This window comes from Mchenga conophoros, linkage group LG4 (genome assembly GCF_057382185.1).
Source record: "Mchenga conophoros isolate Kocher_MC1m ecotype Shallow Benthic linkage group LG4, M_conophoros_male_GT1.1, whole genome shotgun sequence".
In the NCBI taxonomy this organism is placed as follows: domain Eukaryota; kingdom Metazoa; phylum Chordata; class Actinopteri; order Cichliformes; family Cichlidae; genus Mchenga; species Mchenga conophoros.
The window spans coordinates 10315585-10387673 of NC_140529.1; positions in this window are offsets into that span (position 1 = coordinate 10315585).

Sequence of the window (72089 nt, forward strand, 5' to 3'; positions counted from 1 at the left end):
GTGAGAAACGCACTGTCTTGGCGAAAGAAAGCGTTTTTGTACAACTTCATATAAATAGCTGTAACTTTTGATAGAAGACTCAGACAAACATGTTTATGGCTTTATCTTATAGAACTCAAGGTCTCCGTGCTGGGAAAACAGGTTTTGCAGCTGTTTGAGCTAAGATTTCCAAGTTATTCACATAATGAAAACCTATACTTTGTTTCGGTCGAGTTCCCCATTCAAAATGCATGTAACAGTGAGAAACGCACTGTCTTGGCGAAAGAAAGCGTTTTTGTACAACTTCATAGAAATAGCTGTAACTTTTGATAGAAGACTCAGACAAACATGTTTATGGCCTTATATTATAGAACTCAAGGTCTCCGTGCTGGGAAAACAGGTTTTGCAGCTGTTTGAGCTAAGATTTCCAAGTTATTCACATAATGAAAACCTATACTTTGTTTCGGTCGAGTTCCCCATTCAAATGCATGTAACAGTGAGAAACGCACTGTCTTGGCGAAAGAAAGCGTTTTTGTACAACTTCATAGAAATAGCTGTAACTTTTGATAGAAGACTCGGATACACATGTTTATGGCTTTATCTTATAGAACTCAAGGTCTCCGTGCTGGGCAAACAGGTTTTGCAGCTGTTTGAGCTAAGATTTCCAAGTTATTCACATAATGAAAACCTATACTTTGTTTCGGTCGAGTTCCCCATTCAAATGCATGTAACAGTGAGAAACGCACTGTCTTGGCGAAAGAAAGCGTTTTTGTACAACTTCATATAAATAGCTGTAACTTTTGATAGAAGACTCAGACAAACATGTTTATGGCCTTATATTATAGAACTCAAGGTCTCCGTGCTGGGAAAACAGGTTTTGCAGCTGTTTGAGCTAAGATTTCCAAGTTATTCACATAATGAAAACCTATACTTTGTTTCGGTCGAGTTCCCCATTCAAAATGCATGTAACAGTGAGAAACGCACTGTCTTGGCGAAAGAAAGCGTTTTTGTACAACTTCATATAAATAGCTGTAACTTTTGATAGAAGACTCGGATACACATGTTTATGGCTTTATCTTATAGAACTCAAGGTCTCCGTGCTGGGCAAACAGGTTTTGCAGCTGTTTGAGCTAAGATTTCCAAGTTATTCACATAATGAAAACCTATACTTTGTTTCGGTCGAGTTCCCCATTCAAATTGCATGTAACAGTGAGAAACGCACTGTCTTGGCGAAAGAAAGCGTTTTTGTACAACTTCATAGAAATAGCTGTAACTTTTGATAGAAGACTCAGACAAACATGTTTATGGCTTTATCTTATAGAACTCAAGGTTTCCGTGCTGGGAAAACAGGTTTTGCAGCTGTTTGAGCTAAGATTTCCAAGTTATTCACATAATGAAAACTTATACTTTGTTTCGGTCGAGTTCGCCATTCAAATGCATGTAACAGTGAGAAACGCACTGTCTTGGCGAAAGAAAGCGTTTTTGTACAACTTCATATAAATAGCTGTAACTTTTGATAGAAGACTCAGACAAACATGTTTATGGCTTTATCTTATAGAACTCAAGGTCTCCGTGCTGGGCAAACAGGTTTTGCAGCTGTTTGAGCTAAGATTTCCAAGTTATTCACATAATGAAAACCTATACTTTGTTTCGGTCGAGTTCCCCATTCAAATGCATGTAACAGTGAGAAACGCACTGTCTTGGCGAAAGAAAGCGTTTTTGTACAACTTCATATAAATAGCTGTAACTTTTGATAGAAGACTCGGATACACATGTTTATGGCTTTATCTTATAGAACTCAAGGTCTCCGTGCTGGGCAAACAGGTTTTGCAGCTGTTTGAGCTAAGATTTCCAAGTTATTCACATAATGAAAACCTATACTTTGTTTCGGTCGAGTTCCCCATTCAAATTGCATGTAACAGTGAGAAACGCACTGTCTTGGCGAAAGAAAGCGTTTTTGTACAACTTCATAGAAATAGCTGTAACTTTTGATAGAAGACTCAGACAAACATGTTTATGGCTTTATCTTATAGAACTCAAGGTTTCCGTGCTGGGAAAACAGGTTTTGCAGCTGTTTGAGCTAAGATTTCCAAGTTATTCACATAATGAAAACTTATACTTTGTTTCGGTCGAGTTCGCCATTCAAATGCATGTAACAGTGAGAAACGCACTGTCTTGGCGAAAGAAAGCGTTTTTGTACAACTTCATATAAATAGCTGTAACTTTTGATAGAAGACTCAGACAAACATGTTTATGGCTTTATCTTATAGAACTCAAGGTCTCCGTGCTGGGCAAACAGGTTTTGCAGCTGTTTGAGCTAAGATTTCCAAGTTATTCACATAATGAAAACCTATACTTTGTTTCGGTCGAGTTCCCCATTCAAATGCATGTAACAGTGAGAAACGCACTGTCTTGGCGAAAGAAAGCGTTTTTGTACAACTTCATATAAATAGCTGTAACTTTTGATAGAAGACTCAGACAAACATGTTTATGGCTTTATCTTATAGAACTCAAGGTCTCCGTTCTGGGCAAACAGGTTTTGCAGCTGTTTGAGCTAAGATTTCCAAGTTATTCACATAATGAAAACCTATACTTTGTTTCGGTCGAGTTCCCCATTCAAATGCATGTAACAGTGAGAAACGCACTGTCTTGGCGAAAGAAAGCGTTTTTGTACAACTTCATAAAAATAGCTGTAACTTTTGATAGAAGACTCGGATACACATGTTTATGGCTTTATCTTATAGAACTCAAGGTCTCCGTGCTGGGAAAACAGGTTTTGCAGCTGTTTGAGCTAAGATTTCCAAGTTATTCACATAATGAAAACCTATACTTTGTTTCGGTCGAGTTCCCCATTCAAATGCATGTAACAGTGAGAAACGCACTGTCTTGGCGAAAGAAAGCGTTTTTGTACAACTTCATAGAAATAGCTGTAACTTTTGATAGAAGACTCAGACAAACATGTTTATGGCTTTATCTTATAGAACTCAAGGTTTCCGTGCTGGGAAAACAGGTTTTGCAGCTGTTTGAGCTAAGATTTCCAAGTTATTCACATAATGAAAACCTATACTTTGTTTCGGTCGAGTTCCCCATTCAAATGCATGTAACAGTGAGAAACGCACTGTCTTGGCGAAAGAAAGCGTTTTTGTACAACTTCATATAAATAGCTGTAACTTTTGATAGAAGACTCAGACAAACATGTTTATGGCCTTATATTATAGAACTCAAGGTCTCCGTGCTGGGAAAACAGGTTTTGCAGCTGTTTGAGCTAAGATTTCCAAGTTATTCACATAATGAAAACCTATACTTTGTTTCGGTGGAGTTCCCCATTCAAAATGCATGTAACAGTGAGAAACGCACTGTCTTGGCGAAAGAAAGCGTTTTTGTACAACTTCATAGAAATAGCTGTAACTTTTGATAGAAGACTCGGATACACATGTTTATGGCTTTATCTTATAGAACTCAAGGTCTACGTGCTGGGAAAACAGGTTTTGCAGCTGTTTGAGCTAAGATTTCCAAATTATTCACATAATGAAAACCTATACTTTGTTTCGGTCGAGTTCCCCATTCAAAATGCATGTAACAGTGAGAAACGCACTGTCTTGGCGAAAGAAAGCGTTTTTGTACAACTTCATAGAAATAGCTGTAACTTTTGATAGAAGACTCGGATATACATGTTTATGGCTTTATCTTATAGAACTCAAGGTTTCCGTGCTGGGAAAACAGGTTTTGCAGCTGTTTGAGCTAAGATTTCCAAGTTATTCACATAATGAAAACCTATACTTTGTTTCGGTCGAGTTCCCCATTCAAATGCATGTAACAGTGAGAAACGCACTGTCTTGGCGAAAGAAAGCGTTTTTGTACAACTTCATAGAAATAGCTGTAACTTTTGATAGAAGACTCAGACAAACATGTTTATGGCTTTATCTTATAGAACTCAAGGTTTCCGTGCTGGGAAAACAGGTTTTGCAGCTGTTTGAGCTAAGATTTCCAAGTTATTCACATAATGAAAACCTATACTTTGTTTCGGTCGAGTTCCCCATTCAAATGCATGTAACAGTGAGAAACGCACTGTCTTGGCGAAAGAAAGCGTTTTTGTACAACTTCATATAAATAGCTGTAACTTTTGATAGAAGACTCAGACAAACATGTTTATGGCCTTATATTATAGAACTCAAGGTCTCCGTGCTGGGAAAACAGGTTTTGCAGCTGTTTGAGCTAAGATTTCCAAGTTATTCACATAATGAAAACCTATACTTTGTTTCGGTGGAGTTCCCCATTCAAAATGCATGTAACAGTGAGAAACGCACTGTCTTGGCGAAAGAAAGCGTTTTTGTACAACTTCATATAAATAGCTGTAACTTTTGATAGAAGACTCAGACAAACATGTTTATGGCTTTATCTTATAGAACTCAAGGTCTCCGTGCTGGGAAAACAGGTTTTGCAGCTGTTTGAGCTAAGATTTCCAAGTTATTCACATAATGAAAACTTATACTTTGTTTCGGTCGAGTTCCCCATTCAAATGTATGTAACAGTGAGAAACGCACTGTCTTGGCGAAAGAAAAGCGTTTTTGTACAACTTCATAGAAATAGCTGTAACTTTTGATAGAAGACTCGGATACACATGTTTATGGCTTTATCTTATAGAACTCAAGGTCTACGTGCTGGGAAAACAGGTTTTGCAGCTGTTTGAGCTAAGATTTCCAAGTTATTCACATAATGAAAACCTATACTTTGTTTCGGTGGAGTTCCCCATTCAAAATGCATGTAACAGTGAGAAACGCACTGTCTTGGCGAAAGAAAGCGTTTTTGTACAACTTCATAGAAATAGCTGTAACTTTTGATAGAAGACTCGGATACACATGTTTATGGCTTTATCTTATAGAACTCAAGGTTTCCGTGCTGGGAAAACAGGTTTTGCAGCTGTTTGAGCTAAGATTTCCAAGTTATTCACATAATGAAAACCTATACTTTGTTTCGGTCGAGTTCCCCATTCAAAATGCATGTAACAGTGAGAAACGCACTGTCTTGGCGAAAGAAAGCGTTTTTGTACAACTTCATAGAAATAGCTGTAACTTTTGATAGAAGACTCAGACAAACATGTTTATGGCCTTATATTATAGAACTCAAGGTCTCCGTGCTGGGAAAACAGGTTTTGCAGCTGTTTGAGCTAAGATTTCCAAGTTATTCACATAATGAAAACCTATACTTTGTTTCGGTCGAGTTCCCCATTCAAATGCATGTAACAGTGAGAAACGCACTGTCTTGGCGAAAGAAAGCGTTTTTGTACAACTTCATAGAAATAGCTGTAACTTTTGATAGAAGACTCGGATACACATGTTTATGGCTTTATCTTATAGAACTCAAGGTCTCCGTGCTGGGCAAACAGGTTTTGCAGCTGTTTGAGCTAAGATTTCCAAGTTATTCACATAATGAAAACCTATACTTTGTTTCGGTCGAGTTCCCCATTCAAATGCATGTAACAGTGAGAAACGCACTGTCTTGGCGAAAGAAAGCGTTTTTGTACAACTTCATATAAATAGCTGTAACTTTTGATAGAAGACTCAGACAAACATGTTTATGGCCTTATATTATAGAACTCAAGGTCTCCGTGCTGGGAAAACAGGTTTTGCAGCTGTTTGAGCTAAGATTTCCAAGTTATTCACATAATGAAAACCTATACTTTGTTTCGGTCGAGTTCCCCATTCAAATGCATGTAACAGTGAGAAACGCACTGTCTTGGCGAAAGAAAGCATTTTTGTGCAACTTCATATAAATAGCTGTAACTTTTGATAGAAGACTCAGACAAACATGTTTATGGCCTTATATTATAAAACTCAAGGTCTCCGTGCTGGGAAAACAGGTTTTGCAGCTGTTTGAGCTAAGATTTCCAAGTTATTCACATAATGAAAACCTATACTTTGTTTCGGTCGAGTTCCCCATTCAAATGCATGTAACAGTGAGAAACGCACTGTCTTGGCGAAAGAAAGCGTTTTTGTACAACTTCATATAAATAGCTGTAACTTTTGATAGAAGACTCAGACAAACATGTTTATGGCCTTATATTATAGAACTCAAGGTCTCCGTGCTGGGAAAACAGGTTTTGCAGCTGTTTGAGCTAAGATTTCCAAGTTATTCACATAATGAAAACCTATACTTTGTTTCGGTCGAGTTCCCCATTCAAAATGCATGTAACAGTGAGAAACGCACTGTCTTGGCGAAAGAAAGCGTTTTTGTACAACTTCATATAAATAGCTGTAACTTTTGATAGAAGACTCGGATACACATGTTTATGGCTTTATCTTATAGAACTCAAGGTCTCCGTGCTGGGCAAACAGGTTTTGCAGCTGTTTGAGCTAAGATTTCCAAGTTATTCACATAATGAAAACCTATACTTTGTTTCGGTCGAGTTCCCCATTCAAATTGCATGTAACAGTGAGAAACGCACTGTCTTGGCGAAAGAAAGCGTTTTTGTACAACTTCATAGAAATAGCTGTAACTTTTGATAGAAGACTCAGACAAACATGTTTATGGCTTTATCTTATAGAACTCAAGGTTTCCGTGCTGGGAAAACAGGTTTTGCAGCTGTTTGAGCTAAGATTTCCAAGTTATTCACATAATGAAAACTTATACTTTGTTTCGGTCGAGTTCGCCATTCAAATGCATGTAACAGTGAGAAACGCACTGTCTTGGCGAAAGAAAGCGTTTTTGTACAACTTCATATAAATAGCTGTAACTTTTGATAGAAGACTCAGACAAACATGTTTATGGCCTTATATTATAGAACTCAAGGTCTCCGTGCTGGGAAAACAGGTTTTGCAGCTGTTTGAGCTAAGATTTCCAAGTTATTCACATAATGAAAACCTATACTTTGTTTCGGTGGAGTTCCCCATTCAAATGCATGTAACAGTGAGAAACGCACTGTCTTGGCGAAAGAAAGCGTTTTTGTACAACTTCATATAAATAGCTGTAACTTTTGATAGAAGACTCAGACAAACATGTTTATGGCCTTATATTATAGAACTCAAGGTCTCCGTGCTGGGAAAACAGGTTTTGCAGCTGTTTGAGCTAAGATTTCCAAGTTATTCACATAATGAAAACCTATACTTTGTTTCGGTCGAGTTCCCCATTCAAATGCATGTAACAGTGAGAAACGCACTGTCTTGGCGAAAGAAAGCGTTTTTGTACAACTTCATATAAATAGCTGTAACTTTTGATAGAAGACTCAGACAAACATGTTTATGGCTTTATCTTATAGAACTCAAGGTTTCCGTGCTGGGAAAACAGGTTTTGCAGCTGTTTGAGCTAAGATTTCCAAGTTATTCACATAATGAAAACCTATACTTTGTTTCGGTCGAGTTCCCCATTCAAAATGCATGTAACAGTGAGAAACGCACTGTCTTGGCGAAAGAAAGCGTTTTTGTACAACTTCATATAAATAGCTGTAACTTTTGATAGAAGACTCGGATACACATGTTTATGGCTTTCTCTTATAGAACTCAAGGTCTCCGTGCTGGGCAAACAGGTTTTGCAGCTGTTTGAGCTAAGATTTCCAAGTTATTCACATAATGAAAACCTATACTTTGTTTCGGTCGAGTTCCCCATTCAAATTGCATGTAACAGTGAGAAACGCACTGTCTTGGCGAAAGAAAGCGTTTTTGTACAACTTCATAGAAATAGCTGTAACTTTTGATAGAAGACTCAGACAAACATGTTTATGGCTTTATCTTATAGAACTCAAGGTTTCCGTGCTGGGAAAACAGGTTTTGCAGCTGTTTGAGCTAAGATTTCCAAGTTATTCACATAATGAAAACTTATACTTTGTTTCGGTCGAGTTCGCCATTCAAATGCATGTAACAGTGAGAAACGCACTGTCTTGGCGAAAGAAAGCGTTTTTGTACAACTTCATATAAATAGCTGTAACTTTTGATAGAAGACTCAGACAAACATGTTTATGGCTTTATCTTATAGAACTCAAGGTCTCCGTGCTGGGCAAACAGGTTTTGCAGCTGTTTGAGCTAAGATTTCCAAGTTATTCACATAATGAAAACCTATACTTTGTTTCGGTCGAGTTCCCCATTCAAATGCATGTAACAGTGAGAAACGCACTGTCTTGGCGAAAGAAAGCGTTTTTGTACAACTTCATATAAATAGCTGTAACTTTTGATAGAAGACTCAGACAAACATGTTTATGGCTTTATCTTATAGAACTCAAGGTCTCCGTTCTGGGCAAACAGGTTTTGCAGCTGTTTGAGCTAAGATTTCCAAGTTATTCACATAATGAAAACCTATACTTTGTTTCGGTCGAGTTCCCCATTCAAATGCATGTAACAGTGAGAAACGCACTGTCTTGGCGAAAGAAAGCGTTTTTGTACAACTTCATAAAAATAGCTGTAACTTTTGATAGAAGACTCGGATACACATGTTTATGGCTTTATCTTATAGAACTCAAGGTCTCCGTGCTGGGAAAACAGGTTTTGCAGCTGTTTGAGCTAAGATTTCCAAGTTATTCACATAATGAAAACCTATACTTTGTTTGGGTCGAGTTCCCCATTCAAATGCATGTAACAGTGAGAAACGCACTGTCTTGGCGAAAGAAAGCGTTTTTGTACAACTTCATATAAATAGCTGTAACTTTTGATAGAAGACTCAGACAAACATGTTTATGGCTTTATCTTATAGAACTCAAGGTTTCCGTGCTGGGAAAACAGGTTTTGCAGCTGTTTGAGCTAAGATTTCCAAGTTATTCACATAATGAAAACCTATACTTTGTTTCGGTCGAGTTCCCCATTCAAATGCATGTAACAGTGAGAAACGCACTGTCTTGGCGAAAGAAAGCGTTTTTGTACAACTTCATATAAATAGCTGTAACTTTTGATAGAAGACTCAGACAAACATGTTTATGGCCTTATATTATAGAACTCAAGGTCTCCGTGCTGGGAAAACAGGTTTTGCAGCTGTTTGAGCTAAGATTTCCAAGTTATTCACATAATGAAAACCTATACTTTGTTTCGGTCGAGTTCCCCATTCAAATGCATGTAACAGTGAGAAACGCACTGTCTTGGCGAAAGAAAGCGTTTTTGTACAACTTCATATAAATAGCTGTAACTTTTGATAGAAGACTCAGACAAACATGTTTATGGCCTTATATTATAGAACTCAAGGTCTCCGTGCTGGGAAAACAGGTTTTGCAGCTGTTTGAGCTAAGATTTCCAAGTTATTCACATAATGAAAACCTATACTTTGTTTCGGTGGAGTTCCCCATTCAAAATGCATGTAACAGTGAGAAACGCACTGTCTTGGCGAAAGAAAGCGTTTTTGTACAACTTCATAGAAATAGCTGTAACTTTTGATAGAAGACTCGGATACACATGTTTATGGCTTTATCTTATAGAACTCAAGGTCTACGTGCTGGGAAAACAGGTTTTGCAGCTGTTTGAGCTAAGATTTCCAAATTATTCACATAATGAAAACCTATACTTTGTTTCGGTCGAGTTCCCCATTCAAAATGCATGTAACAGTGAGAAACGCACTGTCTTGGCGAAAGAAAGCGTTTTTGTACAACTTCATAGAAATAGCTGTAACTTTTGATAGAAGACTCGGATATACATGTTTATGGCTTTATCTTATAGAACTCAAGGTTTCCGTGCTGGGAAAACAGGTTTTGCAGCTGTTTGAGCTAAGATTTCCAAGTTATTCACATAATGAAAACCTATACTTTGTTTCGGTCGAGTTCCCCATTCAAATGCATGTAACAGTGAGAAACGCACTGTCTTGGCGAAAGAAAGCGTTTTTGTACAACTTCATAGAAATAGCTGTAACTTTTGATAGAAGACTCAGACAAACATGTTTATGGCTTTATCTTATAGAACTCAAGGTTTCCGTGCTGGGAAAACAGGTTTTGCAGCTGTTTGAGCTAAGATTTCCAAGTTATTCACATAATGAAAACCTATACTTTGTTTCGGTCGAGTTCCCCATTCAAATGCATGTAACAGTGAGAAACGCACTGTCTTGGCGAAAGAAAGCGTTTTTGTACAACTTCATATAAATAGCTGTAACTTTTGATAGAAGACTCAGACAAACATGTTTATGGCCTTATATTATAGAACTCAAGGTCTCCGTGCTGGGAAAACAGGTTTTGCAGCTGTTTGAGCTAAGATTTCCAAGTTATTCACATAATGAAAACCTATACTTTGTTTCGGTCGAGTTCCCCATTCAAATGCATGTAACAGTGAGAAATGCACTGTCTTGGCGAAAGAAAGCGTTTTTGTACAACTTCATATAAATAGCTGTAACTTTTGATAGAAGACTCAGACAAACATGTTTATGGCCTTATATTATAGAACTCAAGGTCTCCGTGCTGGGAAAACAGGTTTTGCAGCTGTTTGAGCTAAGATTTCCAAGTTATTCACATAATGAAAACCTATACTTTGTTTCGGTGGAGTTCCCCATTCAAAATGCATGTAACAGTGAGAAACGCACTGTCTTGGCGAAAGAAAGCGTTTTTGTACAACTTCATATAAATAGCTGTAACTTTTGATAGAAGACTCAGACAAACATGTTTATGGCTTTATCTTATAGAACTCAAGGTCTCCGTGCTGGGAAAACAGGTTTTGCAGCTGTTTGAGCTAAGATTTCCAAGTTATTCACATAATGAAAACTTATACTTTGTTTCGGTCGAGTTCCCCATTCAAATGTATGTAACAGTGAGAAACGCACTGTCTTGGCGAAAGAAAGCGTTTTTGTACAACTTCATAGAAATAGCTGTAACTTTTGATAGAAGACTCGGATACACATGTTTATGGCTTTATCTTATAGAACTCAAGGTCTACGTGCTGGGAAAACAGGTTTTGCAGCTGTTTGAGCTAAGATTTCCAAGTTATTCACATAATGAAAACCTATACTTTGTTTCGGTGGAGTTCCCCATTCAAAATGCATGTAACAGTGAGAAACGCACTGTCTTGGCGAAAGAAAGCGTTTTTGTACAACTTCATAGAAATAGCTGTAACTTTTGATAGAAGACTCGGATACACATGTTTATGGCTTTATCTTATAGAACTCAAGGTCTACGTGCTGGGAAAACAGGTTTTGCAGCTGTTTGAGCTAAGATTTCCAAATTATTCACATAATGAAAACCTATACTTTGTTTCGGTCGAGTTCCCCATTCAAAATGCATGTAACAGTGAGAAACGCACTGTCTTGGCGAAAGAAAGCGTTTTTGTACAACTTCATAGAAATAGCTGTAACTTTTGATAGAAGACTCAGACAAACATGTTTATGGCCTTATATTATAGAACTCAAGGTCTCCGTGCTGGGAAAACAGGTTTTGCAGCTGTTTGAGCTAAGATTTCCAAGTTATTCACATAATGAAAACTTATACTTTGTTTCGGTCGAGTTCCCCATTCAAATGCATGTAACAGTGAGAAACGCACTGTCTTGGCGAAAGAAAGCGTTTTTTTACAACTTCATAGAAATAGCTGTAACTTTTGATAGAAGACTCGGATACACATGTTTATGGCTTTATCTTATAGAACTCAAGGTTTCCGTGCTGGGAAAACAGGTTTTGCAGCTGTTTGAGCTAAGATTTCCAAGTTATTCACATAATGAAAACCTATACTTTGTTTCGGTCGAGTTCCCCATTCAAATGCATGTAACAGTGAGAAACGCACTGTCTTGGCGAAAGAAAGCGTTTTTGTACAACTTCATATAAATAGCTGTAACTTTTGATAGAAGACTCAGACAAACATGTTTATGGCTTTATCTTATAGAACTCAAGGTCTCCGTGCTGGGCAAACAGGTTTTGCAGCTGTTTGAGCTAAGATTTCCAAGTTATTCACATAATGAAAACCTATACTTTGTTTCGGTCGAGTTCCCCATTCAAATGCATGTAACAGTGAGAAACGCACTGTCTTGGCGAAAGAAAGCGTTTTTGTACAACTTCATAGAAATAGCTGTAACTTTTGATAGAAGACTCAGACAAACATGTTTATGGCTTTATCTTATAGAACTCAAGGTCTCCGTGCTGGGAAAACAGGTTTTGCAGCTGTTTGAGCTAAGATTTCCAAGTTATTCACATAATGAAAACCTATACTTTGTTTCGGTCGAGTTCCCCATTCAAATGCATGTAACAGTGAGAAACGCACTGTCTTGGCGAAAGAAAGCGTTTTTGTACAACTTCATAGAAATAGCTGTAACTTTTGATAGAAGACTCGAATACACATGTTTATGGCTTTATCTTATAGAACTCAAGGTCTCCGTGCTGGGCAAACAGGTTTTGCAGCTGTTTGAGCTAAGATTTCCAAGTTATTCACATAATGAAAACCTATACTTTGTTTCGGTCGAGTTCCCCATTCAAATGCATGTAACAGTGAGAAACGCACTGTCTTGGCGAAAGAAAGCGTTTTTGTACAACTTCATATAAATAGCTGTAACTTTTGATAGAAGACTCAGACAAACATGTTTATGGCTTTATCTTATAGAACTCAAGGTCTCCGTGCTGGGAAAACAGGTTTTGCAGCTGTTTGAGCTAAGATTTCCAAGTTATTCACATAATGAAAACTTATACTTTGTTTCGGTCGAGTTCCCCATTCAAATGCATGTAACAGTGAGAAACGCACTGTCTTGGCGAAAGAAAGCGTTTTTGTACAACTTCATAGAAATAGCTGTAACTTTTGATAGAAGACTCGAATACACATGTTTATGGCTTTATCTTATAGAACTCAAGTTCTACGTGCTGGGAAAACAGGTTTTGCAGCTGTTTGAGCTAAGATTTCCAAGTTATTCACATAATGAAAACCTATACTTTGTTTCGGTCGAGTTCCCCATTCAAATGCATGTAACAGTGAGAAACGCACTGTCTTGGCGAAAGAAAGCGTTTTTGTACAACTTCATAGAAATAGCTGTAACTTTTGATAGAAGACTCAGACAAACATGTTTATGGCTTTATCTTATAGAACTCAAGGTTTCCGTGCTGGGAAAACAGGTTTTGCAGCTGTTTGAGCTAAGATTTCCAAGTTATTCACATAATGAAAACCTATACTTTGTTTCGGTCGAGTTCCCCATTCAAATGCATGTAACAGTGAGAAACGCACTGTCTTGGCGAAAGAAAGCGTTTTTGTACAACTTCATATAAATAGCTGTAACTTTTGATAGAAGACTCAGACAAACATGTTTATGGCCTTATATTATAGAACTCAAGGTCTCCGTGCTGGGAAAACAGGTTTTGCAGCTGTTTGAGCTAAGATTTCCAAGTTATTCACATAATGAAAACCTATACTTTGTTTCGGTCGAGTTCCCCATTCAAATGCATGTAACAGTGAGAAACGCACTGTCTTGGCGAAAGAAAGCGTTTTTGTACAACTTCATATGAATAGCTGTAACTTTTGATAGAAGACTCGGATACACATGTTTATGGCTTTATCTTATAGAACTCAAGGTCTCCGTGCTGGGCAAACAGGTTTTGCAGCTGTTTGAGCTAAGATTTCCAAGTTATTCACATAATGAAAACCTATACTTTGTTTCAGTCGAGTTCCCCATTCAAATTGCATGTAACAGTGAGAAACGCACTGTCTTGGCGAAAGAAAGCGTTTTTGTACAACTTCATAGAAATAGCTGTAACTTTTGATAGAAGACTCAGACAAACATGTTTATGGCTTTATCTTATAGAACTCAAGGTTTCCGTGCTGGGAAAACAGGTTTTGCAGCTGTTTGAGCTAAGATTTCCAAGTTATTCACATAATGAAAACCTATACTTTGTTTCGGTCGAGTTCCCCATTCAAAATGCATGTAACAGTGAGAAACGCACTGTCTTGGCGAAAGAAAGCGTTTTTGTACAACTTCATAGAAATAGCTGTAACTTTTGATAGAAGACTCGGATACACATGTTTATGGCTTTATCTTATAGAACTCAAGGTCTCCGTGCTGGGCAAACAGGTTTTGCAGCTGTTTGAGCTAAGATTTCCAAGTTATTCACATAATGAAAACCTATACTTTGTTTCGGTCGAGTTCCCCATTCAAATTGCATGTAACAGTGAGAAACGCACTGTCTTGGCGAAAGAAAGCGTTTTTGTACAACTTCATAGAAATAGCTGTAACTTTTGATAGAAGACTCAGACAAACATGTTTATGGCTTTATCTTATAGAACTCAAGGTTTCCGTGCTGGGAAAACAGGTTTTGCAGCTGTTTGAGCTAAGATTTCCAAGTTATTCACATAATGAAAACTTATACTTTGTTTCGGTCGAGTTCGCCATTCAAATGCATGTAACAGTGAGAAACGCACTGTCTTGGCGAAAGAAAGCGTTTTTGTACAACTTCATATAAATAGCTGTAACTTTTGATAGAAGACTCAGACAAACATGTTTATGGCTTTATCTTATAGAACTCAAGGTCTCCGTTCTGGGCAAACAGGTTTTGCAGCTGTTTGAGCTAAGATTTCCAAGTTATTCACATAATGAAAACCTATACTTTGTTTCGGTCGAGTTCCCCATTCAAATGCATGTAACAGTGAGAAACGCACTGTCTTGGCGAAAGAAAGCGTTTTTGTACAACTTCATAAAAATAGCTGTAACTTTTGATAGAAGACTCGGATACACATGTTTATGGCTTTATCTTATAGAACTCAAGGTCTCCGTGCTGGGAAAACAGGTTTTGCAGCTGTTTGAGCTAAGATTTCCAAGTTATTCACATAATGAAAACCTATACTTTGTTTCGGTCGAGTTCCCCATTCAAATGCATGTAACAGTGAGAAACGCACTGTCTTGGCGAAAGAAAGCGTTTTTGTACAACTTCATAGAAATAGCTGTAACTTTTGATAGAAGACTCAGACAAACATGTTTATGGCTTTATCTTATAGAACTCAAGGTTTCCGTGCTGGGAAAACAGGTTTTGCAGCTGTTTGAGCTAAGATTTCCAAGTTATTCACATAATGAAAACCTATACTTTGTTTCGGTCGAGTTCCCCATTCAAATGCATGTAACAGTGAGAAACGCACTGTCTTGGCGAAAGAAAGCGTTTTTGTACAACTTCATATAAATAGCTGTAACTTTTGATAGAAGACTCAGACAAACATGTTTATGGCCTTATATTATAGAACTCAAGGTCTCCGTGCTGGGAAAACAGGTTTTGCAGCTGTTTGAGCTAAGATTTCCAAGTTATTCACATAATGAAAACCTATACTTTGTTTCGGTCGAGTTCCCCATTCAAATGCATGTAACAGTGAGAAACGCACTGTCTTGGCGAAAGAAAGCGTTTTTGTACAACTTCATATAAATAGCTGTAACTTTTGATAGAAGACTCAGACAAACATGTTTATGGCCTTATATTATAGAACTCAAGGTCTCCGTGCTGGGAAAACAGGTTTTGCAGCTGTTTGAGCTAAGATTTCCAAGTTATTCACATAATGAAAACCTATACTTTGTTTCGGTGGAGTTCCCCATTCAAAATGCATGTAACAGTGAGAAACGCACTGTCTTGGCGAAAGAAAGCGTTTTTGTACAACTTCATAGAAATAGCTGTAACTTTTGATAGAAGACTCGGATACACATGTTTATGGCTTTATCTTATAGAACTCAAGGTCTACGTGCTGGGAAAACAGGTTTTGCAGCTGTTTGAGCTAAGATTTCCAAATTATTCACATAATGAAAACCTATACTTTGTTTCGGTCGAGTTCCCCATTCAAAATGCATGTAACAGTGAGAAACGCACTGTCTTGGCGAAAGAAAGCGTTTTTGTACAACTTCATAGAAATAGCTGTAACTTTTGATAGAAGACTCGGATATACATGTTTATGGCTTTATCTTATAGAACTCAAAGTTTCCGTGCTGGGAAAACAGGTTTTGCAGCTGTTTGAGCTAAGATTTCCAAGTTATTCACATAATGAAAACCTATACTTTGTTTCGGTCGAGTTCCCCATTCAAATGCATGTAACAGTGAGAAACGCACTGTCTTGGCGAAAGAAAGCGTTTTTGTACAACTTCATATAAATAGCTGTAACTTTTGATAGAAGACTCAGACAAACATGTTTATGGCTTTATCTTATAGAACTCAAGGTCTCCGTGCTGGGAAAACAGGTTTTGCAGCTGTTTGAGCTAAGATTTCCAAGTTATTCACATAATGAAAACTTATACTTTGTTTCGGTCGAGTTCCCCATTCAAATGCATGTAACAGTGAGAAACGCACTGTCTTGGCGAAAGAAAGCGTTTTTGTACAACTTCATAGAAATAGCTGTAACTTTTGATAGAAGACTCGAATACACATGTTTATGGCTTTATCTTATAGAACTCAAGGTCTACGTGCTGGGAAAACAGGTTTTGCAGCTGTTTGAGCTAAGATTTCCAAGTTATTCACATAATGAAAACCTATACTTTGTTTCGGTCGAGTTCCCCATTCAAATGCATGTAACAGTGAGAAACGCACTGTCTTGGCGAAAGAAAGCGTTTTTGTACAACTTCATAGAAATAGCTGTAACTTTTGATAGAAGACTCAGACAAACATGTTTATGGCTTTATCTTATAGAACTCAAGGTTTCCGTGCTGGGAAAACAGGTTTTGCAGCTGTTTGAGCTAAGATTTCCAAGTTATTCACATAATGAAAACCTATACTTTGTTTCGGTCGAGTTCCCCATTCAAATGCATGTAACAGTGAGAAACGCACTGTCTTGGCGAAAGAAAGCGTTTTTGTACAACTTCATATAAATAGCTGTAACTTTTGATAGAAGACTCAGACAAACATGTTTATGGCCTTATATTATAGAACTCAAGGTCTCCGTGCTGGGAAAACAGGTTTTGCAGCTGTTTGAGCTAAGATTTCCAAGTTATTCACATAATGAAAACTTATACTTTGTTTCGGTCGAGTTCCCCATTCAAATGCATGTAACAGTGAGAAACGCACTGTCTTGGCGAAAGAAAGCGTTTTTGTACAACTTCATAGAAATAGCTGTAACTTTTGATAGAAGACTCGGATACACATGTTTATGGCTTTATCTTATAGAACTCAAGGTCTACGTGCTGGGAAAACAGGTTTTGCAGCTGTTTGAGCTAAGATTTCCAAATTATTCACATAATGAAAACCTATACTTTGTTTCGGTCGAGTTCCCCATTCAAAATGCATGTAACAGTGAGAAACGCACTGTCTTGGCGAAAGAAAGCGTTTTTGTACAACTTCATAGAAATAGCTGTAACTTTTGATAGAAGACTCAGACAAACATGTTTATGGCCTTATATTATAGAACTCAAGGTCTCCGTGCTGGGAAAACAGGTTTTGCAGCTGTTTGAGCTAAGATTTCCAAGTTATTCACATAATGAAAACTTATACTTTGTTTCGGTCGAGTTCCCCATTCAAATGCATGTAACAGTGAGAAACGCACTGTCTTGGCGAAAGAAAGCGTTTTTTTACAACTTCATAGAAATAGCTGTAACTTTTGATAGAAGACTCGGATACACATGTTTATGGCTTTATCTTATAGAACTCAAGGTTTCCGTGCTGGGAAAACAGGTTTTGCAGCTGTTTGAGCTAAGATTTCCAAGTTATTCACATAATGAAAACCTATACTTTGTTTCGGTCGAGTTCCCCATTCAAATGCATGTAACAGTGAGAAACGCACTGTCTTGGCGAAAGAAAGCGTTTTTGTACAACTTCATAGAAATAGCTGTAACTTTTGATAGAAGACTCAGACAAACATGTTTATGGCTTTATCTTATAGAACTCAAGGTCTCCGTGCTGGGCAAACAGGTTTTGCAGCTGTTTGAGCTAAGATTTCCAAGTTATTCACATAATGAAAACCTATACTTTGTTTCGGTCGAGTTCCCCATTCAAATGCATGTAACAGTGAGAAACGCACTGTCTTGGCGAAAGAAAGCGTTTTTGTACAACTTCATAGAAATAGCTGTAACTTTTGATAGAAGACTCAGACAAACATGTTTATGGCTTTATCTTATAGAACTCAAGGTCTCCGTGCTGGGAAAACAGGTTTTGCAGCTGTTTGAGCTAAGATTTCCAAGTTATTCACATAATGAAAACCTATACTTTGTTTCGGTCGAGTTCCCCATTCAAATGCATGTAACAGTGAGAAACGCACTGTCTTGGCGAAATAAAGCGTTTTTGTACAACTTCATAGAAATAGCTGTAACTTTTGATAGAAGACTCGAATACACATGTTTATGGCTTTATCTTATAGAACTCAAGGTCTCCGTGCTGGGCAAACAGGTTTTGCAGCTGTTTGAGCTAAGATTTCCAAGTTATTCACATAATGAAAACCTATACTTTGTTTCGGTCGAGTTCCCCATTCAAATGCATGTAACAGTGAGAAACGCACTGTCTTGGCGAAAGAAAGCGTTTTTGTACAACTTCATATAAATAGCTGTAACTTTTGATAGAAGACTCAGACAAACATGTTTATGGCTTTATCTTATAGAACTCAAGGTCTCCGTGCTGGGAAAACAGGTTTTGCAGCTGTTTGAGCTAAGATTTCCAAGTTATTCACATAATGAAAACTTATACTTTGTTTCGGTCGAGTTCCCCATTCAAATGCATGTAACAGTGAGAAACGCACTGTCTTGGCGAAAGAAAGCGTTTTTGTACAACTTCATAGAAATAGCTGTAACTTTTGATAGAAGACTCGGATACACATGTTTATGGCTTTATCTTATAGAACTCAAGGTCTACGTGCTGGGAAAACAGGTTTTGCAGCTGTTTGAGCTAAGATTTCCAAGTTATTCACATAATGAAAACCTATACTTTGTTTCGGTCGAGTTCCCCATTCAAAATGCATGTAACAGTGAGAAACGCACTGTCTTGGCGAAAGAAAGCGTTTTTGTACAACTTCATAGAAATAGCTGTAACTTTTGATAGAAGACTCAGACAAACATGTTTATGGCCTTATATTATAGAACTCAAGGTCTCCGTGCTGGGAAAACAGGTTTTGCAGCTGTTTGAGCTAAGATTTCCAAGTTATTCACATAATGAAAACTTATACTTTGTTTCGGTCGAGTTCCCCATTCAAATGCATGTAACAGTGAGAAACGCACTGTCTTGGCGAAAGAAAGCGTTTTTGTACAACTTCATAGAAATAGCTGTAACTTTTGATAGAAGACTCGGATACACATGTTTATGGCTTTATCTTATAGAACTCAAGGTTTCCGTGCTGGGAAAACAGGTTTTGCAGCTGTTTGAGCTAAGATTTCCAAGTTATTCACATAATGAAAACCTATACTTTGTTTCGGTCGAGTTCCCCATTCAAATGCATGTAACAGTGAGAAACGCACTGTCTTGGCGAAAGAAAGCGTTTTTGTACAACTTCATAGAAATAGCTGTAACTTTTGATAGAAGACTCAGACAAACATGTTTATGGCTTTATCTTATAGAACTCAAGGTCTCCGTGCTGGGCAAACAGGTTTTGCAGCTGTTTGAGCTAAGATTTCCAAGTTATTCACATAATGAAAACCTATACTTTGTTTCGGTCGAGTTCCCCATTCAAATGCATGTAACAGTGAGAAACGCACTGTCTTGGCGAAAGAAAGCGTTTTTGTACAACTTCATAGAAATAGCTGTAACTTTTGATAGAAGACTCAGACAAACATGTTTATGGCTTTATCTTATAGAACTCAAGGTCTCCGTGCTGGGAAAACAGGTTTTGCAGCTGTTTGAGCTAAGATTTCCAAGTTATTCACATAATGAAAACCTATACTTTGTTTCGGTCGAGTTCCCCATTCAAATGCATGTAACAGTGAGAAACGCACTGTCTTGGCGAAAGAAAGCGTTTTTGTACAACTTCATAGAAATAGCTGTAACTTTTGATAGAAGACTCGGATACACATGTTTATGGCTTTATCTTATAGAACTCAAGGTCTCCGTGCTGGGCAAACAGGTTTTGCAGCTGTTTGAGCTAAGATTTCCAAGTTATTCACATAATGAAAACCTATACTTTGTTTCGGTCGAGTTCCCCATTCAAATGCATGTAACAGTGAGAAACGCACTGTCTTGGCGAAAGAAAGCGTTTTTGTACAACTTCATATAAATAGCTGTAACTTTTGATAGAAGACTCAGACAAACATGTTTATGGCTTTATCTTATAGAACTCAAGGTCTCCGTGCTGGGAAAACAGGTTTTGCAGCTGTTTGAGCTAAGATTTCCAAGTTATTCACATAATGAAAACTTATACTTTGTTTCGGTCGAGTTCCCCATTCAAATGCATGTAACAGTGAGAAACGCACTGTCTTGGCGAAAGAAAGCGTTTTTGTACAACTTCATAGAAATAGCTGTAACTTTTGATAGAAGACTCGAATACACATGTTTATGGCTTTATCTTATAGAACTCAAGGTCTACGTGCTGGGAAAACAGGTTTTGCAGCTGTTTGAGCTAAGATTTCCAAGTTATTCACATAATGAAAACCTATACTTTGTTTCGGTCGAGTTCCCCATTCAAATGCATGTAACAGTGAGAAACGCACTGTCTTGGCGAAAGAAAGAGTTTTTGTACAACTTCATAGAAATAGCTGTAACTTTTGATAGAAGACTCAGACAAACATGTTTATGGCCTTATATTATAGAACTCAAGGTCTCCGTGCTGGGAAAACAGGTTTTGCAGCTGTTTGAGCTAAGATTTCCAAGTTATTCACATAATGAAAACTTATACTTTGTTTCGGTCGAGTTCCCCATTCAAATGCATGTAACAGTGAGAAACGCACTGTCTTGGCGAAAGAAAGCGTTTTTGTACAACTTCATATAAATAGCTGTAACTTTTGATAGAAGACTCAGACAAACATGTTTATGGCTTTATCTTATAGAACTCAAGGTCTCCGTGCTGGGCAAACAGGTTTTGCAGCTGTTTGAGCTAAGATTTCCAAGTTATTCACATAATGAAAACCTATACTTTGTTTCGGTCGAGTTCCCCATTCAAATGCATGTAACAGTGAGAAACGCACTGTCTTGGCGAAAGAAAGCGTTTTTGTACAACTTCATATAAATAGCTGTAACTTTTGATAGAAGACTCAGACAAACATGTTTATGGCTTTATCTTATAGAACTCAAGGTCTCCGTGCTGGGAAAACAGGTTTTGCAGCTGTTTGAGCTAAGATTTCCAAGTTATTCACATAATGAAAACCTATACTTTGTTTCGGTCGAGTTCCCCATTCAAATGCATGTAACAGTGAGAAACGCACTGTCTTGGCGAAAGAAAGCGTTTTTGTACAACTTCATAGAAATAGCTGTAACTTTTGATAGAAGACTCGAATACACATGTTTATGGCTTTATCTTATAGAACTCAAGGTCTCCGTGCTGGGCAAACAGGTTTTGCAGCTGTTTGAGCTAAGATTTCCAAGTTATTCACATAATGAAAACCTATACTTTGTTTCGGTCGAGTTCCCCATTCAAATGCATGTAACAGTGAGAAACGCACTGTCTTGGCGAAAGAAAGCGTTTTTGTACAACTTCATATAAATAGCTGTAACTTTTGATAGAAGACTCAGACAAACATGTTTATGGCTTTATCTTATAGAACTCAAGGTCTCCGTGCTGGGAAAACAGGTTTTGCAGCTGTTTGAGCTAAGATTTCCAAGTTATTCACATAATGAAAACTTATACTTTGTTTCAGTCGAGTTCCCCATTCAAATGCATGTAACAGTGAGAAACGCACTGTCTTGGCGAAAGAAAGCGTTTTTGTACAACTTCATAGAAATAGCTGTAACTTTTGATAGAAGACTCGAATACACATGTTTATGGCTTTATCTTATAGAACTCAAGGTCTACGTGCTGGGAAAACAGGTTTTGCAGCTGTTTGAGCTAAGATTTCCAAGTTATTCACATAATGAAAACCTATACTTTGTTTCGGTCGAGTTCCCCATTCAAATGCATGTAACAGTGAGAAACGCACTGTCTTGGCGAAAGAAAGAGTTTTTGTACAACTTCATAGAAATAGCTGTAACTTTTGATAGAAGACTCAGACAAACATGTTTATGGCCTTATATTATAGAACTCAAGGTCTCCGTGCTGGGAAAACAGGTTTTGCAGCTGTTTGAGCTAAGATTTCCAAGTTATTCACATAATGAAAACTTATACTTTGTTTCGGTCGAGTTCCCCATTCAAATGCATGTAACAGTGAGAAACGCACTGTCTTGGCGAAAGAAAGCGTTTTTGTACAACTTCATAGAAATAGCTGTAACTTTTGATAGAAGACTCAGACAAACATGTTTATGGCTTTATCTTATAGAACTCAAGGTCTCCGTGCTGGGAAAACAGGTTTTGCAGCTGTTTGAGCTAAGATTTCCAAGTTATTCACATAATGAAAACTTATACTTTGTTTCGGTCGAGTTCCCCATTCAAATGCATGTAACAGTGAGAAACGCACTGTCTTGGCGAAAGAAAGCGTTTTTGTACAACTTCATAGAAATAGCTGTAACTTTTGATAGAAGACTCGAATACACATGTTTATGGCTTTATCTTATAGAACTCAAGGTCTACGTGCTGGGAAAACAGGTTTTGCAGCTGTTTGAGCTAAGATTTCCAAGTTATTCACATAATGAAAACTTATACTTTGTTTCGGTCGAGTTCCCCATTCAAATGCATGTAACAGTGAGAAACGCACTGTCTTGGCGAAAGAAAGCGTTTTTGTACAACTTCATAGAAATAGCTGTAACTTTTGATAGAAGACTCAGACAAACATGTTTATGGCTTTATCTTATAGAACTCAAGGTCTCCGTGCTGGGAAAACAGGTTTTGCAGCTGTTTGAGCTAAGATTTCCAAGTTATTCACATAATGAAAACCTATACTTTGTTTCGGTGGAGTTCCCCATTCAAAATGCATGTAACAGTGAGAAACGCACTGTCTTGGCGAAAGAAAGCGTTTTTGTACAACTTCATAGAAATAGCTGTAACTTTTGATAGAAGACTCGAATACACATGTTTATGGCTTTATCTTATAGAACTCAAGGTCTACGTGCTGGGAAAACAGGTTTTGCAGCTGTTTGAGCTAAGATTTCCAAGTTATTCACATAATGAAAACCTATACTTTGTTTCGGTCGAGTTCCCCATTCAAATGCATGTAACAGTGAGAAACGCACTGTCTTGGCGAAAGAAAGCGTTTTTGTACAACTTCATATAAATAGCTGTAACTTTTGATAGAAGACTCAGACAAACATGATTATGGCCTTATATTATAGAACTCAAGGTCTCCGTGCTGGGAAAACAGGCTTTGCAGCTGTTTGAGCTAAGATTTCCAAGTTATTCACATAATGAAAACTTATACTTTGTTTCGGTCGAGTTCCCCATTCAAATGCATGTAACAGTGAGAAACGCACTGTCTTGGCGAAAGAAAGCGTTTTTGTACAACTTCATAGAAATAGCTGTAACTTTTGATAGAAGACTCGGATACACATGTTTATGGCTTTATCTTATAGAACTCAAGGTCTACGTGCTGGGAAAACAGGTTTTGCAGCTGTTTGAGCTAAGATTTCCAAGTTATTCACATAATGAAAACCTATACTTTGTTTCGGTCGAGTTCCCCATTCAAATGCATGTAACAGTGAGAAACGCACTGTCTTGGCGAAAGAAAGCGTTTTTGTACGACTTCATATAAATAGCTGTAACTTTTGATAGAAGACTCAGACAAACATGTTTATGGCTTTATCTTATAGAACTCAAGGTCTCCGTGCTGGGCAAACAGGTTTTGCAGCTGTTTGAGCTAAGATTTCCAAGTTATTCACATAATGAAAACCTATACTTTGTTTCGGTCGAGTTCCCCATTCAAATGCATGTAACAGTGAGAAACGCACTGTCTTGGCGAAAGAAAGCGTTTTTGTACAACTTCATATAAATAGCTGTAACTTTTGATAGAAGACTCAGACAAACATGTTTATGGCTTTATCTTATAGAACTCAAGGTCTCCGTGCTGGGAAAACAGGTTTTGCAGCTGTTTGAGCTAAGATTTCCAAGTTATTCACATAATGAAAACCTATACTTTGTTTCGGTCGAGTTCCCCATTCAAATGCATGTAACAGTGAGAAACGCACTGTCTTGGCGAAAGAAAGCGTTTTTGTACAACTTCATAGAAATAGCTGTAACTTTTGATAGAAGACTCGAATACACATGTTTATGGCTTTATCTTATAGAACTCAAGGTCTCCGTGCTGGGCAAACAGGTTTTGCAGCTGTTTGAGCTAAGATTTCCAAGTTATTCACATAATGAAAACCTATACTTTGTTTCGGTCGAGTTCCCCATTCAAATGCATGTAACAGTGAGAAACGCACTGTCTTGGCGAAAGAAAGCGTTTTTGTACAACTTCATATAAATAGCTGTAACTTTTGATAGAAGACTCAGACAAACATGTTTATGGCTTTATCTTATAGAACTCAAGGTCTCCGTGCTGGGAAAACAGGTTTTGCAGCTGTTTGAGCTAAGATTTCCAAGTTATTCACATAATGAAAACTTATACTTTGTTTCGGTCGAGTTCCCCATTCAAATGCATGTAACAGTGAGAAACGCACTGTCTTGGCGAAAGAAAGCGTTTTTGTACAACTTCATAGAAATAGCTGTAACTTTTGATAGAAGACTCGAATACACATGTTTATGGCTTTATCTTATAGAACTCAAGGTCTACGTGCTGGGAAAACAGGTTTTGCAGCTGTTTGAGCTAAGATTTCCAAGTTATTCACATAATGAAAACCTATACTTTGTTTCGGTCGAGTTCCCCATTCAAATGCATGTAACAGTGAGAAACGCACTGTCTTGGCGAAAGAAAGAGTTTTTGTACAACTTCATAGAAATAGCTGTAACTTTTGATAGAAGACTCAGACAAACATGTTTATGGCTTTATCTTATAGAACTCAAGGTCTACGTGCTGGGAAAACAGGTTTTGCAGCTGTTTGAGCTAAGATTTCCAAGTTATTCACATAATGAAAACTTATACTTTGTTTCGGTCGAGTTCCCCATTCAAATGCATGTAACAGTGAGAAACGCACTGTCTTGGCGAAAGAAAGCGTTTTTGTACAACTTCATAGAAATAGCTGTAACTTTTGATAAAAGACTCGGATACACATGTTTATGGCTTTATCTTATAGAACTCAAGGTCTACGTGCTGGGAAAACAGGTTTTGCAGCTGTTTGAGCTAAGATTTCCAAGTTATTCACATAATGAAAACCTATACTTTGTTTCGGTGGAGTTCCCCATTCAAAATGCATGTAACAGTGAGAAACGCACTGTCTTGGCGAAAGAAAGCGTTTTTGTACAACTTCATAGAAATAGCTGTAACTTTTGATAGAAGACTCGGATACACATGTTTATGGCTTTATCTTATAGAACTCAAGGTCTACGTGCTGGGAAAACAGGTTTTGCAGCTGTTTGAGCTAAGATTTCCAAGTTATTCACATAATGAAAACCTATACTTTGTTTCGGTCGAGTTCCCCATTCAAATGCATGTAACAGTGAGAAACGCACTGTCTTGGCGAAAGAAAGCGTTTTTGTACAACTTCATATAAATAGCTGTAACTTTTGATAGAAGACTCAGACAAACATGTTTATGGCTTTATCTTATAGAACTCAAGGTCTCCGTGCTGGGCAAACAGGTTTTGCAGCTGTTTGAGCTAAGATTTCCAAGTTATTCACATAATGAAAACCTATACTTTGTTTCGGTCGAGTTCCCCATTCAAATGCATGTAACAGTGAGAAACGCACTGTCTTGGCGAAAGAAAGCGTTTTTGTACAACTTCATAGAAATAGCTGTAACTTTTGATAGAAGACTCGGATACACATGTTTATGGCTTTATCTTATAGAACTCAAGGTCTACGTGCTGGGAAAACAGGTTTTGCAGCTGTTTGAGCTAAGATTTCCAAGTTATTCACATAATGAAAACCTATACTTTGTTTCGGTCGAGTTCCCCATTCAAATGCATGTAACAGTGAGAAACGCACTGTCTTGGCGAAAGAAAGCGTTTTTGTACGACTTCATATAAATAGCTGTAACTTTTGATAGAAGACTCGAATACACATGTTTATGGCTTTATCTTATAGAACTCAAGGTCTACGTGCTGGGAAAACAGGTTTTGCAGCTGTTTGAGCTAAGATTTCCAAGTTATTCACATAATGAAAACCTATACTTTGTTTCGGTCGAGTTCCCCATTCAAATGCATGTAACAGTGAGAAACGCACTGTCTTGGCGAAAGAAAGCGTTTTTGTACAACTTCATATAAATAGCTGTAACTTTTGATAGAAGACTCAGACAAACATGATTATGGCCTTATATTATAGAACTCAAGGTCTCCGTGCTGGGAAAACAGGCTTTGCAGCTGTTTGAGCTAAGATTTCCAAGTTATTCACATAATGAAAACTTATACTTTGTTTCGGTCGAGTTCCCCATTCAAATGCATGTAACAGTGAGAAACGCACTGTCTTGGCGAAAGAAAGCGTTTTTGTACAACTTCATAGAAATAGCTGTAACTTTTGATAGAAGACTCGGATACACATGTTTATGGCTTTATCTTATAGAACTCAAGGTCTACGTGCTGGGAAAACAGGTTTTGCAGCTGTTTGAGCTAAGATTTCCAAGTTATTCACATAATGAAAACCTATACTTTGTTTCGGTCGAGTTCCCCATTCAAATGCATGTAACAGTGAGAAACGCACTGTCTTGGCGAAAGAAAGCGTTTTTGTACGACTTCATATAAATAGCTGTAACTTTTGATAGAAGACTCAGACAAACATGTTTATGGCTTTATCTTATAGAACTCAAGGTCTCCGTGCTGGGCAAACAGGTTTTGCAGCTGTTTGAGCTAAGATTTCCAAGTTATTCACATAATGAAAACCTATACTTTGTTTCGGTCGAGTTCCCCATTCAAATGCATGTAACAGTGAGAAACGCACTGTCTTGGCGAAAGAAAGCGTTTTTGTACAACTTCATATAAATAGCTGTAACTTTTGATAGAAGACTCAGACAAACATGTTTATGGCTTTATCTTATAGAACTCAAGGTCTCCGTGCTGGGAAAACAGGTTTTGCAGCTGTTTGAGCTAAGATTTCCAAGTTATTCACATAATGAAAACCTATACTTTGTTTCGGTCGAGTTCCCCATTCAAATGCATGTAACAGTGAGAAACGCACTGTCTTGGCGAAAGAAAGCGTTTTTGTACAACTTCATAGAAATAGCTGTAACTTTTGATAGAAGACTCGAATACACATGTTTATGGCTTTATCTTATAGAACTCAAGGTCTCCGTGCTGGGCAAACAGGTTTTGCAGCTGTTTGAGCTAAGATTTCCAAGTTATTCACATAATGAAAACCTATACTTTGTTTCGGTCGAGTTCCCCATTCAAATGCATGTAACAGTGAGAAACGCACTGTCTTGGCGAAAGAAAGCGTTTTTGTACAACTTCATATAAATAGCTGTAACTTTTGATAGAAGACTCAGACAAACATGTTTATGGCTTTATCTTATAGAACTCAAGGTCTCCGTGCTGGGAAAACAGGTTTTGCAGCTGTTTGAGCTAAGATTTCCAAGTTATTCACATAATGAAAACTTATACTTTGTTTCGGTCGAGTTCCCCATTCAAATGCATGTAACAGTGAGAAACGCACTGTCTTGGCGAAAGAAAGCGTTTTTGTACAACTTCATAGAAATAGCTGTAACTTTTGATAGAAGACTCGAATACACATGTTTATGGCTTTATCTTATAGAACTCAAGGTCTACGTGCTGGGAAAACAGGTTTTGCAGCTGTTTGAGCTAAGATTTCCAAGTTATTCACATAATGAAAACCTATACTTTGTTTCGGTCGAGTTCCCCATTCAAATGCATGTAACAGTGAGAAACGCACTGTCTTGGCGAAAGAAAGAGTTTTTGTACAACTTCATAGAAATAGCTGTAACTTTTGATAGAAGACTCAGACAAACATGTTTATGGCTTTATCTTATAGAACTCAAGGTCTACGTGCTGGGAAAACAGGTTTTGCAGCTGTTTGAGCTAAGATTTCCAAGTTATTCACATAATGAAAACTTATACTTTGTTTCGGTCGAGTTCCCCATTCAAATGCATGTAACAGTGAGAAACGCACTGTCTTGGCGAAAGAAAGCGTTTTTGTACAACTTCATAGAAATAGCTGTAACTTTTGATAAAAGACTCGGATACACATGTTTATGGCTTTATCTTATAGAACTCAAGGTCTACGTGCTGGGAAAACAGGTTTTGCAGCTGTTTGAGCTAAGATTTCCAAGTTATTCACATAATGAAAACCTATACTTTGTTTCGGTGGAGTTCCCCATTCAAAATGCATGTAACAGTGAGAAACGCACTGTCTTGGCGAAAGAAAGCGTTTTTGTACAACTTCATAGAAATAGCTGTAACTTTTGATAGAAGACTCGGATACACATGTTTATGGCTTTATCTTATAGAACTCAAGGTCTACGTGCTGGGAAAACAGGTTTTGCAGCTGTTTGAGCTAAGATTTCCAAGTTATTCACATAATGAAAACCTATACTTTGTTTCGGTCGAGTTCCCCATTCAAATGCATGTAACAGTGAGAAACGCACTGTCTTGGCGAAAGAAAGCGTTTTTGTACAACTTCATATAAATAGCTGTAACTTTTGATAGAAGACTCAGACAAACATGTTTATGGCTTTATCTTATAGAACTCAAGGTCTCCGTGCTGGGCAAACAGGTTTTGCAGCTGTTTGAGCTAAGATTTCCAAGTTATTCACATAATGAAAACCTATACTTTGTTTCGGTCGAGTTCCCCATTCAAATGCATGTAACAGTGAGAAACGCACTGTCTTGGCGAAAGAAAGCGTTTTTGTACAACTTCATAGAAATAGCTGTAACTTTTGATAGAAGACTCGGATACACATGTTTATGGCTTTATCTTATAGAACTCAAGGTCTACGTGCTGGGAAAACAGGTTTTGCAGCTGTTTGAGCTAAGATTTCCAAGTTATTCACATAATGAAAACCTATACTTTGTTTCGGTCGAGTTCCCCATTCAAATGCATGTAACAGTGAGAAACGCACTGTCTTGGCGAAAGAAAGCGTTTTTGTACAACTTCATATAAATAGCTGTAACTTTTGATAGAAGACTCAGACAAACATGTTTATGGCTTTATCTTATAGAACTCAAGGTCTCCGTGCTGGGAAAACAGGTTTTGCAGCTGTTTGAGCTAAGATTTCCAAGTTATTCACATAATGAAAACTTATACTTTGTTTCGGTCGAGTTCCCCATTCAAATGCATGTAACAGTGAGAAACGCACTGTCTTGGCGAAAGAAAGCGTTTTTGTACAACTTCATAGAAATAGCTGTAACTTTTGATAGAAGACTCGGATACACATGTTTATGGCTTTATCTTATAGAACTCAAGGTCTACGTGCTGGGAAAACAGGTTTTGCAGCTGTTTGAGCTAAGATTTCCAAGTTATTCACATAATGAAAACTTATACTTTGTTTCGGTCGAGTTCCCCATTCAAATGCATGTAACAGTGAGAAACGCACTGTCTTGGCGAAAGAAAGCGTTTTTGTACAACTTCATATAAATAGCTGTAACTTTTGATAGAAGACTCAGACAAACATGTTTATGGCTTTATCTTATAGAACTCAAGGTTTCCGTGCTGGGAAAACAGGTTTTGCAGCTGTTTGAGCTAAGATTTCCAAGTTATTCACATAATGAAAACCTATACTTTGTTTCGGTCGAGTTCCCCATTCAAATGCATGTAACAGTGAGAAACGCACTGTCTTGGCGAAAGAAAGCGTTTTTGTACAACTTCATATAAATAGCTGTAACTTTTGATAGAAGACTCAGACAAACATGTTTATGGCTTTATCTTATAGAACTCAAGGTCTCCGTGCTGGGCAAACAGGTTTTGCAGCTGTTTGAGCTAAGATTTCCAAGTTATTCACATAATGAAAACCTATACTTTGTTTCGGTCGAGTTCCCCATTCAAATGCATGTAACAGTGAGAAACGCACTGTCTTGGCGAAAGAAAGCGTTTTTGTACAACTTCATATAAATAGCTGTAACTTTTGATAGAAGACTCAGACAAACATGTTTATGGCTTTATCTTATAGAACTCAAGGTCTCCGTGCTGGGAAAACAGGTTTTGCAGCTGTTTGAGCTAAGATTTCCAAGTTATTCACATAATGAAAACTTATACTTTGTTTCGGTCGAGTTCCCCATTCAAATGCATGTAACAGTGAGAAACGCACTGTCTTGGCGAAAGAAAGCGTTTTTGTACAACTTCATAGAAATAGCTGTAACTTTTGATAGAAGACTCAGACAAACATGTTTATGGCTTTATCTTATAGAACTCAAGGTCTCCGTGCTGGGAAAACAGGTTTTGCAGCTGTTTGAGCTAAGATTTCCAAGTTATTCACATAATGAAAACTTATACTTTGTTTCGGTCGAGTTCCCCATTCAAATGTATGTAACAGTGAGAAACGCACTGTCTTGGCGAAAGAAAGCGTTTTTGTACAACTTCATAGAAATAGCTGTAACTTTTGATAGAAGACTCAGACAAACATGTTTATGGCTTTATCTTATAGAACTCAAGGTCTCCGTGCTGGGAAAACAGGTTTTGCAGCTGTTTGAGCTAAGATTTCCAAGTTATTCACATAATGAAAACTTATACTTTGTTTCGGTCGAGTTCCCCATTCAAATGTATGTAACAGTGAGAAACGCACTGTCTTGGCGAAAGAAAGCGTTTTTGTACAACTTCATAGAAATAGCTGTAACTTTTGATAGAAGACTCAGACAAACATGTTTATGGCCTTATATTATAGAACTCAAGGTCTCCGTGCTGGGAAAACAGGTTTTGCAGCTGTTTGAGCTAAGATTTCCAAGTTATTCACATAATGAAAACTTATACTTTGTTTCGGTCGAGTTCCCCATTCAAATGCATGTAACAGTGAGAAACGCACTGTCTTGGCGAAAGAAAGCGTTTTTGTACAACTTCATAGAAATAGCTGTAACTTTTGATAGAAGACTCAGACAAACATGTTTATGGCTTTATCTTATAGAACTCAAGGTCTCCGTGCTGGGCAAACAGGTTTTGCAGCTGTTTGAGCTAAGATTTCCAAGTTATTCACATAATGAAAACTTATACTTTGTTTCGGTCGAGTTCCCCATTCAAATGCATGTAACAGTGAGAAACGCACTGTCTTGGCGAAAGAAAGCGTTTTTGTACAACTTCATAGAAATAGCTGTAACTTTTGATAGAAGACTCGGACAAACATGTTTATGGCTTTAGCTTATAGAATTCAAGGTTTCCGTGCTGGGAAAACAGGTTTTGCAGCTGTTTGAGCTAAGATTTCCAAGTTATTCACATAATGAAAACTTATACTTTGTTTCGGTCGAGTTCCCCATTCAAATGCATGTAACAGTGAGAAACGCACTGTCTTGGCGAAAGAAAGCGTTTTTGTACAACTTCATAGAAATAGCTGTAACTTTTGATAGAAGACTCGGATACACATGTTTATGGCTTTATCTTATAGAACTCAAGGTCTCCGTGCTGGGAAAACAGGTTTTGCAGCTGTTTGAGCTAAGATTTCCAAGTTATTCACATAATGAAAACCTATACTTTGTTTCGGTCGAGTTCCCCATTCAAATGCATGTAACAGTGAGAAACGCACTGTCTTGGCGAAAGAAAGCGTTTTTGTACAACTTCATAGAAATAGCTGTAACTTTTGATAGAAGACTCAGACAAACATGTTTATGGCCTTATATTATAGAACTCAAGGTCTCCGTGCTGGGAAAACAGGTTTTGCAGCTGTTTGAGCTAAGATTTCCAAGTTATTCACATAATGAAAACCTATACTTTGTTTCGGTCGAGTTCCCCATTCAAATGCATGTAACAGTGAGAAACGCACTGTCTTGGCGAAAGAAAGCGTTTTTGTACAACTTCATATAAATAGCTGTAACTTTTGATAGAAGACTCAGACAAACATGTTTATGGCCTTATATTATAGAACTCAAGGTCTCCGTGCTGGGAAAACAGGTTTTGCAGCTGTTTGAGCTAAGATTTCCAAGTTATTCACATAATGAAAACTTATACTTTGTTTCGGTCGAGTTCCCCATTCAAAATGCATGTAACAGTGAGAAACACACTGTCTTGGCGAAAGAAAGCGTTTTTGTACAACTTCATATAAATAGCTGTAACTTTTGATAGAAGACTCGGATACACATGTTTATGGCTTTATCTTATAGAACTCAAGGTCTCCGTGCTGGGCAAACAGGTTTTGCAGCTGTTTGAGCTAAGATTTCCAAGTTATTCACATAATGAAAACCTTTACTTTGTTTCGGTCGAGTTCCCCATTCAAATGCATGTAACAGTGAGAAACGCACTGTCTTGGCGAAAGAAAGCGTTTTTGTACAACTTCATATAAATAGCTGTAACTTTTGATAGAAGACTCAGACAAACATGTTTATGGCCTTATATTATAGAACTCAAGGTCTCCGTGCTGGGAAAACAGGTTTTGCAGCTGTTTGAGCTAAGATTTCCAAGTTATTCACATAATGAAAACTTATACTTTGTTTCGGTCGAGTTCCCCATTCAAATGCATGTAACAGTGAGAAACGCACTGTCTTGGCGAAAGAAAGCGTTTTTGTACAACTTCATAGAAATAGCTGTAACTTTTGATAGAAGACTCGGATACACATGTTTATGGCTTTATCTTATAGAACTCAAGGTCTACGTGCTGGGAAAACAGGTTTTGCAGCTGTTTGAGCTAAGATTTCCAAGTTATTCACATAATGAAAACCTATACTTTGTTTCGGTCGAGTTCCCCATTCAAATGCATGTAACAGTGAGAAACGCACTGTCTTGGCGAAAGAAAGCGTTTTTGTACAACTTCATAGAAATAGCTGTAACTTTTGATAGAAGACTCAGACAAACATGTTTATGGCCTTATATTATAGAACTCAAGGTCTCCGTGCTGGGAAAACAGGTTTTGCAGCTGTTTGAGCTAAGATTTCCAAGTTATTCACATAATGAAAACTTATACTTTGTTTCGGTCGAGTTCCCCATTCAAATGCATGTAACAGTGAGAAACGCACTGTCTTGGCGAAAGAAAGCGTTTTTGTACAACTTCATAGAAATAGCTGTAACTTTTGATAGAAGACTCAGACAAACATGTTTATGGCTTTATCTTATAGAACTCAAGGTCTCCGTGCTGGGAAAACAGGTTTTGCAGCTGTTTGAGCTAAGATTTCCAAGTTATTCACATAATGAAAACTTATACTTTGTTTCGGTCGAGTTCCCCATTCAAATGTATGTAACAGTGAGAAACGCACTGTCTTGGCGAAAGAAAGCGTTTTTGTACAACTTCATAGAAATAGCTGTAACTTTTGATAGAAGACTCGGATACACATGTTTATGGCTTTATCTTATAGAACTCAAGGTCTCCGTGCTGGGAAAACAGGTTTTGCAGCTGTTTGAGCTAAGATTTCCAAGTTATTCACATAATGAAAACCTATACTTTGTTTCGGTGGAGTTCCCCTTTCAAAATGCATGTAACAGTGAGAAACGCACTGTCTTGGCGAAAGAAAGCGTTTTTGTACAACTTCATAGAAATAGCTGTAACTTTTGATAGAAGACTCGGATACACATGTTTATGGCTTTATCTTATAGAACTCAAGGTCTACGTGCTGGGAAAACAGGTTTTGCAGCTGTTTGAGCTAAGATTTCCAAGTTATTCACATAATGAAAACCTATACTTTGTTTCGGCCGAGTTCCCCATTCAAATGCATGTAACAGTGAGAAACGCACTGTCTTGGCGAAAGAAAGCGTTTTTGTACAACTTCATAGAAATAGCTGTAACTTTTGATAGAAGACTCAGACAAACATGTTTATGGCTTTATCTTATAGAACTCAAGGTCTCCGTGCTGGGAAAACAGGTTTTGCAGCTGTTTGAGCTAAGATTTCCAAGTTATTCACATAATGAAAACTTATACTTTGTTTCGGTCGAGTTCCCCATTCAAATGCATGTAACAGTGAGAAACGCACTGTCTTGGCGAAAGAAAGCGTTTTTGTACAACTTCATAGAAATAGCTGTAACTTTTGATAGAAGACTCGGATACACATGTTTATGGCTTTATCTTATAGAACTCAAGGTCTCCGTGCTGGGAAAACAGGTTTTGCAGCTGTTTGAGCTAAGATTTCCAAGTTATTCACATAATGAAAACCTATACTTTGTTTCGGTCGAGTTCCCCATTCAAATGCATGTAACAGTGAGAAACGCACTGTCTTGGCGAAAGAAAGCGTTTTTGTACAACTTCATAGAAATAGCTGTAACTTTTGATAGAAGACTCAGACAAACATGTTTATGGCCTTATATTATAGAACTCAAGGTCTCCGTGCTGGGAAAACAGGTTTTGCAGCTGTTTGAGCTAAGATTTCCAAGTTATTCACATAATGAAAACTTATACTTTGTTTCGGTCGAGTTCCCCATTCAAATGCATGTAACAGTGAGAAACGCACTGTCTTGGCGAAAGAAAGCGTTTTTGTACAACATCATAGAAATAGCTGTAACTTTTGATAGAAGACTCGGATACACATGTTTATGGCTTTATCTTATAGAACTCAAGGTCTCCGTGCTGGGAAAACAGGTTTTGCAGCTGTTTGAGCTAAGATTTCCAAGTTATTCACATAATGAAAACCTATACTTTGTTTCAGGCGAGTTTCCCATTCAAATGCATGTAACAGTGAGAAACGCATTGTCTTGGCGAAATAAAGCGTTTTTGAACAACTTCATATAAATCGCTGTAACCTTTGATAGAAGACTCAGACAAACATGTTTATGGCTTTATCTTACAGAACTCAATATCCCCGTGCTGGGCAAACAGGTTTTGCAGCCGTTTGAGCTAAGATTTTAAAATTATTCACATAATGAAAACCTATACTTTGTCTCCGGCGAGTTTCCCATTCAAATGCATGTAACAGTGAGAAACACACTGTATTGGCGAAATAAAGCGTTTTTGTACAACTTCATATAAATCGCTGTAACCTTTGATAGAAGAGACAGACAAACATGTTTATGGCTTTATCTTACAGAACTCAATATCCCCGTGCTGGGCAAACAGGTTTTGCAGCCGTTTGAGCTAAGATTTTAAAATTATTCACATAATGAAAACCTATACTTTGTCTCAGGCGAGTTTCCCATTCAAATGCATGTAACAAGTGAGAAACGCATTGTCTTGGCGAAATAAAGCGTTTTTGAACAACTTCATATAAATCGCTGTAACTTTTGATAGAAGACTCAGACAAACATGTTTATGGCTTTATCTTATTGAACTCAATATCCCCGTGCTGGGCAAACAGAACAGGTTTTGCAGCCGTTTGAGCTAAGATTTTAAAATTATTCACATAATGAAAACCTATACTTTGTTTCAGGCGAGTTTCCCATTCAAATGCATGTAACAGTGAGAAACGCATTGTCTTGGCGAAATAAAGCGTTTTTGAACAACTTCATATAAATCGCTGTAACCTTTGATAGAAGACTCAGACAAACATGTTTATGGCTTTATCTTACAGAACTCAATATCCCCGTGCTGGGCAAACAGGTTTTGCAGCCGTTTGAGCTAAGATTTTAAAATTATTCACATAATGAAAACCTATACTTTGTCTCCGGCGAGTTTCCCATTCAAATGCATGTAACAGTGAGAAACACACTGTCTTGGCGAAATAAAGCGTTTTTGTACAACTTCATATAAATCGCTGTAACTTTTGATAGAAGACTCAGACAAACATGTTTATGGCTTTATCTTATTGAACTCAATATCCCCGTGCTGGGCAAACAGAACAGGTTTTGCAGCCGTTTGAGCTAAGATTTTAAAATTATTCACATAATGAAAACCTATACTTTGTCTCAGGCGAGTTTCCCATTCAAATGCATGTAACAGTGAGAAACGCATTGTCTTGGCGAAATAAAGCGTTTTTGAACAACTTCATATAAATCGCTGTAACTTTTGATAGAAGACTCAGACAAACATGTTTATGGCTTTATCTTATAGAACTCAATATCCCCGTGCTGGGCAAACAGAACAGGTTTTGCAGCCGTTTGAGCTAAGATTTTAAAATTATTCACATAATGAAAACCTATACTTTGTCTCAGGCGAGTTTCCCATTCAAATGCATGTAACAGTGAGAAACACACTGTCTTGGCGAAATAAAGCGTTTTTGTACAACTTCATATAAATCGCTGTAACTTTTGATAGAAGACTCAGACAAACATGTTTATGGCTTTATCTTATAGAACTCAATATCCCCGTGCTGGGCAAACAGAACAGGTTTTGCAGCCGTTTGAGCTAAGACTTTAAAATTATTCACATAATGAAAACCTATACTTTGTCTCAGGCGACTTTCCCATTCAAATGCATGTAACAGTGAGAAACGCATTGTCTTGGCGAAATAAAGCGTTTTTGAACAACTTCATATAAATCGCTGTAACTTTTGATAGAAGACTCAGACAAACATGTTTATGGCTTTATCTTATAGAACTCAATATCCCCGTGCTGGGCAAACAGAACAGGTTTTGCAGCCGTTTGAGCTAAGATTTTAAAATTATTCACATAATGAAAACCTATACTTTGTCTCAGGCGAGTTTCCCATTCAAATGCATGTAACAGTGAGAAACACACTGTCTTGGCGAAATAAAGCGTTTTTGTTCAACTTCATATAAATCGCTGTAACTTTTGATAGAAGACTCAGACAAACATGTTTATGGCTTCATCTTATAGAACTCAATATCCCCGTGCTGGGCAAACAGAAAAGGTTTTGCAGCCGTTTGAGCTAAGATTTTAAAATTATTCACATAATGAAAACCTATACTTTGTCTCAGGCGAGTTTCCCATTCAAATGCATGTAACAGTGAGAAACACACTGTCTTGGCGAAATAAAGCGTTTTTGTACAACTTCATATAAATCGCTGTAACCTTTGATAGAAGACTCAGACAAACATGTTTATGGCTTTATCTTACAGAACTCAATATCCCCGTGCTGGGCAAACAGGTTTTGCAGCCGTTTGAGCTAAGATTTTAAAATTATTCACATAATGAAAACCTATACTTTGTCTCAGGCGAGTTTCCCATTCAAATACATGTAACAGTGAGAAACGCATTGTCTTGGCGAAATAAAGCGTTTTTGAACAACTTCATATAAATCGCTGTAACCTTTGATAGAAGACTCAGACAAACATGTTTATGGCTTTATCTTACAGAACTCAATATCCCCGTGCTGGGCAAACAGGTTTTGCAGCCGTTTGAGCTAAGACTTTAAAATTATTCACATAATGAAAACCTATACTTTGTCTCAGGCGACTTTCCCATTCAAATGCATGTAACAGTGAGAAACGCATTGTCTTGGCGAAATAAAGCGTTTTTGAACAACTTCATATAAATCGCTGTAACTTTTGATAGAAGACTCAGACAAACATGTTTATGGCTTTATCTTATAGAACTCAATATCCCCGTGCTGGGCAAACAGAACAGGTTTTGCAGCCGTTTGAGCTAAGATTTTAAAATTATTCACATAATGAAAACCTATACTTTGTCTCAGGCGAGTTTCCCATTCAAATGCATGTAACAGTGAGAAACACACTGTCTTGGCGAAATAAAGCGTTTTTGTTCAACTTCATATAAATCGCTGTAACCTTTGATAGAAGACTCAGACAAACATGTTTATGGCTTCATCTTATAGAACTCAATATCCCCGTGCTGGGCAAACAGAACAGGTTTTGCAGCCGTTTGAGCTAAGATTTTAAAATTATTCACATAATGAAAACCTATACTTTGTCTCAGGCGAGTTTCCCATTCAAATGCATGTAACAGTGAGAAACGCATTGTCTTGGCGAAATAAAGCGTTTTTGAACAACTTCATATAAATCGCTGTAACCTTTGATAGAAGACTCAGACAAACATGTTTATGGCTTTATCTTACAGAACTCAATATCCCCGTGCTGGGCAAACAGGTTTTGCAGCCGTTTGAGCTAAGATTTTAAAATTATTCACATAATGAAAACCTATACTTTGTCTCAGGCGAGTTTCCCATTCAAATGAATGTAACAGTGAGAAACACACTGTCTTGGCGAAATAAAGCGTTTTTGTACAACTTCATATAAATCGCTGTAACCTTTGATAGAAGACTCAGACAAACATGTTTATGGCTTTATCTTATAGAACTCAATATCCCCGTGCTGGGCAAACAGGTTTTGCAGCCGTTTGAGCTAAGATTTTAAAATTATTCACATAATGAAAACCTATACTTTGTCTCAGGCGAGTTTCCCATTCAAATGCATGTAACAGTGAGAAACGCATTGTCTTGGCGAAATAAAGCGTTTTTGTTCAACTTCATATAAATCGCTGTAACCTTTGATAGAAGACTCAGACAAACATGTTTATGGCTTCATCTTATAGAACTCAATATCCCCGTGCTGGGCAAACAGAACAGGTTTTGCAGCCGTTTGAGCTAAGATTTTAAAATTATTCACATAATGAAAACCTATACTTTGTCTCCGGCGAGTTTCCCATTCAAATGCATGTAACAGTGAGAAACACACTGTCTTGGCGAAATAAAGCGTTTTTGTACAACTTCATATAAATCGCTGTAACCTTTGATAGAAGACTCAGACAAACATGTTTATGGCTTTATCTTACAGAACTCAATATCCCCGTGCTGGGCAAACAGGTTTTGCAGCCGTTTGAGCTAAGATTTTAAAATTATTCACATAATGAAAACCTATACTTTGTCTCAGGCGAGTTTCCCATTCAAATGCATGTAACAAGTGAGAAACGCATTGTCTTGGCGAAATAAAGCGTTTTTGAACAACTTCATATAAATCGCTGTAACTTTTGATAGAAGACTCAGACAAACATGTTTATGGCTTTATCTTATTGAACTCAATATCCCCGTGCTGGGCAAACAGAACAGGTTTTGCAGCCGTTTGAGCTAAGATTTTAAAATTATTCACATAATGAAAACCTATTATTTGTTTCAGGCGAGTTTCCCATTCAAATGCATGTAACAGTGAGAAACGCATTGTCTTGGCGAAATAAAGCGTTTTTGAACAACTTCATATAAATCGCTGTAACCTTTGATAGAAGACTCAGACAAACATGTTTATGGCTTTATCTTACAGAACTCAATATCCCCGTGCTGGGCAAACAGGTTTTGCAGCCGTTTGAGCTAAGATTTTAAAATTATTCACATAATGAAAACCTATACTTTGTCTCCGGCGAGTTTCCCATTCAAATGCATGTAACAGTGAGAAACACACTGTCTTGGCGAAATAAAGCGTTTTTGTACAACTTCATATAAATCGCTGTAACCTTTGATAGAAGACTCAGACAAACATGTTTATGGCTTTATCTTATAGAACTCAATATCCCAGTGCTGGGCAAACAGGTTTTGCAGCCGTTTGAGCTAAGATTTTAAAATTATTCACATAATGAAAACCTATACTTTGTCTCAGGCGAGTTTCCCATTCAAATGCATGTAACAGTGAGAAACGCATTGTCTTGGCGAAATAAAGCGTTTTTGAACAACTTCATATAAATCGCTGTAACTTTTGATAGAAGACTCAGACAAACATGTTTATGGCTTTATCTTATTGAACTCAATATCCCCGTGCTGGGCAAACAGAACAGGTTTTGCAGCCGTTTGAGCTAAGATTTTAAAATTATTCACATAATGAAAACCTATACTTTGTTTCAGGCGAGTTTCCCATTCAAATGCATGTAACAGTGAGAAACGCATTGTCTTGGCGAAATAAAGCGTTTTTGAACAACTTCATATAAATCGCTGTAACCTTTGATAGAAGACTCAGACAAACATGTTTATGGCTTTATCTTACAGAACTCAATATCCCCGTGCTGGGCAAACAGGTTTTGCAGCCGTTTGAGCTAAGATTTTAAAATTATTCACATAATGAAAACCTATACTTTGTCTCAGGCGAGTTTCCCATTCAAATGCATGTAACAGTGAGAAACGCATTGTCTTGGCGAAATAAAGCGTTTTTGAACAACTTCATATAAATCGCTGTAACTTTTGATAGAAGACTCAGACAAACATGTTTATGGCTTTATCTTATAGAACTCAATATCCCCGTGCTGGGCAAACAGAACAGGTTTTGCAGCCGTTTGAGCTAAGATTTTAAAATTATTCACATAATGAAAACCTATACTTTGTTTATGTTACAGAACTCAATATCCCCGTGCTGGGCAAACAGGTTTTGCAGCCGTTTGAGCTAAGATTTTAAAATTATTCACATAATGAAAACCTATACTTTGTTTATCTTACAGAACTCAATATCCCCGTGCTGGGCAAACAGGTTTTGCAGCCGTTTGAGCTAAGATTTTAAAATTATTCACATAATGAAAACCTATACTTTGTCTCAGGCGAGTTTCCCATTCAAATGCATGTAACAGTGAGAAACACACTGTCTTGGCGAAATAAAGCGTTTTTGAACAACTTCATATAAATCGCTGTAACTTTTGATAGAAGACTCAGACAAACATGTTTATGGCTTTATCTTATAGAACTCAATATCCCCGTGCTGGGCAAACAGAACAGGTTTTGCAGCCGTTTGAGCTAAGATTTTAAAATTATTCACATAATGAAAACCTATACTTTGTTTCAGGCGAGTTTCCCATTCAAATGCATGTAACAGTGAGAAACGCATTGTCTTGGCGAAATAAAACGTTTTTGAACAACTTCATATAAATCGCTGTAACTTTTGATAGAAGACTCAGACAAACATGTTTATGGCTTTATCTTATAGAACTCAATATCCCCGTGCTGGGCAAACAGGTTTTGCAGCCGTTTGAGCTAAGATTTTAAAATTATTCACATAATGAAAACCTATACTTTTTCTCAGGCGAGTTTCCCATTCAAATGCATGTAACAGTGAGAAACGCATTTTCTTGGCGAAATAAAGCGTTTTTGAACAACTTCATATAAATCGCTGTAACTTTTGATAGAAGACTCAGACAAACATGTTTATGGCTTTATCTTATAGAACTCAATATCGCTGTGCTGGGCAAACAGAACAGGTTTTGCAGCCGTTTGAGCTAAGATTTTAAAATTATTCACATAATGAAAACCTATACTTTGTTTCAGGCGAGTTTCCCATTCAAATGCATGTAACAGTGAGAAACGCATTGTCTTGGCGAAATAAAACGTTTTTGAACAACTTCATATAAATCGCTGTAACTTTTCATAGAAGACTCAGACAAACATGTTTATGGCTTTATCTTATAGAACTCAATATCCCAGTGCTGGGCAAACAGGTTTTGCAGCCGTTTGAGCTAAGATTTTAAAATTATTCACATAATGAAAACCTATACTTTGTCTCAGGCGAGTTTCCCATTCAAATGCATGTAACAGTGAGAAACGCATTGTCTTGGCGAAATAAAGCGTTTTTGAACAACTTCATATAAATCGCTGTAACTTTTGATAGAAGACTCAGACAAACATGTTTATGGCTTTATCTTATAGAACTCAATATCCCCGTGCTGGGCAAACAGAACAGGTTTTGCAGCCGTTTGAGCTAAGATTTTAAAATTATTCACATAATGAAAACCTATACTTTGTTTATCTTACAGAACTCAATATCCCCGTGCTGGGCAAACAGGTTTTGCAGCCGTTTGAGCTAAGATTTTAAAATTATTCACATAATGAAAACCTATACTTTGTCTCAGGCGAGTTTCCCATTCAAATGCATGTAACAGTGAGAAACGCATTGTCTTGGCGAAATAAAGCGTTTTTGAACAACTTCATATAAATCGCTGTAACCTTTGATAGAAGACTCAGACAAACATGTTTATGGCTTTATCTTATAGAACTCAATATCCCCGTGCTGGGCAAACAGGTTTTGCAGCCGTTTGAGCTAAGACTTTAAAATTATTCACATAATGAAAACCTATACTTTGTCTCAGGCGACTTTCCCATTCAAATGCATGTAACAGTGAGAAACGCATTGTCTTGGCGAAATAAAGCGTTTTTGAACAACTTCATATAAATCGCTGTAACTTTTGATAGAAGACTCAGACAAACATGTTTATGGCTTTATCTTATAGAACTCAATATCCCCGTGCTGGGCAAACAGAACAGGTTTTGCAGCCGTTTGAGCTAAGATTTTAAAATTATTCACATAATGAAAACCTATACTTTGTCTCAGGCGAGTTTCCCATTCAAATGCATGTAACAGTGAGAAACACACTGTCTTGGCGAAATAAAGCGTTTTTGTTCAACTTCATATAAATCGCTGTAACTTTTGATAGAAGACTCAGACAAACATGTTTATGGCTTCATCTTATAGAACTCAATATCCCCGTGCTGGGCAAACAGAAAAGGTTTTGCAGCCGTTTGAGCTAAGATTTTAAAATTATTCACATAATGAAAACCTATACTTTGTCTCAGGCGAGTTTCCCATTCAAATGCATGTAACAGTGAGAAACACACTGTCTTGGCGAAATAAAGCGTTTTTGTACAACTTCATATAAATCGCTGTAACCTTTGATAGAAGACTCAGACAAACATGTTTATGGCTTTATCTTACAGAACTCAATATCCCCGTGCTGGGCAAACAGGTTTTGCAGCCGTTTGAGCAAAGATTTTAAAATTATTCACATAATGAAAACCTATACTTTGTCTCAGGCGAGTTTCCCATTCAAATACATGTAACAGTGAGAAACGCATTGTCTTGGCGAAATAAAGCGTTTTTGAACAACTTCATATAAATCGCTGTAACCTTTGATAGAAGACTCAGACAAACATGTTTATGGCTTTATCTTACAGAACTCAATATCCCCGTGCTGGGCAAACAGGTTTTGCAGCCGTTTGAGCTAAGACTTTAAAATTATTCACATAATGAAAACCTATACTTTGTCTCAGGCGACTTTCCCATTCAAATGCATGTAACAGTGAGAAACGCATTGTCTTGGCGAAATAAAGCGTTTTTGAACAACTTCATATAAATCGCTGTAACTTTTGATAGAAGACTCAGACAAACATGTTTATGGCTTTATCTTATAGAACTCAATATCCCCGTGCTGGGCAAACAGAACAGGTTTTGCAGCCGTTTGAGCTAAGATTTTAAAATTATTCACATAATGAAAACCTATACTTTGTCTCCGGCGAGTTTCCCATTCAAATGCATGTAACAGTGAGAAACACACTGTCTTGGCGAAATAAAGCGTTTTTGTACAACTTCATATAAATCGCTGTAACCTTTGATAGAAGACTCAGACAAACATGTTTATGGCTTTATCTTACAGAACTCAATATCCCCGTGCTGGGCAAACAGGTTTTGCAGCCGTTTGAGCTAAGATTTTAAAATTATTCACATAATGAAAACCTATACTTTGTCTCAGGCGAGTTTCCCATTCAAATGCATGTAACAAGTGAGAAACGCATTGTCTTGGCGAAATAAAGCGATTTTGAACAACTTCATATAAATCGCTGTAACTTTTGATAGAAGACTCAGACAAACATGTTTATGGCTTTATCTTATTGAACTCAATATCCCCGTGCTGGGCAAACAGAACAGGTTTTGCAGCCGTTTGAGCTAAGATTTTAAAATTATTCACATAATGAAAACCTATACTTTGTTTCAGGCGAGTTTCCCATTCAAATGCATGTAACAGTGAGAAACGCATTGTCTTGGCGAAATAAAGCGTTTTTGAACAACTTCATATAAATCGCTGTAACCTTTGATAGAAGACTCAGACAAACATGTTTATGGCTTTATCTTACAGAACTCAATATCCCCGTGCTGGGCAAACAGGTTTTGCAGCCGTTTGAGCTAAGATTTTAAAATTATTCACATAATGAAAACCTATACTTTGTCTCCGGCGAGTTTCCCATTCAAATGCATGTAACAGTGAGAAACACACTGTCTTGGCGAAATAAAGCGTTTTTGTACAACTTCATATAAATCGCTGTAACCTTTGATAGAAGACTCAGACAAACATGTTTATGGCTTTATCTTATAGAACTCAATATCCCAGTGCTGGGCAAACAGGTTTTGCAGCCGTTTGAGCTAAGATTTTAAAATTATTCACATAATGAAAACCTATACTTTGTCTCAGGCGAGTTTCCCATTCAAATGCATGTAACAGTGAGAAACGCATTGTCTTGGCGAAATAAAGCGTTTTTGAACAACTTCATATAAATCGCTGTAACTTTTGATAGAAGACTCAGACAAACATGTTTATGGCTTTATCTTATTGAACTCAATATCCCCGTGCTGGGCAAACAGAACAGGTTTTGCAGCCGTTTGAGCTAAGATTTTAAAATTATTCACATAATGAAAACCTATACTTTGTTTCAGGCGAGTTTCCCATTCAAATGCATGTAACAGTGAGAAACGCATTGTCTTGGCGAAATAAAGCGTTTTTGAACAACTTCATATAAATCGCTGTAACCTTTGATAGAAGACTCAGACAAACATGTTTATGGCTTTATCTTACAGAACTCAATATCCCCGTGCTGGGCAAACAGGTTTTGCAGCCGTTTGAGCTAAGATTTTAAAATTATTCACATAATGAAAACCTATACTTTGTCTCAGGCGAGTTTCCCATTCAAATGCATGTAACAGTGAGAAACGCATTGTCTTGGCGAAATAAAGCGTTTTTGAACAACTTCATATAAATCGCTGTAACTTTTGATAGAAGACTCAGACAAACATGTTTATGGCTTTATCTTATAGAACTCAATATCCCCGTGCTGGGCAAACAGAACAGGTTTTGCAGCCGTTTGAGCTAAGATTTTAAAATTATTCACATAATGAAAACCTATACTTTGTCTCAGGCGAGTTTCCCATTCAAATGCATGTAACAGTGAGAAACACACTGTCTTGGCGAAATAAAGCGTTTTTGTTCAACTTCATATAAATCGCTGTAACCTTTGATAGAAGACTCAGACAAACATGTTTATGGCTTCATCTTATAGAACTCAATATCCCCGTGCTGGGCAAACAGAACAGGTTTTGCAGCCGTTTGAGCTAAGATTTTAAAATTATTCACATAATGAAAACCTATACTTTGTTTCAAGCGAGTTTCCCATTCAAATGCATGTAACAGTGAGAAACGCATTGTCTTGACGAAATAAAGCGTTTTTGAACAACTTCATATAAATCGCTGTAACCTTTGATAGAAGACTCAGACAAACATGTTTATGGCTTCATCTTATAGAACTCAATATCCCCGTGCTGGGCAAACAGAACAGGTTTTGCAGCCGTTTGAGCTGAGATTTTAAAATTATTCACATAATGAAAACCTATACTTTGTTTCAGGCGAGTTTCCCATTCAAATGCATGTAACAGTGAGAAACGCATTGTCTTGACGAAATAAAGCGTTTTTGAACAACTTCATATAAATCGCTGTAACTTTTGATAGAAGACTCAGACAAACATGTTTATGGCTTCATCTTATAGAACTCAATATCCCCGTGCTGGGCAAACAGAACAGGTTTTGCAGCCGTTTGAGCTAAGATTTTAAAATTATTCACATAATGAAAACCTATACTTTGTCTCAGGCGAGTTTCCCATTCAAATGCATGTAACAGTGAGAAACACACTGTCTTGGCGAAATAAAGCGTTTTTGTACAACTTCATATAAATCGCTGTAACTTTTGATAGAAGACTCAGACAAACATGTTTATGGCTTTATCTTACAGAACTCAATATCCCCGTGCTGGGCAAACAGGTTTTGCAGCCGTTTGAGCTAAGATTTTAAAATTATTCACATAATGAAAACCTATACTTTGTCTCAGGCGAGTTTCCCATTCAAATGCATGTAACAGTGAGAAACGCATTGTCTTGGCGAAATAAAGCGTTTTTGAACAACTTCATATAAATCGCTGTAACCTTTGATAGAAGACTCAGACAAACATGTTTATGGCTTTAGCTTACAGAACTCAATATCCCCGTGCTGGGCAAACAGGTTTTGCAGCCGTTTGAGCTAAGATTTTAAAATTATTCACATAATGAAAACCTATACTTTGTCTCAGGCGACTTTCCCATTCAAATGCATGTAACAAGTGAGAAACGCATTGTCTTGGCGAAATAAAGCGTTTTTGAACAACTTCATATAAATCGCTGTAACTTTTGATAGAAGACTCAGACAAACATGTTTATGGCTTTATCTTATTGAACTCAATATCCCCGTGCTGGGCAAACAGAACAGGTTTTGCAGCCGTTTGAGCTAAGATTTTAAAATTATTCACATAATGAAAACCTATACTTTGTTTCAGGCGAGTTTCCCATTCAAATGCATGTAACAGTGAGAGACGCATTGTCTTGGCGAAATAAAGCGTTTTTGAACAACTTCATATAAATCGCTGTAACCTTTGATAGAAGACTCAGACAAACATGTTTATGGCTTTATCTTACAGAACTCAATATCCCCGTGCTGGGCAAACAGGTTTTGCGGCCGTTTGAGCTAAGATTTTAAAATTATTCACATAATGAAAACCTATACTTTGTCTCAGGCGAGTTTCCCATTCAAATGCATGTAACAGTGAGAAACACACTGTCTTGGCGAAATAAAGCGTTTTTGTACAACTTCATATAAATCGCTGTAACCTTTGATAGAAGACTCAGACAAACATGTTTATGGCTTTATCTTATAGAACTCAATATCCCCGTGCTGGGCAAACAGGTTTTGCAGCCGTTTGAGCTAAGATTTTAAAATTATTCACATAATGAAAACCTATACTTTGTCTCAGGCGAGTTTCCCATTCAAATGCATGTAACAGTGAGAAACGCATTGTCTTGGCGAAATAAAGCGTTTTTGAACAACTTCATATAAATCGCTGTAACTTTTGATAGACGACTCAGACAAACATGTTTATGGCTTTATCTTATAGAACTCAATATCCCCGTGCTGGGCAAACAGAACAGGTTTTGCAGCCGTTTGAGCTAAGATTTTAAAATTATTCACATAATGAAAACCTATACTTTGTCTCAGGCGAGTTTCCCATTCAAATGCATGTAACAGTGAGAAACACACTGTCTTGGCGAAATAAAGCGTTTTTGTACAACTTCATATAAATCGCTGTAACTTTTGATAGAAGACTCAGACAAACATGTTTATGGCTTTATCTTATAGAACTCAATATCCCCGTGCTGGGCAAACAGAACAGGTTTTGCAGCCGTTTGAGCTAAGATTTTAAAATTATTCACATAATGAAAACCTATACTTTGTCTCAGGCGAGTTTCCCATTCAAATGCATGTAACAGTGAGAAACACACTGTCTTGGCGAAATAAAGCGTTTTTGTTCAACTTCATATAAATCGCTGTAACTTTTGATAGAAGACTCAGACAAACATGTTTATGGCTTCATCTTATAGAACTCAATATCCCCGTGCTGGGCAAACAGGTTTTGCAGCCGTTTGAGCTAAGATTTTAAAATTATTCACATAATGAAAACCTATACTTTGTCTCAGGCGAGTTTCCCATTCAAATGCATGTAACAGTGAGAAACGCATTGTCTTGGCGAAATAAAGCGTTTTTGAACAACTTCATATAAATCGCTGTAACTTTTGATAGAAGACTCAGACAAACATGTTTATGGCTTTATCTTATAGAACTCAATATCCCCGTGCTGGGCAAACAGAACAGGTTTTGCAGCCGTTTGAGCTAAGATTTTAAAATTATTCACATAATGAAAACCTATACTTTGTCTCAGGCGAGTTTCCCATTCAAATGCATGTAACAGTGAGAAACACACTGTCTTGGCGAAATAAAGCGTTTTTGTTCAACTTCATATAAATCGCTGTAACTTTTGATAGAAGACTCAGACAAACATGTTTATGGCTTTATCTTATAGAACTCAATATCCCCGTGCTGGGCAAACAGAACAGGTTTTGCAGCCGTTTGAGCTAAGATTTTAAAATTATTCACATAATGAAAACCTATACTTTGTCTCCGGCGAGTTTCCCATTCAAATGCATGTAACAGTGAGAAACACACTGTCTTGGCGAAATAAAGCGTTTTTGTACAACTTCATATAAATCGCTGTAACTTTTGATAGAAGACTCAGACAAACATGTTTATGGCTTTATCTTATTGAACTCAATATCCCCGTGCTGGGCAAACAGGTTTTGCAGCCGTTTGAGCTGAGATTTTAAAATTATTCACATAATGAAAACCTATACTTTGTTTCAGGCGAGTTTCCCATTCAAATGCATGTAACAAGTGAGAAACGCATTGTCTTGGCGAAATAAAGCGTTTTTGAACAACTTCATATAAATCGCTGTAACCTTTGATAGAAGACTCAGACAAACATGTTTATGGCTTTATCTTACAGAACTCAATATCCCCGTGCTGGGCAAACAGGTTTTGCAGCCGTTTGAGCTAAGACTTTAAAATTATTCACATAATGAAAACCTATACTTTGTCTCAGGCGAGTTTCCCATTCAAATGCATGTAACAGTGAGAAACACACTGTCTTGGCGAAATAAAGCGTTTTTGTACAACTTCATATAAATCGCTGTAACTTTTGATAGAAGACTCAGACAAACATGTTATGGCTTTATCTTATAGAACTCAATATCCCCGTACTGGGCAAACAGAACAGGTTTTGCAGCCGTTTGAGCTAAGATTTTAAAATTATTCACATAATGAAAACCTATACTTTGTCTCAGGCGAGTTTCCCATTCAAATGCATGTAACAGTGAGAAACACACTGTCTTGGCGAAATAAAGCGTTTTTGTACAACTTCATATAAATCGCTGTAACTTTTGATAGAAGACTCAGACAAACATGTTATGGCTTTATCTTATAGAACTCAATATCCCCGTGCTGGGCAAACAGAACAGGTTTTGCAGCCGTTTGAGCTAAGATTTTAAAATTATTCACATAATGAAAACCTATACTTTGTCTCAGGCGACTTTCCCATTCAAATGCATGTAACAGTGAGAAACACACTGTCTTGGCGAAATAAAGCGTTTTTGTACAACTTCATATAAATCGCTGTAACCTTTGATAGAAGACTCAGACAAACATGTTTATGGCTTTATCTTATAGAACTCAATATCCCCGTGCTGGGCAAACAGGTTTTGCAGCCGTTTGAGCTGAGATTTTAAAATTATTCACATAATGAAAACCTATACTTTGTTTCAGGCGAGTTTCCCATTCAAATGCATGTAACAGTGAGAAACGCATTGTCTTGACGAAATAAAGCGTTTTTGAACAACTTCATATAAATCGCTGTAACTTTTGATAGAAGACTCAGACAAACATGTTTATGGCTTCATCTTATAGAACTCAATATCCCCGTGCTGGGCAAACAGAACAGGTTTTGCAGCCGTTTGAGCTAAGATTTTAAAATTATTCACATAATGAAAACCTATACTTTGTCTCAGGCGAGTTTCCCATTCAAATGCATGTAACAGTGAGAAACACACTGTCTTGGCGAAATAAAGCGTTTTTGTACAACTTCATATAAATCGCTGTAACTTTTGATAGAAGACTCAGACAAACATGTTTATGGCTTTATCTTACAGAACTCAATATCCCCGTGCTGGGCAAACAGGTTTTGCAGCCGTTTGAGCTAAGATTTTAAAATTATTCACATAATGAAAACCTATACTTTGTCTCAGGCGAGTTTCCCATTCAAATGCATGTAACAGTGAGAAACGCATTGTCTTGGCGAAATAAAGCGTTTTTGAACAACTTCATATAAATCGCTGTAACCTTTGATAGAAGACTCAGACAAACATGTTTATGGCTTTATCTTACAGAACTCAATATCCCCGTGCTGGGCAAACAGGTTTTGCAGCCGTTTGAGCTAAGATTTTAAAATTATTCACATAATGAAAACCTATACTTTGTCTCAGGCGAGTTTCCCATTCAAATGCATGTAACAGTGAGAAACGCATTGTCTTGGCGAAATAAAGCGTTTTTGAACAACTTCATATAAATCGCTGTAACCTTTGATAGAAGACTCAGACAAACATGTTTATGGCTTTATCTTACAGAACTCAATATCCCCGTGCTGGGCAAACAGGTTTTGCAGCCGTTTGAGCTAAGATTTTAAAATTATTCACATAATGAAAACCTATACTTTGTCTCAGGCGAGTTTCCCATTCAAATGCATGTAACAGTGAGAAACGCATTGTCTTGGCGAAATAAAGCGTTTTTGAACAACTTCATATAAATCGCTGTAACTTTTGATAGAAGACTCAGACAAACATGTTTATGGCTTTATCTTATAGAACTCAATATCCCAGTGCTGGGCAAACAGGTTTTGCAGCCGTTTGAGCTAAGATTTTAAAATTATTCACATAATGAAAACCTATACTTTGTCTCAGGCGAGTTTCCCATTCAAATGCATGTAACAGTGAGAAACGCATTGTCTTGGCGAAATAAAGCGTTTTTGAACAACTTCATATAAATCGCTGTAACTTTTGATAGACGACTCAGACAAACATGTTTATGGCTTTATCTTATAGAACTCAATATCCCCGTGCTGGGCAAACAGAACAGGTTTTGCAGCCGTTTGAGCTAAGATTTTAAAATTATTCACATAATGAAAACCTATACTTTGTCTCAGGCGAGTTTCCCATTCAAATGCATGTAACAGTGAGAAACACACTGTCTTGGCGAAATAAAGCGTTTTTGTACAACTTCATATAAATCGCTGTAACTTTTGATAGAAGACTCAGACAAACATGTTTATGGCTTTATCTTATAGAACTCAATATCCCCGTGCTGGGCAAACAGAACAGGTTTTGCAGCCGTTTGAGCTAAGATTTTAAAATTATTCACATAATGAAAACCTATACTTTGTCTCAGGCGAGTTTCCCATTCAAATGCATGTAACAGTGAGAAACGCATTGTCTTGGCGAAATAAAGCGTTTTTGAACAACTTCATATAAATCGCTGTAACTTTTGATAGAAGACTCAGACAAACATGTTTATGGCTTTATCTTATAGAACTCAATATCCCAGTGCTGGGCAAACAGGTTTTGCAGCCGTTTGAGCTAAGATTTTAAAATTATTCACATAATGAAAACCTATACTTTGTCTCAGGCGAGTTTCCCATTCAAATGCATGTAACAGTGAGAAACGCATTGTCTTGGCGAAATAAAGCGTTTTTGAACAACTTCATATAAATCGCTGTAACTTTTGATAGACGACTCAGACAAACATGTTTATGGCTTTATCTTATAGAACTCAATATCCCCGTGCTGGGCAAACAGAACAGGTTTTGCAGCCGTTTGAGCTAAGATTTTAAAATTATTCACATAATGAAAACCTATACTTTGTCTCAGGCGAGTTTCCCATTCAAATGCATGTAACAGTGAGAAACACACTGTCTTGGCGAAATAAAGCGTTTTTGTACAACTTCATATAAATCGCTGTAACTTTTGATAGAAGACTCAGACAAACATGTTTATGGCTTTATCTTATAGAACTCAATATCCCCGTGCTGGGCAAACAGAACAGGTTTTGCAGCCGTTTGAGCTAAGATTTTAAAATTATTCACATAATGAAAACCTATACTTTGTCTCAGGCGAGTTTCCCATTCAAATGCATGTAACAGTGAGAAACACACTGTCTTGGCGAAATAAAGCGTTTTTGTTCAACTTCATATAAATCGCTGTAACTTTTGATAGAAGACTCAGACAAACATGTTTATGGCTTCATCTTATAGAACTCAATATCCCCGTGCTGGGCAAACAGGTTTTGCAGCCGTTTGAGCTAAGATTTTAAAATTATTCACATAATGAAAACCTATACTTTGTCTCAGGCGAGTTTCCCATTCAAATGCATGTAACAGTGAGAAACGCATTGTCTTGGCGAAATAAAGCGTTTTTGAACAACTTCATATAAATCGCTGTAACTTTTGATAGAAGACTCAGACAAACATGTTTATGGCTTTATCTTATAGAACTCAATATCCCCGTGCTGGGCAAACAGAACAGGTTTTGCAGCCGTTTGAGCTAAGATTTTAAAATTATTCACATAATGAAAACCTATACTTTGTCTCAGGCGAGTTTCCCATTCAAATGCATGTAACAGTGAGAAACACACTGTCTTGGCGAAATAAAGCGTTTTTGTTCAACTTCATATAAATCGCTGTAACTTTTGATAGAAGACTCAGACAAACATGTTTATGGCTTTATCTTATAGAACTCAATATCCCCGTGCTGGGCAAACAGAACAGGTTTTGCAGCCGTTTGAGCTAAGATTTTAAAATTATTCACATAATGAAAACCTATACTTTGTCTCCGGCGAGTTTCCCATTCAAATGCATGTAACAGTGAGAAACACACTGTCTTGGCGAAATAAAGCGTTTTTGTACAACTTCATATAAATCGCTGTAACTTTTGATAGAAGACTCAGACAAACATGTTTATGGCTTTATCTTATTGAACTCAATATCCCCGTGCTGGGCAAACAGGTTTTGCAGCCGTTTGAGCTGAGATTTTAAAATTATTCACATAATGAAAACCTATACTTTGTTTCAGGCGAGTTTCCCATTCAAATGCATGTAACAAGTGAGAAACGCATTGTCTTGGCGAAATAAAGCGTTTTTGAACAACTTCATATAAATCGCTGTAACCTTTGATAGAAGACTCAGACAAACATGTTTATGGCTTTATCTTACAGAACTCAATATCCCCGTGCTGGGCAAACAGGTTTTGCAGCCGTTTGAGCTAAGATTTTAAAATTATTCACATAATGAAAACCTATACTTTGTCTCAGGCGAGTTTCCCATTCAAATGCATGTAACAGTGAGAAACACACTGTCTTGGCGAAATAAAGCGTTTTTGTACAACTTCATATAAATCGCTGTAACTTTTGATAGAAGACTCAGACAAACATGTTATGGCTTTATCTTATAGAACTCAATATCCCCGTGCTGGGCAAACAGAACAGGTTTTGCAGCCGTTTGAGCTAAGATTTTAAAATTATTCACATAATGAAAACCTATACTTTGTCTCAGGCGAGTTTCCCATTCAAATGCATGTAACAGTGAGAAACACACTGTCTTGGCGAAATAAAGCGTTTTTGTACAACTTCATATAAATCGCTGTAACCTTTGATAGAAGACTCAGACAAACATGTTTATGGCTTTATCTTATAGAACTCAATATCCCCGTGCTGGGCAAACAGGTTTTGCAGCCGTTTGAGCTGAGATTTTAAAATTATTCACATAATGAAAACCTATACTTTGTTTCAGGCGAGTTTCCCATTCAAATGCATGTAACAGTGAGAAACGCATTGTCTTGACGAAATAAAGCGTTTTTGAACAACTTCATATAAATCGCTGTAACTTTTGATAGAAGACTCAGACAAACATGTTTATGGCTTCATCTTATAGAACTCAATATCCCCGTGCTGGGCAAACAGAACAGGTTTTGCAGCCGTTTGAGCTAAGATTTTAAAATTATTCACATAATGAAAACCTATACTTTGTCTCAGGCGAGTTTCCCATTCAAATGCATGTAACAGTGAGAAACACACTGTCTTGGCGAAATAAAGCGTTTTTGTACAACTTCATATAAATCGCTGTAACTTTTGATAGAAGACTCAGACAAACATGTTTATGGCTTTATCTTACAGAACTCAATATCCCCGTGCTGGGCAAACAGGTTTTGCAGCCGTTTGAGCTAAGATTTTAAAATTATTCACATAATGAAAACCTATACTTTGTCTCAGGCGAGTTTCCCATTCAAATGCATGTAACAGTGAGAAACGCATTGTCTTGGCGAAATAAAGCGTTTTTGAACAACTTCATATAAATCGCTGTAACCTTTGATAGAAGACTCAGACAAACATGTTTATGGCTTTATCTTACAGAACTCAATATCCCCGTGCTGGGCAAACAGGTTTTGCAGCCGTTTGAGCTAAGATTTTAAAATTATTCACATAATGAAAACCTATACTTTGTCTCAGGCGACTTTCCCATTCAAATGCATGTAACAAGTGAGAAACGCATTGTCTTGGCGAAATAAAGCGTTTTTGAACAACTTCATATAAATCGCTGTAACTTTTGATAGAAGACTCAGACAAACATGTTTATGGCTTTATCTTATTGAACTCAATATCCCCGTGCTGGGCAAACAGAACAGGTTTTGCAGCCGTTTGAGCTAAGATTTTAAAATTATTCACATAATGAAAACCTATACTTTGTTTCAGGCGAGTTTCCCATTCAAATGCATGTAACAGTGAGAGACGCATTGTCTTGGCGAAATAAAGCGTTTTTGAACAACTTCATATAAATCGCTGTAACCTTTGATAGAAGACTCAGACAAACATGTTTATGGCTTTATCTTACAGAACTCAATATCCCCGTGCTGGGCAAACAGGTTTTGCAGCCGTTTGAGCTGAGATTTTAAAATTATTCACATAATGAAAACCTATACTTTGTTTCAGGCGAGTTTCCCATTCAAATGCATGTAACAAGTGAGAAACGCATTGTCTTGGCGAAATAAAGCGTTTTTGAACAACTTCATATAAATCGCTGTAACCTTTGATAGAAGACTCAGACAAACATGTTTATGGCTTTATCTTACAGAACTCAATATCCCCGTGCTGGGCAAACAGGTTTTGCAGCCGTTTGAGCTAAGATTTTAAAATTATTCACATAATGAAAACCTATACTTTGTCTCAGGCGAGTTTCCCATTCAAATGCATGTAACAGTGAGAAACACACTGTCTTGGCGAAATAAAGCGTTTTTGTACAACTTCATATAAATCGCTGTAACTTTTGATAGAAGACTCAGACAAACATGTTATGGCTTTATCTTATAGAACTCAATATCCCCGTGCTGGGCAAACAGAACAGGTTTTGCAGCCGTTTGAGCTAAGATTTTAAAATTATTCACATAATGAAAACCTATACTTTGTCTCAGGCGAGTTTCCCATTCAAATGCATGTAACAGTGAGAAACACACTGTCTTGGCGAAATAAAGCGTTTTTGTACAACTTCATATAAATCGCTGTAACCTTTGATAGAAGACTCAGACAAACATGTTTATGGCTTTATCTTATAGAACTCAATATCCCCGTGCTGGGCAAACAGGTTTTGCAGCCGTTTGAGCTGAGATTTTAAAATTATTCACATAATGAAAACCTATACTTTGTTTCAGGCGAGTTTCCCATTCAAATGCATGTAACAGTGAGAAACGCATTGTCTTGACGAAATAAAGCGTTTTTGAACAACTTCATATAAATCGCTGTAACTTTTGATAGAAGACTCAGACAAACATGTTTATGGCTTCATCTTATAGAACTCAATATCCCCGTGCTGGGCAAACAGAACAGGTTTTGCAGCCGTTTGAGCTAAGATTTTAAAATTATTCACATAATGAAAACCTATACTTTGTCTCAGGCGAGTTTCCCATTCAAATGCATGTAACAGTGAGAAACACACTGTCTTGGCGAAATAAAGCGTTTTTGTACAACTTCATATAAATCGCTGTAACTTTTGATAGAAGACTCAGACAAACATGTTTATGGCTTTATCTTACAGAACTCAATATCCCCGTGCTGGGCAAACAGGTTTTGCAGCCGTTTGAGCTAAGATTTTAAAATTATTCACATAATGAAAACCTATACTTTGTCTCAGGCGAGTTTCCCATTCAAATGCATGTAACAGTGAGAAACGCATTGTCTTGGCGAAATAAAGCGTTTTTGAACAACTTCATATAAATCGCTGTAACCTTTGATAGAAGACTCAGACAAACATGTTTATGGCTTTATCTTACAGAACTCAATATCCCCGTGCTGGGCAAACAGGTTTTGCAGCCGTTTGAGCTAAGATTTTAAAATTATTCACATAATGAAAACCTATACTTTGTCTCAGGCGACTTTCCCATTCAAATGCATGTAACAAGTGAGAAACGCATTGTCTTGGCGAAATAAAGCGTTTTTGAACAACTTCATATAAATCGCTGTAACTTTTGATAGAAGACTCAGACAAACATGTTTATGGCTTTATCTTATTGAACTCAATATCCCCGTGCTGGGCAAACAGAACAGGTTTTGCAGCCGTTTGAGCTAAGATTTTAAAATTATTCACATAATGAAAACCTATACTTTGTTTCAGGCGAGTTTCCCATTCAAATGCATGTAACAGTGAGAGACGCATTGTCTTGGCGAAATAAAGCGTTTTTGAACAACTTCATATAAATCGCTGTAACCTTTGATAGAAGACTCAGACAAACATGTTTATGGCTTTATCTTACAGAACTCAATATCCCCGTGCTGGGCAAACAGGTTTTGCAGCCGTTTGAGCTAAGATTTTAAAATTATTCACATAATGAAAACCTATACTTTGTCTCAGGCGAGTTTCCCATTCAAATGCATGTAACAGTGAGAAACACACTGTCTTGGCGAAATAAAGCGTTTTTGTACAACTTCATATAAATCGCTGTAACCTTTGATAGAAGACTCAGACAAACATGTTTATGGCTTTATCTTATAGAACTCAATATCCCCGTGCTGGGCAAACAGGTTTTGCAGCCGTTTGAGCTGAGATTTTAAAATTATTCACATAATGAAAACCTATACTTTGTTTCAGGCGAGTTTCCCATTCAAATGCATGTAACAGTGAGAAACGCATTGTCTTGGTGAAATAAAGTGTTTTTGAACAACTTCATATAAATCGCTGTAACTTTTGATAGAAGACTCAGACAAACATGTTTATGGCTTTATCTTATAGAACTCAATATCCCCGTGCTGGGCAAACAGGTTTTGCAGCCGTTTGAGCTAAGACTTTAAAATTATTCACATAATGAAAACCTATACTTTGTCTCAGGCGACTTTCCCATTCAAATGCATGTAACAAGTGAGAAACGCATTGTCTTGGCGAAATAAAGCGTTTTTGAACAACTTCATATAAATCGCTGTAACTTTTGATAGAAGACTCAGACAAACATGTTTATGGCTTTATCTTATAGAACTCAATATCCCCGTGCTGGGCAAACAGAACAGGTTTTGCAGCCGTTTGAGCTAAGATTTTAAAATTATTCACATAATGAAAACCTATACTTTGTCTCAGGCGAGTTTCCCATTCAAATGCATGTAACAGTGAGAAACGCATTGTCTTGGCGAAATAAAGCGTTTTTGAACAACTTCATATAAATCGCTGTAACTTTTGATAGAAGACTCAGACAAACATGTTTATGGCTTTATCTTATAGAACTCAATATCCCAGTGCTGGGCAAACAGGTTTTGCAGCCGTTTGAGCTAAGATTTTAAAATTATTCACATAATGAAAACCTATACTTTGTCTCAGGCGAGTTTCCCATTCAAATGCATGTAACAGTGAGAAACGCATTGTCTTGGCGAAATAAAGCGTTTTTGAACAACTTCATATAAATCGCTGTAACTTTTGATAGACGACTCAGACAAACATGTTTATGGCTTTATCTTATAGAACTCAATATCCCCGTGCTGGGCAAACAGAACAGGTTTTGCAGCCGTTTGAGCTAAGATTTTAAAATTATTCACATAATGAAAACCTATACTTTGTCTCAGGCGAGTTTCCCATTCAAATGCATGTAACAGTGAGAAACACACTGTCTTGGCGAAATAAAGCGTTTTTGTACAACTTCATATAAATCGCTGTAACTTTTGATAGAAGACTCAGACAAACATGTTTATGGCTTTATCTTATAGAACTCAATATCCCCGTGCTGGGCAAACAGAACAGGTTTTGCAGCCGTTTGAGCTAAGATTTTAAAATTATTCATATAATGAAAACCTATACTTTGTCTCAGGCGAGTTTCCCATTCAAATGCATGTAACAGTGAGAAACGCATTGTCTTGGCGAAATAAAGCGTTTTTGAACAACTTCATATAAATCGCTGTAACTTTTGATAGAAGACTCAGACAAACATGTTTATGGCTTTATCTTATAGAACTCAATATCCCAGTGCTGGGCAAACAGGTTTTGCAGCCGTTTGAGCTAAGATTTTAAAATTATTCACATAATGAAAACCTATACTTTGTCTCAGGCGAGTTTCCCATTCAAATGCATGTAACAGTGAGAAACGCATTGTCTTGGCGAAATAAAGCGTTTTTGAACAACTTCATATAAATCGCTGTAACTTTTGATAGACGACTCAGACAAACATGTTTATGGCTTTATCTTATAGAACTCAATATCCCCGTGCTGGGCAAACAGAACAGGTTTTGCAGCCGTTTGAGCTAAGATTTTAAAATTATTCACATAATGAAAACCTATACTTTGTCTCAGGCGAGTTTCCCATTCAAATGCATGTAACAGTGAGAAACACACTGTCTTGGCGAAATAAAGCGTTTTTGTACAACTTCATATAAATCGCTGTAACTTTTGATAGAAGACTCAGACAAACATGTTTATGGCTTTATCTTATAGAACTCAATATCCCCGTGCTGGGCAAACAGAACAGGTTTTGCAGCCGTTTGAGCTAAGATTTTAAAATTATTCACATAATGAAAACCTATACTTTGTCTCAGGCGAGTTTCCCATTCAAATGCATGTAACAGTGAGAAACACACTGTCTTGGCGAAATAAAGCGTTTTTGTTCAACTTCATATAAATCGCTGTAACTTTTGATAGAAGACTCAGACAAACATGTTTATGGCTTCATCTTATAGAACTCAATATCCCCGTGCTGGGCAAACAGGTTTTGCAGCCGTTTGAGCTAAGATTTTAAAATTATTCACATAATGAAAACCTATACTTTGTCTCAGGCGAGTTTCCCATTCAAATGCATGTAACAGTGAGAAACGCATTGTCTTGGCGAAATAAAGCGTTTTTGAACAACTTCATATAAATCGCTGTAACTTTTGATAGAAGACTCAGACAAACATGTTTATGGCTTTATCTTATAGAACTCAATATCCCCGTGCTGGGCAAACAGAACAGGTTTTGCAGCCGTTTGAGCTAAGATTTTAAAATTATTCACATAATGAAAACCTATACTTTGTCTCAGGCGAGTTTCCCATTCAAATGCATGTAACAGTGAGAAACACACTGTCTTGGCGAAATAAAGCGTTTTTGTTCAACTTCATATAAATCGCTGTAACTTTTGATAGAAGACTCAGACAAACATGTTTATGGCTTTATCTTATAGAACTCAATATCCCCGTGCTGGGCAAACAGAACAGGTTTTGCAGCCGTTTGAGCTAAGATTTTAAAATTATTCACATAATGAAAACCTATACTTTGTCTCCGGCGAGTTTCCCATTCAAATGCATGTAACAGTGAGAAACACACTGTCTTGGCGAAATAAAGCGTTTTTGTACAACTTCATATAAATCGCTGTAACTTTTGATAGAAGACTCAGACAAACATGTTTATGGCTTTATCTTATTGAACTCAATATCCCCGTGCTGGGCAAACAGGTTTTGCAGCCGTTTGAGCTGAGATTTTAAAATTATTCACATAATGAAAACCTATACTTTGTTTCAGGCGAGTTTCCCATTCAAATGCATGTAACAAGTGAGAAACGCATTGTCTTGGCGAAATAAAGCGTTTTTGAACAACTTCATATAAATCGCTGTAACCTTTGATAGAAGACTCAGACAAACATGTTTATGGCTTTATCTTACAGAACTCAATATCCCCGTGCTGGGCAAACAGGTTTTGCAGCCGTTTGAGCTAAGACTTTAAAATTATTCACATAATGAAAACCTATACTTTGTCTCAGGCGAGTTTCCCATTCAAATGCATGTAACAGTGAGAAACACACTGTCTTGGCGAAATAAAGCGTTTTTGTACAACTTCATATAAATCGCTGTAACTTTTGATAGAAGACTCAGACAAACATGTTATGGCTTTATCTTATAGAACTCAATATCCCCGTGCTGGGCAAACAGAACAGGTTTTGCAGCCGTTTGAGCTAAGATTTTAAAATTATTCACATAATGAAAACCTATACTTTGTCTCAGGCGAGTTTCCCATTCAAATGCATGTAACAGTGAGAAACACACTGTCTTGGCGAAATAAAGCGTTTTTGTACAACTTCATATAAATCGCTGTAACTTTTGATAGAAGACTCAGACAAACATGTTATGGCTTTATCTTATAGAACTCAATATCCCCGTGCTGGGCAAACAGAACAGGTTTTGCAGCCGTTTGAGCTAAGATTTTAAAATTATTCACATAATGAAAACCTATACTTTGTCTCAGGCGAGTTTCCCATTCAAATGCATGTAACAGTGAGAAACACACTGTCTTGGCGAAATAAAGCGTTTTTGTACAACTTCATATAAATCGCTGTAACCTTTGATAGAAGACTCAGACAAACATGTTTATGGCTTTATCTTATAGAACTCAATATCCCCGTGCTGGGCAAACAGGTTTTGCAGCCGTTTGAGCTGAGATTTTAAAATTATTCACATAATGAAAACCTATACTTTGTTTCAGGCGAGTTTCCCATTCAAATGCATGTAACAGTGAGAAACGCATTGTCTTGACGAAATAAAGCGTTTTTGAACAACTTCATATAAATCGCTGTAACTTTTGATAGAAGACTCAGACAAACATGTTTATGGCTTCATCTTATAGAACTCAATATCCCCGTGCTGGGCAAACAGAACAGGTTTTGCAGCCGTTTGAGCTAAGATTTTAAAATTATTCACATAATGAAAACCTATACTTTGTCTCAGGCGAGTTTCCCATTCAAATGCATGTAACAGTGAGAAACACACTGTCTTGGCGAAATAAAGCGTTTTTGTACAACTTCATATAAATCGCTGTAACTTTTGATAGAAGACTCAGACAAACATGTTTATGGCTTTATCTTACAGAACTCAATATCCCCGTGCTGGGCAAACAGGTTTTGCAGCCGTTTGAGCTAAGATTTTAAAATTATTCACATAATGAAAACCTATACTTTGTCTCAGGCGAGTTTCCCATTCAAATGCATGTAACAGTGAGAAACGCATTGTCTTGGCGAAATAAAGCGTTTTTGAACAACTTCATATAAATCGCTGTAACCTTTGATAGAAGACTCAGACAAACATGTTTATGGCTTTATCTTACAGAACTCAATATCCCCGTGCTGGGCAAACAGGTTTTGCAGCCGTTTGAGCTAAGATTTTAAAATTATTCACATAATGAAAACCTATACTTTGTCTCAGGCGACTTTCCCATTCAAATGCATGTAACAAGTGAGAAACGCATTGTCTTGGCGAAATAAAGCGTTTTTGAACAACTTCATATAAATCGCTGTAACTTTTGATAGAAGACTCAGACAAACATGTTTATGGCTTTATCTTATTGAACTCAATATCCCCGTGCTGGGCAAACAGAACAGGTTTTGCAGCCGTTTGAGCTAAGATTTTAAAATTATTCACATAATGAAAACCTATACTTTGTTTCAGGCGAGTTTCCCATTCAAATGCATGTAACAGTGAGAGACGCATTGTCTTGGCGAAATAAAGCGTTTTTGAACAACTTCATATAAATCGCTGTAACCTTTGATAGAAGACTCAGACAAACATGTTTATGGCTTTATCTTACAGAACTCAATATCCCCGTGCTGGGCAAACAGGTTTTGCAGCCGTTTGAGCTAAGATTTTAAAATTATTCACATAATGAAAACCTATACTTTGTCTCAGGCGAGTTTCCCATTCAAATGCATGTAACAGTGTCTTGGCGAAATAAAGCGTTTTTGTACAACTTCATATAAATCGCTGTAACCTTTGATAGAAGACTCAGACAAACATGTTTATGGCTTTATCTTATAGAACTCAATATCCCCGTGCTGGGCAAACAGGTTTTGCAGCCGTTTGAGCTGAGATTTTAAAATTATTCACATAATGAAAACCTATACTTTGTTTCAGGCGAGTTTCCCATTCAAATGCATGTAACAGTGAGAAACGCATTGTCTTGGTGAAATAAAGTGTTTTTGAACAACTTCATATAAATCGCTGTAACTTTTGATAGAAGACTCAGACAAACATGTTTATGGCTTTATCTTATAGAACTCAATATCCCCGTGCTGGGCAAACAGGTTTTGCAGCCGTTTGAGCTAAGACTTTAAAATTATTCACATAATGAAAACCTATACTTTGTCTCAGGCGACTTTCCCATTCAAATGCATGTAACAAGTGAGAAACGCATTGTCTTGGCGAAATAAAGCGTTTTTGAACAACTTCATATAAATCGCTGTAACTTTTGATAGAAGACTCAGACAAACATGTTTATGGCTTTATCTTATTGAACTCAATATCCCCGTGCTGGGCAAACAGAACAGGTTTTGCAGCCGTTTGAGCTAAGATTTTAAAATTATTCACATAATGAAAACCTATACTTTGTTTCAGGCGAGTTTCCCATTCAAATGCATGTAACAGTGAGAGACGCATTGTCTTGGCGAAATAAAGCGTTTTTGAACAACTTCATATAAATCGCTGTAACCTTTGATAGAAGACTCAGACAAACATGTTTATGGCTTTATCTTACAGAACTCAATATCCCCGTGCTGGGCAAACAGGTTTTGCAGCCGTTTGAGCTAAGATTTTAAAATTATTCACATAATGAAAACCTATACTTTGTCTCAGGCGAGTTTCCCATTCAAATGCATGTAACAGTGAGAAACACACTGTCTTGGCGAAATAAAGCGTTTTTGTACAACTTCATATAAATCGCTGTAACCTTTGATAGAAGACTCAGACAAACATGTTTATGGCTTTATCTTATAGAACTCAATATCCCCGTGCTGGGCAAACAGGTTTTGCAGCCGTTTGAGCTGAGATTTTAAAATTATTCACATAATGAAAACCTATACTTTGTTTCAGGCGAGTTTCCCATTCAAATGCATGTAACAGTGAGAAACGCATTGTCTTGGCGAAATAAAGCGTTTTTGAACAACTTCATATAAATCGCTGTAACTTTTGATAGAAGACTCAGACAAACATGTTTATGGCTTTATCTTATAGAACTCAATATCCCCGTGCTGGGCAAACAGAACAGGTTTTGCAGCCGTTTGAGCTAAGATTTTAAAATTATTCACATAATGAAAACCTATACTTTGTCTCAGGCGAGTTTCCCATTCAAATGCATGTAACAGTGAGAAACGCATTGTCTTGGCGAAATAAAGCGTTTTTGAACAACTTCATATAAATCGCTGTAACTTTTGATAGAAGACTCAGACAAACATGTTTATGGCTTTATCTTATAGAACTCAATATCCCAGTGCTGGGCAAACAGGTTTTGCAGCCGTTTGAGCTAAGATTTTAAAATTATTCACATAATGAAAACCTATACTTTGTCTCAGGCGAGTTTCCCATTCAAATGCATGTAACAGTGAGAAACGCATTGTCTTGGCGAAATAAAGCGTTTTTGAACAACTTCATATAAATCGCTGTAACTTTTGATAGACGACTCAGACAAACATGTTTATGGCTTTATCTTATAGAACTCAATATCCCCGTGCTGGGCAAACAGAACAGGTTTTGCAGCCGTTTGAGCTAAGATTTTAAAATTATTCACATAATGAAAACCTATACTTTGTCTCAGGCGAGTTTCCCATTCAAATGCATGTAACAGTGAGAAACACACTGTCTTGGCGAAATAAAGCGTTTTTGTACAACTTCATATAAATCGCTGTAACCTTTGATAGAAGACTCAGACAAACATGTTTATGGCTTTATCTTATAGAACTCAATATCCCCGTGCTGGGCAAACAGGTTTTGCAGCCGTTTGAGCTGAGATTTTAAAATTATTCACATAATGAAAACCTATACTTTGTTTCAGGCGAGTTTCCCATTCAAATGCATGTAACAGTGAGAAACGCATTGTCTTGACGAAATAAAGCGTTTTTGAACAACTTCATATAAATCGCTGTAACTTTTGATAGAAGACTCAGACAAACATGTTTATGGCTTCATCTTATAGAACTCAATATCCCCGTGCTGGGCAAACAGAACAGGTTTTGCAGCCGTTTGAGCTGAGATTTTAAAATTATTCACATAATGAAAACCTATACTTTGTTTCAGGCGAGTTTCCCATTCAAATGCATGTAACAGTGAGAAACACACTGTCTTGGCGAAATAAAGCGTTTTTGTTCAACTTCATATAAATCGCTGTAACCTTTGATAGAAGACTCAGACAAACATGTTTATGGCTTCATCTTACAGAACTCAATATCCCCGTGCTGGGCAAACAGGTTTTGCAGCCGTTTGAGCTAAGATTTTAAAATTATTCACATAATGAAAACCTATACTTTGTCTCAGGCGACTTTCCCATTCAAATGCATGTAACAAGTGAGAAACGCATTGTCTTGACGAAATAAAGCGTTTTTGAACAACTTCATATAAATCGCTGTAACTTTTGATAGAAGACTCAGACAAACATGTTTATGGCTTCATCTTATTGAACTCAATATCCCCGTGCTGGGCAAACAGAACAGGTTTTGCAGCCGTTTGAGCTAAGATTTTAAAATTATTCACATAATGAAAACCTATACTTTGTTTCAGGCGAGTTTCCCATTCAAATGCATGTAACAGTGAGAAACGCATTGTCTTGGCGAAATAAAGCGTTTTTGAACAACTTCATATAAATCGCTGTAACTTTTGATAGAAGACTCAGACAAACATGTTTATGGCTTTATCTTATAGAACTCAATATCCCTGTGCTGGGCAAACAGGTTTTGCAGCCGTTTGAGCTAAGATTTTAAAATTATTCACATAATGAAAACCTATACTTTGTCTCAGGCGAGTTTCCCATTCAAATGCATGTAACAGTGAGAAACACACTGTCTTGGCGAAATAAAGCGTTTTTGTACAACTTCATATAAATCGCTGTAACTTTTGATAGAAGACTCAGACAAACATGTTTATGGCTTTATCTTATAGAACTCAATATCCCCGTGCTGGGCAAACAGAACAGGTTTTGCAGCCGTTTGAGCTAAGATTTTAAAATTATTCACATAATGAAAACCTATACTTTGTCTCAGGCGAGTTTCCCATTCAAATGCATGTAACAGTGAGAAACACACTGCCTTTGCGAAATAAAGCGTTTTTGTTCAACTTCATATAAATCGCTGTAACTTTTGATAGAAGACTCAGACAAACATGTTTATGGCTTCATCTTATAGAACTCAATATCCCCGTGCTGGGCAAACAGGTTTTGCAGCCGTTTGAGCTAAGATTTTAAAATTATTCACATAATGAAAACCTATACTTTGTCTCAGGCGAGTTTCCCATTCAAATGCATGTAACAGTGAGAAACGCATTGTCTTGGCGAAATAAAGCGTTTTTGAACAACGTCATATAAATCGCTGTAACCTTTGATAGAAGACTCAGACAAACATGTTTATGGCTTTATCTTACAGAACTCAATATCCCCGTGCTGGGCAAACAGGTTTTGCAGCCGTTTGAGCTAAGACTTTAAAATTATTCACATAATGAAAACCTATACTTTGTCTCAGGCGAGTTTCCCATTCAAATGCATGTAACAGTGAGAAACGCATTGTCTTGGCGAAATAAAGCGTTTTTGAACAACTTCATATAAATCGCTGTAACTTTTGATAGAAGACTCAGACAAACATGTTTATGGCTTTATCTTATAGAACTCAATATCCCAGTGCTGGGCAAACAGGTTTTGCAGCCGTTTGAGCTAAGATTTTAAAATTATTCACATAATGAAAACCTATACTTTGTCTCAGGCGAGTTTCCCATTCAAATGCATGTAACAGTGAGAAACGCATTGTCTTGGCGAAATAAAGCGTTTTTGAACAACTTCATATAAATCGCTGTAACTTTTGATAGAAGACTCAGACAAACATGTTTATGGCTTTATCTTATAGAACTCAATATCCCCGTGCTGGGCAAACAGAACAGGTTTTGCAGCCGTTTGAGCTAAGATTTTAAAATTATTCACATAATGAAAACCTATACTTTGTCTCAGGCGAGTTTCCCATTCAAATGCATGTAACAGTGAGAAACACACTGTCTTGGCGAAATAAAGCGTTTTTGTTCAACTTCATATAAATCGCTGTAACTTTTGATAGAAGACTCAGACAAACATGTTTATGGCTTTATCTTATAGAACTCAATATCCCCGTGCTGGGCAAACAGAACAGGTTTTGCAGCCGTTTGAGCTAAGATTTTAAAATTATTCACATAATGAAAACCTATACTTTGTCTCCGGCGAGTTTCCCATTCAAATGCATGTAACAGTGAGAAACACACTGTCTTGGCGAAATAAAGCGTTTTTGTACAACTTCATATAAATCGCTGTAACTTTTGATAGAAGACTCAGACAAACATGTTTATGGCTTTATCTTATTGAACTCAATATCCCCGTGCTGGGCAAACAGGTTTTGCAGCCGTTTGAGCTGAGATTTTAAAATTATTCACATAATGAAAACCTATACTTTGTTTCAGGCGAGTTTCCCATTCAAATGCATGTAACAAGTGAGAAACGCATTGTCTTGGCGAAATAAAGCGTTTTTGAACAACTTCATATAAATCGCTGTAACCTTTGATAGAAGACTCAGACAAACATGTTTATGGCTTTATCTTACAGAACTCAATATCCCCGTGCTGGGCAAACAGGTTTTGCAGCCGTTTGAGCTAAGACTTTAAAATTATTCACATAATGAAAACCTATACTTTGTCTCAGGCGAGTTTCCCATTCAAATGCATGTAACAGTGAGAAACACACTGTCTTGGCGAAATAAAGCGTTTTTGTACAACTTCATATAAATCGCTGTAACTTTTGATAGAAGACTCAGACAAACATGTTTATGGCTTTATCTTACAGAACTCAATATCCCCGTGCTGGGCAAACAGGTTTTGCAGCCGTTTGAGCTAAGATTTTAAAATTATTCACATAATGAAAACCTATACTTTGTCTCAGGCGAGTTTCCCATTCAAATGCATGTAACAGTGAGAAACGCATTGTCTTGGCGAAATAAAGCGTTTTTGAACAACTTCATATAAATCGCTGTAACCTTTGATAGAAGACTCAGACAAACATGTTTATGGCTTTATCTTACAGAACTCAATATCCCCGTGCTGGGCAAACAGGTTTTGCAGCCGTTTGAGCTAAGATTTTAAAATTATTCACATAATGAAAACCTATACTTTGTCTCAGGCGACTTTCCCATTCAAATGCATGTAACAAGTGAGAAACGCATTGTCTTGGCGAAATAAAGCGTTTTTGAACAACTTCATATAAATCGCTGTAACTTTTGATAGAAGACTCAGACAAACATGTTTATGGCTTTATCTTATTGAACTCAATATCCCCGTGCTGGGCAAACAGAACAGGTTTTGCAGCCGTTTGAGCTAAGATTTTAAAATTATTCACATAATGAAAACCTATACTTTGTTTCAGGCGAGTTTCCCATTCAAATGCATGTAACAGTGAGAGACGCATTGTCTTGGCGAAATAAAGCGTTTTTGAACAACTTCATATAAATCGCTGTAACCTTTGATAGAAGACTCAGACAAACATGTTTATGGCTTTATCTTACAGAACTCAATATCCCCGTGCTGGGCAAACAGAACAGGTTTTGCAGCCGTTTGAGCTAAGATTTTAAAATTATTCACATAATGAAAACCTATACTTTGTCTCAGGCGAGTTTCCCATTCAAATGCATGTAACAGTGAGAAACGCATTGTCTTGGCGAAATAAAGCGTTTTTGAACAACTTCATATAAATCGCTGTAACTTTTGATAGAAGACTCAGACAAACATGTTTATGGCTTTATCTTATAGAACTCAATATCCCAGTGCTGGGCAAACAGGTTTTGCAGCCGTTTGAGCTAAGATTTTAAAATTATTCACATAATGAAAACCTATACTTTGTCTCAGGCGAGTTTCCCATTCAAATGCATGTAACAGTGAGAAACGCATTGTCTTGGCGAAATAAAGCGTTTTTGAACAACTTCATATAAATCGCTGTAACTTTTGATAGAAGACTCAGACAAACATGTTTATGGCTTTATCTTATAGAACTCAATATCCCCGTGCTGGGCAAACAGAACAGGTTTTGCAGCCGTTTGAGCTAAGATTTTAAAATTATTCACATAATGAAAACCTATACTTTGTCTCAGGCGAGTTTCCCATTCAAATGCATGTAACAGTGAGAAACACACTGTCTTGGCGAAATAAAGCGTTTTTGTACAACTTCATATAAATCGCTGTAACCTTTGATAGAAGACTCAGACAAACATGTTTATGGCTTTATCTTATAGAACTCAATATCCCCGTGCTGGGCAAACAGGTTTTGCAGCCGTTTGAGCTAAGATTTTAAAATTATTCACATAATGAAAACCTATACTTTGTTTCAGGCGAGTTTCCCATTCAAATGCATGTAACAGTGAGAAACACACTGTCTTGGCGAAATAAAGCGTTTTTGTTCAACTTCATATAAATCGCTGTAACCTTTGATAGAAGACTCAGACAAACATGTTTATGGCTTCATCTTACAGAACTCAATATCCCCGTGCTGGGCAAACAGGTTTTGCAGCCGTTTGAGCTAAGATTTTAAAATTATTCACATAATGAAAACCTATACTTTGTCTCAGGCGACTTTCCCATTCAAATGCATGTAACAAGTGAGAAACGCATTGTCTTGGCGAAATAAAGCGTTTTTGAACAACTTCATATAAATCGCTGTAACTTTTGATAGAAGACTCAGACAAACATGTTTATGGCTTTATCTTATTGAACTCAATATCCCCGTGCTGGGCAAACAGAACAGGTTTTGCAGCCGTTTGAGCTAAGATTTTAAAATTATTCACATAATGAAAACCTATACTTTGTTTCAGGCGAGTTTCCCATTCAAATGCATGTAACAGTGAGAAACGCATTGTCTTGGCGAAATAAAGCGTTTTTGAACAACTTCATATAAATCGCTGTAACTTTTGATAGAAGACTCAGACAAACATGTTTATGGCTTTATCTTATAGAACTCAATATCCCTGTGCTGGGCAAACAGGTTTTGCAGCCGTTTGAGCTAAGATTTTAAAATTATTCACATAATGAAAACCTATACTTTGTCTCAGGCGAGTTTCCCATTCAAATGCATGTAACAGTGAGAAACACACTGTCTTGGCGAAATAAAGCGTTTTTGTACAACTTCATATAAATCGCTGTAACTTTTGATAGAAGACTCAGACAAACATGTTTATGGCTTTATCTTATAGAACTCAATATCCCCGTGCTGGGCAAACAGAACAGGTTTTGCAGCCGTTTGAGCTAAGATTTTAAAATTATTCACATAATGAAAACCTATACTTTGTCTCAGGCGAGTTTCCCATTCAAATGCATGTAACAGTGAGAAACACACTGTCTTGGCGAAATAAAGCGTTTTTGTTCAACTTCATATAAATCGCTGTAACTTTTGATAGAAGACTCAGACAAACATGTTTATGGCTTCATCTTATAGAACTCAATATCCCCGTGCTGGGCAAACAGGTTTTGCAGCCGTTTGAGCTAAGATTTTAAAATTATTCACATAATGAAAACCTATACTTTGTCTCAGGCGAGTTTCCCATTCAAATGCATGTAACAGTGAGAAACGCATTGTCTTGGCGAAATAAAGCGTTTTTGAACAACTTCATATAAATCGCTGTAACCTTTGATAGAAGACTCAGACAAACATGTTTATGGCTTTATCTTACAGAACTCAATATCCCCGTGCTGGGCAAACAGGTTTTGCAGCCGTTTGAGCTAAGACTTTAAAATTATTCACATAATGAAAACCTATACTTTGTCTCAGGCGAGTTTCCCATTCAAATGCATGTAACAGTGAGAAACGCATTGTCTTGGCGAAATAAAGCGTTTTTGAACAACTTCATATAAATCGCTGTAACTTTTGATAGAAGACTCAGACAAACATGTTTATGGCTTTATCTTATAGAACTCAATATCCCAGTGCTGGGCAAACAGGTTTTGCAGCCGTTTGAGCTAAGATTTTAAAATTATTCACATAATGAAAACCTATACTTTGTCTCAGGCGAGTTTCCCATTCAAATGCATGTAACAGTGAGAAACACACTGTCTTGGCGAAATAAAGCGTTTTTGTTCAACTTCATATAAATCGCTGTAACTTTTGATAGAAGACTCAGACAAACATGTTTATGGCTTTATCTTATAGAACTCAATATCCCCGTGCTGGGCAAACAGAACAGGTTTTGCAGCCGTTTGAGCTAAGATTTTAAAATTATTCACATAATGAAAACCTATACTTTGTCTCCGGCGAGTTTCCCATTCAAATGCATGTAACAGTGAGAAACACACTGTCTTGGCGAAATAAAGCGTTTTTGTACAACTTCATATAAATCGCTGTAACTTTTGATAGAAGACTCAGACAAACATGTTTATGGCTTTATCTTATTGAACCCAATATCCCCGTGCTGGGCAAACAGGTTTTGCAGCCGTTTGAGCTAAGACTTTAAAATTATTCACATAATGAAAACCTATACTTTGTCTCAGGCGAGTTTCCCATTCAAATGCATGTAACAGTGAGAAACGCATTGTCTTGGCGAAATAAAGCGTTTTTGAACAACTTCATATAAATCGCTGTAACTTTTGATAGAAGACTCAGACAAACATGTTTATGGCTTTATCTTATAGAACTCAATATCCCCGTGCTGGGCAAACAGAACAGGTTTTGCAGCCGTTTGAGCTAAGATTTTAAAATTATTCACATAATGAAAACCTATACTTTGTCTCAGGCGAGTTTCCCATTCAAATGCATGTAACAGTGAGAAACATACTGTCTTGGCGAAATAAAGCGTTTTTGTTCAACTTCATATAAATCGCTGTAACTTTTGATAGAAGACTCAGACAAACATGTTTATGGCTTTATCTTATAGAACTCAATATCCCCGTGCTGGGCAAACAGAACAGGTTTTGCAGCCGTTTGAGCTAAGATTTTAAAATTATTCACATAATGAAAACCTATACTTTGTCTCAGGCGAGTTTCCCATTCAAATGCATGTAACAGTGAGAAACGCATTGTCTTGGCGAAATAAAGCGTTTTTGAACAACTTCATATAAATCGCTGTAACTTTTGATAGACGACTCAGACAAACATGTTTATGGCTTTATCTTATAGAACTCAATATCCCCGTGCTGGGCAAACAGAACAGGTTTTGCAGCCGTTTGAGCTAAGATTTTAAAATTATTCACATAATGAAAATCTATACTTTGTCTCAGGCGAGTTTCCCATTCAAATGCATGTAACAGTGAGAAACACACTGTCTTGGCGAAATAAAGCGTTTTTGTACAACTTCATATAAATCGCTGTAACCTTTGATAGAAGACTCAGACAAACATGTTTATGGCTTCATCTTATAGAACTCAATATCCCCGTGCTGGGCAAACAGAACAGGTTTTGCAGCCGTTTGAGCTAAGATTTTAAAATTATTCACATAATGAAAACCTATACTTTGTTTCAGGCGAGTTTCCCATTCAAATGCATGTAACAGTGAGAAACACACTGTCTTGGCGAAATAAAGCGTTTTTGTTCAAATTCATATAAATCGATGTAACCTTTGATAGAAGACTCAGACAAACATGTTTATGGCTTCATCTTATAGAACTCAATATCCCCGTGCTGGGCAAACAGAACAGGTTTTGCAGCCGTTTGAGCTAAGATTTTAAAATTATTCACATAATGAAAACCTATACTTTGTCTCAGGCGAGTTTCCCATTCAAATGCATGTAACAAGTGAGAAACGCATTGTCTTGGCGAAATAAAGCGTTTTTGAACAACTTCATATAAATCGCTGTAACCTTTGATAGAAGACTCAGACAAACATGTTTATGGCTTTATCTTACAGAACTCAATATCCCCGTGCTGGGCAAACAGGTTTTGCAGCCGTTTGAGCTAAGATTTTAAAATTATTCACATAATGAAAACCTATACTTTGTCTCAGGCGACTTTCCCATTCAAATGCATGTAACAAGTGAGAAACGCATTGTCTTGGCGAAATAAAGCGTTTTTGAACAACTTCATATAAATCGCTGTAACTTTTCATAGAAGACTCAGACAAACATGTTTATGGCTTTATCTTATTGAACTCAATATCCCCGTGCTGGGCAAACAGAACAGGTTTTGCAGCCGTTTGAGCTAAGATTTTCAAATTATTCACATAATGAAAACCTATACTTTGTTTCAGGCGAGTTTCCCATTCAAATGCATGTAACAGTGAGAAACGCATTGTCTTGGCGAAATAAAGCGTTTTTG